Genomic DNA, 72,089 nt, shown 5'->3' with positions numbered 1-72,089 from the left:
AATACAGTATTTCAATTCTAATACCTTTAACAATCCCCATAGTACATCTTTCCTTTTTCCATCCTACATAAAACAAGACTAGTTTCATACCTAAATTCTCATAGATACCAAATTTCATTTTAGACAAGGGAGATGTAGCACATGATTAATCATTTGCATTCCACTATCAAAAGATTTGATTTTGACTTTACAATAAAAAATAATATTTAAAAAGATAATTCTCATCTAAGTACACCTTGCCTCCATCAAATTCTTCATATTTAGAAAATGATTCCATATTAGAGGACATATGAAAATATCCACCTAAGACATTTAATCATATATCATCATATGCATAAGTGGTCACAGATTCAATGAATGCATTACAATCTTCCTATTCAATGTCCAAATCAAAATCCAATTTTATTTTATTTCTCTATTCAAATTCACAATCCTCTTGACAATGTATAAAATACCACAATTCCAAAAATAATATTAAACTTTCTAAGAGATTTGGATCACCCCCTAGGTTTGGATATCTTATCCTTCTTATTCTTCTTTCATTTTTCCTTTTATCTTCTAGATATAACAAGGGTCTTATTGACTCTAAAAGATATCTTCATCCTCATCCTTTTATAAAGTAAATAAAATGCCACTTTTTCTTACTTCAAAATAAGATATTTGTGTTATAAATGACCATAACAAGGGAATCAAATGAATTAGGTAAAAAAAAGTAAGATCTTATATTTCTCCTCCTCATCTATATTAACACTTATTAATACCAACAATGTCACCAACATTACCAAGCTTTGTCTTAGGTTCTTAGAAAATCCTTTTGACTTATCTTTATTTTTATCAATTTTGGGCCCTTTCTCCTTACACCTTTCTGGAACATGCAAGGGATCTTGAGATCCAGTGTTCATGGTATTTTTCCTCATATTTTCTAAAATTTATATAGGAGTAATACAATGCAATACTAGCCATTGTGGGACATGAGCATGATTATCCTAACAAATCATCTTCACTACATTTGAGGAAATAAGATAACATAAATACCCCTATTTTTCTATTATAGGGATCCCTGTGTTCTTTGGACCCAAGCTCATCCCATGTTTAAATTGGCAATTATATTATTGAATTTCTTAGAGAATTAGTTATCTATTGTACAATTTAATCTTGAGAACCAAGTTGAGAATATTTTAGATTTGCAGCCCAAGGAGATATAAGAGATAAAGATCTTCCTTTTGTTGGGCTCATTTTCATTTTGTGACCTCTAATCTATTTAAAATCCTCAATTTTGTCATGATTGAGCCTATAAGGCTCTAAATCTACAAATGTCTTAAAGGATACGGTGAGTTTTTTTACTTTGTTATAAGTTTTGGGTCAATGTTTTGGTTAAGTGTATGCATTTAAATACTCCTAGACAAGGGAAAGAAATAATACTTATCTAATTATTAAATACTAGTGTAATTCAGTTTGATTTCCATGAATAAAGGTCAAGATAGATGGAACATGTGGGGACTTCAAAGATATATTATCATTGAACTGACAATTTTGTGCCTTGTGGTGGGATTGGAAAATAATGGTTTTTGGAAATTTTGCATCAAAGATATTTATTCTATGTTTGAAGTTAATATGAAGAGTAGGTAATATAATGTATTTCTATATTATTTACACTAGTGGTGATAACTCTATGAAACTGGTGCAGGCGCCTTAGATCCTAAATAAGGTGGTCAAACACCAAGGTGGATAGAGTAGGAGGTCAATAAGTGTCCAAGATGACAAAAGACATTTAGGCAATCTCAATCATCCCTAGAATGCATTTAGACAAGTTTCTTACATATTGTAATAAGGCATATTAGCAAGTCAAAGGTTGGTCAACACTATGAGTTGACCAAAAATCTATATTTTTCATGCTTTTAGTATTATTGCATGATTTGGTAAGGTTTGGTAGGCATTTGGAGTCTTTTGTTTTGAAGTATTGGAAAAAGCTGTAAAAATTGCAAAAATGCTATAAAAAAAAGTTGTCATGCAACTTTTTGAAAATTTTCTTGCAAACTGGAAGATCAACAATCAATTTACTATTTGGATCGAACATGAGGGAATGAATTTGTAAGGTCAAGAGGTTTGTCCTATAAAGTGAATATTTTCAACCCAAGTGTGGGTTGGAATGTGTTGTATGGAATTTAAAGGAAATAACAAGTGTTTTTTGGTGGGAAATCATGTATAAGCAATGAGTATATATTTAAAATCTATACCCAGAGTGGAAGTAAGTACATGTTATGACTATAGAAATTTGTATTATAGGTTTCTTGTGAATGTACTAATTTGATTTGGTAATGTTATATAAGTTGGAATCTCTTTTGGTTTTATTTGTGCCTATTGTTTACCCTATTCTATAGTTAGGGTTTGAATTGAAATGGCTCCTCCCTCCTAATTCCCATAGTGGAAAACCCTAATGATTGGTGTGTAGAAGGGTATTGGGATGGAGATGAATAATTTGGCCTTTTTCTTACCATCACCCACCTTCTTGGGATATTCTGACAACATTTAAGGCCAAGCAACTGGTATGCTCAACGTGTTAACAGTATGCAATAACGTTGCAAAAGACAAAGAAAAGATCATGGGTGCTTGAGAGTGTGTGAATAGTAAGGTTGGAGGATTTCCTTGGTGATGGGAGAAGCAACATTGATGTGGGTTTCAAGTTTGACGGTTTAGAAACCAAAACAATGATTTTAAACCTAATAAGCCTTAAGCTAGGTCTTGAGAGTTAAGGAATCCTGAGAGTCGATCCAAAACCCATCTTGTGGGATTATTTAGGTCTTATTATGTTATGAGGGATTCTATAATTATTTTTTAGGGTTATTTGGAAGTTCTTGGAGTTTGGTGTTTATTTTGGTTGAATAGGGCTACTAGGAAAGAACCCCTATTAGGTCTCTTAGAGCAACTTGACCTTTTAGCTTAGAAAGAAGCTCAAAACTTATAGGGGGTTATGAAACTTTGTGAATGGTGGAAAAGAGTGTGAAGAGGTGTCTTGGAGTCTGAGATCTTGGAGGGTGCAAGGGAGTGAGGTGTGGGGAAGTTTATTTTCCTTTTTGAAGGCTTAAGGCTACTTGGAAGATAGGGATAGTATTGTGAGCTGAAGTTGGTGTGTAGAGGAAACCAATCACCACTACCCTAGTCTTGAGTAGATCAAAAGGAGGGATATTACGATATCCTATTGGAAACCAATATTAATTACTCCAATAATAGAGAATGAGGTTGACATTTTGGATGGAAGTAACAGAGCATTACGTAAATAACCAGTTCAAAGTAAAGATTTTAGATTATTAGAGCAAGTTGTAGATGTTTATACAATCTACTATGCTTCAATGTAACTATAAATATATTGCAAAAATATTGTGTCAAATCTTTTTTTCTCACTTCTTGGATAAAATTCAAAGTTAAAATATAATTTGAACCACCAAATTTAGATTGTATAAAGGTAGTATATGGAATCAATTAAACATAATTTTTACTTTGAGAAAGGATTGGAGATGTTCTTCACTAGTTATTTCCTCTAGGATCTCTTGAAAAATGTTTATTATAAATAAATATTCTAGTGTCTTGCCACTTTTTTCACAAAAAATACTATCCATCTTTGACTCTCTATAAAATTAGAGGACTCTCAAAATTAGATGACTACCATAAGAGGAACTAAACTACCAAGGATAATTGACATATACTCCAATAAAAAACTTCAGAAAATAGGGTTGCAAGATGAGTGTTGACACATAGATATTTCCATATTGTGTATGTGTCCTTAATCAAAATAGTTCACATGGATAGGGACTTAGATAATTTGGTGACTAGGCAAGAAAATGAAGTTGAGGCTTCTAGATGGTGGGGTGATGTGGTAGATCCTTTCACCCTAAGTTGGATGAGGAGATATATTAAAGGAACTATAGTTTGGAAGTATAGTTGTTTGGAGATACATGTCTATCAGGGCATTGGGAATAGTGGCATCAGACAAAAATCCTCTTTCAATTATGTCTTGATAGATGTTCATACTCAGTTTGAATGCTCCTAATTTAGAACAGGCTAAGAGTATGCTAGAAAAGGTTGTGGAGTCTGGCTTTACACCTACCAGCTACATTTTCTTAAAAGTTTCCAAGGCTTTTCAAATAGATCCATTTTGTGCAGAGTCTGTAATCATCATAGTCCATGAAACTACATTTCTTTGAGGCATTTCATCGCATAGTTCAAATGCCTTGTGCATGCTTCTACATTTTGCATACATGTTAACTACTACACTTCCTACTATAATATCTAAACATGCTCCACTTTTAATTATGTTTTGATGGACAAGTCTACCTAGTTCCAAAGCTCCACTTGGGCACAGGTTGGGAGAGTGCTGGCAAAGGTCAAGGAATTTAGTTTTACACTAGCCACTTGCATCAACTTAAAAGTGTGCAAGGCTTTTTCAACAAACCCATTTTGCGCATACCCTGCAATCATTGCAGTCCATGAAACCACAATTCTTTGAGGCATTTGGTCAAATAGTTCACTTGCCTTATCCATTCTTCCACATTTTGCATACATTTCTACCAATGCACTCGAGGTGAAAACATTTTACAAAATTCTCCTATCCCTTATGCTTTGATGGATGTCCATAGCCTCTTCGTAAGCTCTCATTTTGGCATAGGTTGGGAGTACACTGGCAAATGTGGACTAGTTGGGTTGAAGACCTGCTTGTTGCATTTGGTAAAATAGTGTGAGTGCCTCCTAAGGAAACCCTTGTCTTCTATACATTGCAATTATCACATTCCATGAGACGTTGTCTCATTCTTCCATGTGATAAAACTCTTTATGAGCATCTCCCAAATTCCCACACTTGGCATACATATTGAGAAGCTTATTTCAAAAACTTGTTCGTGCAGCAAATGCACATCCCCTCTAGACAATGAAAGTATGGATTATTTTTCCTTGTAAAGGGGTATCCTTGACAATGCAAGTCTGCAATAGTTGAAGATAAGTCAAAAAGTCTTCAGGGGGGGTTGAGTGTAGTAAGAAGAATGTACAACACCTCTTTCAACTGACCCTTTCTGTATAGTGTTGTGAGATTGAGATGAACTGCTTATGGTGATGGCGGTGACATTTTATGATTGTAATTGAACCCCACAAAGTGAACATTTCCATTCAATCTACATCTAACTAAACGACATACCAACAATAAGCATTTCACTTTCCAATGCTAAATTCAAATCCATATCCTCATCTTCTAAACTATTTTGTTCAAAGAAGCAAAGAAACCCTGGACTATAGAAGATGCAGAGTGTGGAAATGATTTTGTGGGATTTAAATTTATGAGGAGCATGTTTCAATCAATTCGATACCACCATTTTACTATTTTTATTTTTTATTTATTTTTAAATGATAGGATAATTTGAGCGTCAATAAGAGATGCATATAAATATTTTAGCATTCAGTTATAGAAGTAAGGAAAATCAAGTTACAACATATTTGAACTTGGGTTTTCCTCCTTTGAATTCAATATTTTAACAAATTAAACTCATCTATTCTAAGTCATATATAACAATCTCCAAAGCCCAATTTTGGTTTTCACTATATAATTTTAATAGTTGTTATTTCAAGTTCTGAATGATGTATGTATCGCTTCATTGTCTAGCAAGCATTACTGGTCCATCTTTATGTAGTCTTACATATTTATGGTGTGGGAATGGGATTTAAATGATTTGAAGTCTCATGTTTAGGTGATGATCGGGTTGACTATATTGAGTCTAAAATATTAGAAGTAAGATCTTGTGCAAAAAATTACAATAAAGAACTCCTTTCTAGTTCAGTTCAAAAGATTTGGAATATGGTTGAGGAATTTTAGAAATCACTTAGAGATTTGGAATATGGGAAAAATGAATTAGTGATTAGTATTTTCAGGGCTCTAGAATTCCTCTCAAAGGCATCTACTCAATGTGTGAAGCAAGAATGGGACTTCTTTGTAGCAAATGCTGCAAAATGTAGACATTTTATTTGGTTTTCTTCATTGGAACAAACTTTTCTTATTTTTTCCTACATATTTCTTATTGTACTTAGGTAATCTATTGATGTGATCTTATGATGCTCTGTCCCACTATCCCTTTCATATGAGTTCTCTTTGAATGAAATTCAGATTGGTTGGTAACCCTTTTGGTAAGTGAAGCTAGATTGTTTGTTGTAGTTGTGACCCTATTCCATAAGAGGAAAAGAAGGAACTTTGTAGGAGCTGCCAGATGGTATTACTTGCTACAACTTCAGCCTTGAAGTTGGCTCTGATGTATCAAAAAAATTCTCAAGTTAGGATCTTGACTTTACTCAAATTCATGCCAAACACAAGGCTTTATAATGCTTAAAAGTTTTAAGAGTGTGTGTGGTTGATGATGCTTAGTGACTAATAAAATGGTTTCTTTTGCAGAAATTTTTTAAGATCATTGAGACTCTTACTTCTGGAGATTTCATTATGGTCAATGAGTTGAAGTGGCTGACTAATTGTACATACAGTATTGGTGTACGGATGTTCAACAATAAGCAATTTGATTTGGTAAAGTAGATGGGTCTTGTCAAAAGTTGTTCAACTATATAAACCTTATATCTGGACTACTTCAGATAATGGAGATAAATTTATATAAACAATTATATCTATTATGTCAATTTCAATAATATCAATAATGCTCTTAGAATAATAGAATCAAATTTAAGAGGCAAGAAGTTTGATATGTTTTTGATTCATCTCTTTATGCATAAATGTCCATTTTTTCCATGTTGTATCAAGTAATTGTTTCTTATCCTAATTTGCAACCTTTTAAATATTTGCAAAGATAAAGTTGGAGCAGGAGAATTTTTCTTCTCAAAGGTATCCTCTGATTGTAAAGCATCCATTCCATTATCTATTTGCAGAGATTTAAAAGGTTGCAAATTAAATGGCTTCGATAAGAAACAATTGCTTGATACAACATTAAAAAAATAATTGACCAAATATTGGTGGAAATTTTGACCAATTCTTGATAGTTTTCTACCAAGAATTGGTCAAAATTTCCACCAATTATTTAAAAAAAATTGTGCAAACATTGGTGGAAATTTCAACCAATTCTTGGTAGTTTTCTACCAAGAATTGGTCAAAAATTTCACCAATTCTTAAAAAAATCAACCAACCATTGGTGAAAATTTCGACCAACAATGACAAATTAAAGCTAGCAAAAATTAAAAAAATTTCGATGAATGTATTGGTTGAAATTTCGACGAGTAAAATTCTCATGAACTACTTGGTCAAAATTTTGACCAAAATTCATCGAAAATTGAGTTCAAATTTACTAGTGAAGGCAATTCCGATTTCACAATTTCAAGAATAGGGTTTTAAGGCATCGTCAATTTCACAATTTTGCATTCAAGATGGTTCTATCTATTCATTGTCTCTAGTTCACAAGACTAGATTTCTTGGCATTCTACTTTCACAATCTCGTATGCTATGTCTATTCATTAGGTTGACTTAGCAAAGATTTTCCTTCTGAAGATATCTTTTCAAATTCTAACAAAGGGAAATGAGCATTTAAGGCTAAGTGCATTCTTAGATGTGATAATCTCTTTGCATTTGTGTGTGTGATCTACTAAAGGGATTTTAATGCAATTACTAGTCGCTATTGAGTGAGGAAATTATAAGGAAAAATTCTATCAGAATGTCCTTGTATTACAAATTTGTTGTTCTATTTTTTTGAAGGTTTTAAAGACTCTTCACTATGGGACTGCTCATTCAAGCATACAATGATTAGAATGGCCCAAAACTAGTCATGAAGCTAGATTTATCACTAGCGGAGGAAGACCAACTTCATGTTCTCAACATGTACACACCAGCCTAAGATTTGTAGAAGAATTACACTAGCTATGTAAGTGATGTGCAAGAGATGGAGCTTGAAGAAGATAGAGCCAAGGTCAGAGCCATCTAATCTTATTCAAAAGACCTTCATGGAAAATAGAATTTTGAAGAAATCCTTGATATGATTTGAGAATTGTGATATTTTATTCAAAAGCTTCTTTAAAAAGTTATCATTGTAAAAAAAATTGTGAATAGTTGCAATTAGAAATTAGTTAGTTTTTTTGTAAAGGTTTGAAGCTATTTTGTACCCTTTCATTTTATATAAGAAAGGGTACCAAGACCTAATAGATAGGAATATAGAGATACAAAGATACAAATATATGAATGTGTAGCATACATATAGACATTGCAACCAATCACCACCCAATTGTACTTATTTTTATAATTAATAAAAATAATCTATTTCTCTTCTAAAGTTTGGGAATAGATCATAATTGTTGGTATTTGAAAATCGTCTTCTTGGATTTACATTATTGTTGATGGATTGAAATTGAAGAAATAAAATCCTTGATAAGCATAATCTATGCATGGGTTTTGTGTAACTAGTCTTCACTACTATTGGAGTTAAATTCAATTAACTAGAGTTTTATAATATCAAGTTCTTTGTCCAATAATTGATAGATGTGTGCTTGTCTCCAACTGATTGGATGATTGCAACAAACATTATTATTGACTCTATTCTCCCATCAAGAAAGGATTGGTATTTTATTTTTTCTAAGGAAAAGTGCAATTTAATGGAAGGTGAAATTCTTTGCCTCATTCTCTTGCTTGCATATATCGCTTCACATTTTAATTTTCAAGAATACTATCACATGGTTTCTCCTTCAGAAAGTACTTTCCTACTCAAGATTATTACTCTTATCTCTCCTCTATAAGAGTTGAGATAAGAAGATACAACCACCTAGGTTTTGCAGAGCTTGAAGGGTGAGGGTTGAGCAAATATATTTCCAACCTTCTTCGTTCACCAAAATTGTGTTGATTTTCTAGCATCAAGCAGACAAGGCTTGTAGGTTTTCAACCAACATTTTTTATAACCAACAAATTGGCATTTCTATTAGGGAAAGTTTCTCACAATTTTAATTGTGAGGTTACCCAAAAAATTCTTTTTAGTTTTGTAGATCAAAGAATGAATAATACTTTGTTCAAAGTGTACTCTAATGGAGAAAGGGACTTAAACAATTTATCATTATTTCTCTTAAATTTATGTGGGGAAGGAGATCTATCCATTCTAGAACTAAATACCTTCAATACACTCGCAAGAAAAGGAGCAGAAAGGACAACAAAATTGTTGACATTTCATTCACAAGATACAAGAAGTTTGCTGATAGAGAAAGGGAATTGTATGCTAATGATCAAGAGGATCTAATGACCAAGGAGAGGAAAAAAAATTTCACAATGTGGGTTCATTTCTTAATCAAGAACAACAGGAAACTCATCATGTAGATGATGAGATAGACGAAGAAGAGGGTGAGGAAAATGAAGATTCACAAAAACTCATTGAGGCTCTTCAAATCTTATTATGTCCTAACAAAGAACCTAAAGACCTGAACAAGATTCCCAGTGAATTATTGGAAAGAGCAGGGATCAAGAAGGATGACATCATTGGTCCAAAGCCTATGAGAGAAAAAGGTGAGTCATCTAAGTTACTCTGCCTCATAGAAATGAAAGTTCTTCATTTAACATTATAAGGCCTCATATATAGAAGGAATATCAATAAAATGCATAGAAAGTGATGGATCATTAGAAATAATAACCATGTCATCATTTAAAGGTGCCTCGTGAGGAAGGGAGTAATCCATATCCTTATCTAAGGGTTTAGTGCAAATAGTAAGATCATCTAAAGAAGGAAGAAAGCATACATTAGAGGAGGAATAATCATGACTCAAGAATTTTCATGAGGGACAGAATAATAAATATTCCTATCCAAGGGCTCATCCCAAATAGTAGAATTATCAAGGTTAGAACATCGTAAATCTCTAAAGGTTGATCAACATCATCTTTGAAAGGATTTCCCTTTAGAGGGGGAGAAGGATCAATGCAAGGGAAAATAAATTTCTCATCGTATGTGTGAAACTAAATGTCTTGAAGATCATGAATGAAACTTGAAAATAGAGATAGCAACCCCATTGAAAGGAAATGCAATGACTATGAAAGAAACTAGATGCATTTTGTTTTTCAAAATGCAAGTATATGAAATGAAATCTATATGAAACAATGAAAAAGGAGATCTAAATACCACTAATGAAAATAATAACATACAAATTAGATCTAGAAATACCAAAATGAAATCTAACTCCAAAAATCAAAAAAAGGAAATCTCATAGGTCAGCTTTACCAAATATGTGTTGGGGGAATGAAATTAATCCACCCCAACAAAGTTAATAAAGGGGGAATACCAAGATCCACCTCTTAAGATAGGTTTGATCACTATAAAAGGAATTATTTGTTCATAATCTAACGCAATAGGATAAATTACTTGGATTTACTTCCCTCTCACCTCCACCTTAAGAGGGTTTAAGCTTGAGTAGATATGCAATATAAGACTAAAATATAAAAAGACAAAGATGATAAAGTGAAGATGATATATACCTCACAAGAAAAACCTTAAAATGGGCTACTAAATGACCTTCAAAAGGGTTGAATCCTACTATTTGGACTGAAAATGGAAGGATATACAAAATCCAAAAAAAAATTCAATGATTTGGTAGGGGCCACTTTCCCCTAATCAAGGGTGACTTCCACATGAGGGTGATAGTTTCCATAAGGGAGTAGTATATCTCTAATAACTTGTGTCTGAACTTGATTTAATTTTTGCAATTCTAACAAACAACAAAAAGTGTATCTAAATCTGCAACCTTTTTATCTTTTCCAGATCCAAAACCTACAAAATAAAGGGTTTTTGGTTTTTTGGTTGGAGGGATTTTCCTTGATCAAACCCTAGTTTAGGAATTAACCTTGAATTGAGATAGAAAATAGAACATTCTAACAAGTAGAAGAAGTAGATCTAACATGAAGTAATATAAATCTAAGAGTATTCTCTTGAATTTGGTATGTAAATGCAATAGCTTTGACACAACTTAAAAACCCTAGGAAATGAAATCAAAATGAAACCAAAACCTTTGTGAATGAATATGCTCGAAATTTGTCTTAGGAATGAATGTAGATATTTGAGAGATTAATGTAGAAGATACACCAAAGGATCTTGAATGTATGAAGAGAGATCTTGAAAGTTGGAAATACTATATCTTTCATAAAATCTTTTAATGGCTTGAATGCATGAATCCTTGATCTTTAATTGAGAGATTCCTTGAATGCTTGAAGAATGCTTAAGTGTTTGATATTTTGAGAAATTTAGAGCTTTGGCATGGATGATAGAATTCTTGTGGATGCAAAATGGAGTAAATGAATGTGTTTATAAAGGGATTAGAATTAACTTTCTCTTGCATGCTAACTCACCTAGAAGTTAACACCCTGGATCAATCCATACACAAAACTCAGGACTCAAACCCAAATAGGGCCCAAGAAGGGATGCACTATGTTCTTGATTTTCCCATTAGGAATGTACTACATCCTTTATTGGGAAAAGATGCACTACTTCCCTATTAACCAAGACCCAAAACCCCTGAGACTCCCTTAGGTTCCCAAAAAAAGTCTCAAATCCTAGAAAGTGGGTGTAGAACTTGAGATAGAGTTATTATGGTGTAGAAAATAGATTTTGAGTTATTTGATGAAGGAAAAGGAGGAACTAGGTAGCTAGATCCTTCATCGAGCTTTTTATTGTAAACATAGGAGTTTTAAAGAGGATATATTAGGTCTTATCCTAATTCTACCTAGGAGAAAGGAGAAGAAAGGGGAGGAATACAATTTAAATGATAATACCATATTAAATGGGTGTTAAAATATCATTAAATTAAGGTGCTTCTAATTTAAGATGGTATACTTATTATTAAGAATGTAGTATTATGTTATTTCCACCTCTACTGGGTCAAAGAATACATTTTGATTCCTTGATGTTCATTGAATAAGGATTCTATTTGTCCAAAGTTTACCTTATCCAACTCAATTACTCTAAATTCCTCTCAATATCTTGGAGATCAGTTTGGGGAATCCTTTTTTGGGCCCTCAAGTTCAATGTTATCACTTGCAAGAAGTTCAAGGAGCGTTTACACTTCAATTTGTATAAAATAGTGTCTTTTCATCTCGTTACTTTGAGGGCTTTTATTTTCCTTGTGAACCTCCCCTATATCTTCCAAGTTATCTTTTATATCTATATCTTTCTTGTTCTCATATTCCAAGTTATGTCACTTTATTAATTTGTCTCTAGCCTCACTATGAACCATTTGAAATTTCTTCATCATATCACTTATGATGACCATATTTTATTCAATATTTTGAACTATCCTTTTTTCTCTAGGTGGTTGACATGCTCTTTCATTTGAACTTCCTATTGCTCAACCCCAACTTCCTTGATAAATTCCCCTACTACTTTTTCAAGGATTGCATCTCTTAACTTTCTTATGTCTTCTTTAATGTTTTCCTTGGTTATGGAGTTTCTTCCTTCACAATTTGTTCCTTGTTTAAATTTGTCACTATTCCTCTAATTCAGTCACTTTAAATTCTTCTACAATTTATCCTTATTATATATACTAATATTCATTTGCAAATTGTGGCTTCTTTGGAGAAAAATCAATGGTATTTCCTCTAGCATTGGGGTCCATTTCTATGTTTATCAAAACTTTGATAGGTTCGTTCACATTCTTGTGATAATCTTCCAGATCTTGACATTTATATCCTCAAAATTTGAGTCCTACATATGTAGTATTAGGTTCCTATGCGACATTGAGTGGACTTACCATCCCTATCATTTTTTGTTCTGAAAGTATATACGTTGTTAACAAAACCAATGTAATTATCTAGTTTAAAGTGATGAATAGAGTTATTTGTAACAATTTTCAATGGTTTTAAATATAAGGATTCCATTTGGGATTCAATAAGGAGTTTAACTGAAGAGCTCTTCATAAAGTTAGTTTCTACTTCTATAGCTCCTCCTACCAAATTACCTAATTGTAGCTCATAATCTTACTTTGCAACAATTCAATGGGGAAACTGTGTATGATAACCTATTTGAGAATTACCTCTTTTGAGAATGTGAGGATTGAAGTTTGGTTTTCATTGAAAGAACTTTAAACAAAATCCTTCATAGAAAATCAATGATTCATTTAACATTGAGTTTTTAAGAGAGATATCTTTACAATCTAGATGTAGGAAGTTATTATTTTGGCTATTGATACTTATGTAGTTTTTAAGGTCTACATACAACCACTTCATAATATTATTCATTGATGGTCTAATAAACTACTCTAGAAGGCAAAGATATTGTGCTTTTCACAATGGTGTAAAAAGACTTTTGTATATGTATTGCTTAGAACCACCATTGTTTCTAAAGGACCAACCTTCCTTTCATCATCACTAATTAATGTGGTTGAATGCTTTTTCATTTGAAAGAGAGTACGGGTTTGCAATAATTATGTGTTTTTATGCCCCCAAACTTTAAGTCTTGCATTGAGAGAGATTTTCTCCTCTAAATTCTTTTTTTTTTTAATTTAGTTTTCTCAATGATTTCATTATTGTGTTTGGTTGATCAGCCAATTTGGGGGTGATTGGGGAGTTAATGTTGTGAACTATCGAATTGTATTTACACTTGGGTTATAAATAGTGTTCATTCCTAGTTCCTTTGTTTTGGCATTTGCCTACACCTACCCACTCTTCTTCACCTTGGAGGTTATCCCTCAGTCTAGACCTCTCTATATGTAGATTTGAAGTTTTTTTTTTCCCTAAGAGGGAAAAGACTTCCTGTAGATGGCTTCTCTCCCATTTCCACCATGTGGAAATCACAACAATTTTCCATTTGTAGATGGACTGATTTGGGCTAGGTGTTGGGTCTATATGCAAATCCAAAAGGTCTTTCATTTCTTTTTCCCTTTTATTATTGTTTCCCTCCAACTTGTAACGACTTTTCAATTCTTTTGAGTCTCTCTCTATATTTTTTTTATTGGAGGCTTATTCTAGATATCATATATTTGAAGAGTTGGATCTACAGCAGTGAAATATTAGACTTTGACATTAATAAGAGATCTTCCCTGCAATGTGGACATAGCCAAAATTTATGGTGAACCATGATAAATTTGTGTTTGTGTTTTTCTTCTTTCTTGTTGTTATGTTCTTTCACTTTTCACTTTCAGCAAACTTCACAATTGGTATCAAAGCTTGGCATAGTTGCAAGGATCAATTTTGATGTTTGAAAATCTAGAGTCGTGGAAGATTTTGCAAACTTGCAAGAATTCTTAAGAAAAATTTATTTTTTTGGAAAGTTCAAATGCATTCATTGCTAGTCAAGCAAGACTTGTCGATTGCAATTGGAGGAAAAACTAAGAAACTTGCCACAATGAAGGATGAAGACTTGGAAAAGATTGATGAGAAGGCGATGGTGAAAATATTTCTTTTATAAACTTCAAAGAATGTACAAAATGACATTGGTTGTAAACAAAAATTATTATTATGAAGAAGTTCTACAAGCTAAAAATGAAGGAAGGAACTACGATGTCAAATCATATAAATGATTTGAACACTTTGTTATGTCAAGCAACCTCAGTTGGCATGAATCAAGATGATGAATATAAATCTATCATCTTGTTTAGTTCCTTACCCGACAGTTGGGATCCCATAGTTACAATAGTTGGTACTTCAAACTCCTCAAAGAGAAAGTTGGTCTATGATGAAGTAGTGGTCACCCTACTTAGTAAGGATATGAGAAGAAGAAACAAGGAATCCTTATCCAGTGAAACCTTCATAGAGGTCAACACCAAAACTAGAGGAAAAAGCCACAATAGGGGGAGAACCAATCATCATAGAAGATCAAAATCACCTAGGCACTTGAACTCAAAGGAAAGGAAAGGAGGAGACTACTAGTTTTGTGGAAAAAATGGCCACATGAAGAAATATTGTAGAGGTTATAAAATAGCACAAGAACGAGTTCTGAAAAGTGAAGCCAATATAGTCTATGACAAAGATGATGGTGTATTAATTTTATCTACAACCAAGACTACTTCAGCCTCTTGGGTTTTGGATTTTGGCACATCATTTCATGCATCTCCATGTATGGAATACTCCTCAAATTATCAAGAAGATAAGTTTGGTGAAGTTTATTTAGGTGATAATAAGACATGTGAAATAGTATGCAAAGAAGATATTTTATTGTCTTTGAAAGGAGGCGTTAAATGATTATTAAAAGATGTGTCTCATGTTCCACAATTAAAGAGAAATTTAATTTTCATAAGTTAGCTATATGCACAACCTATTTTTTCACGTCTCTAACCAATTCATGGAATGTCACAAAAGGATCCATGTTAGTTGCAAAAGGAGACAAGATTGGAAGTTTATATATTGTAGAAAATGTCAATAAAGTTGGGGCTTTCATGACAATTGTAGATAGTAATTCAAAATTATGGCATCAAAGGCTTGGTCACATGAGTAAAAAGGGCTTTGTTGTTATGCATAAAAGGGATATATCAGGGCTGAAATCTATTGACTTACAATTTTGTCAATGTTTCCTTTATGGAAAACATAAGCGAGTTAGCTTCTTGAAGACCGTGCATGGAAAGAAAGGCACTACCTTGGCCTTAGTTTATTTCGATGTGTTCGGACCTACTGAGGTAAGCTCCATTGGAGAAGAAAACTACTTTATCACTTTCCTTGATGATTGCACAAGAAAGTTATGGATTTACATGTTGCATAATAAATCTGATGGTTTCAACAAGTTTAAATTTTTGAAGGCTTTAGTTGAGAATCAGATTGGTCACAAAATAAAGTTGTTGCAAATGAATAATGGCAAAGAGTTTAGTTCATTGGCATTTGATTCCTTTTGTGTAGATAATGGCATCCATAGAATCAAGATTGATCCATTAACTCTACAAGAAAATGGAGCAGTAGAGAGGATGAATAGAACAATCCTTGAGAGAGCTCATTGTATGCTCTCTAATGTTGGTTTAGGAAAGGAGTTTTGGGCAAAGGCATGTAATGCGACAGTCTATCTAATCAACCAACGTCCACCTTCTTAGTTGGACTTTGGCATACTAGAGGAAGAGTGGTTGGGAAAGAGAATCTCATATTGTCACATCCCAGTGTTTGGTTATGAAGCTTATGTGCATGTTTGAAAGGAGAAAAGAATGAAGCTTGATCCAAAATTAGAAAGAGGAATCTTTGTGGGTTATGGAAAAGATCAATTCGGTTTTAGAATTTGGGATCCAATTGGGAAGAAAATTATCAGAAGTAGAGATGTATTCCTCAATGAAAAAAATGTTCCATCCTTCAATATAGAGGAAAAAGCGTTATGTGAATTTGCAGCAAAAAAATGCAGTTAACTCAACTAGGGCTATAAAGTTGTTTTTGTAGGGGACGACTATTTTGTGATTTACATGTGTGCATGAAGCCCATCCATATTTTTCTTTTGAGGATGCCTATTTTTAAAATATCAATGTGTTCTTAGGATAGTGGTTTACATATTTCATGTAGCAATTTGCATGTGTTTCATAGTAGTTCATATAGTTTGCATTGTAGATCACCATCATTCACAAGTAGGGATTTGTAAAAAAAATGTATTTTTCAAATGATTCTTAATAAAAAGTATCAAATACTATTAAATATATTGTATTAACTAATTATTTTTAATGAAATATGTATCATAAGCAGACATTGACTTTGCTAAATATTAATGTTTATTATAAAATATAGAAAATCAAAATATTATTAATTTATTTTTGTGCAAAGAGGTCAAGGGACATATTTCTACTAGAATTAGGCAAGATAATTTTTTGAAATCATTAATATATATTTAAACATCATTGATTGTCACTAACTTTAATTATTTTTAGATTTTTATAAAATTTAACAAATGAAATAATTTTTCTTTATTGATGAGAAGAATTTATATATATTTTGATTTGCATCTTTTTTATAATTATTTATATTTTTCTATGATTTATCACCATAGAAATGATTTCACCAAAAGTATTAATTGAGTCTAGCTTCCTTGGTTTTTATTAAAATATAAATATAAAAAAAAATATTAAATATTATTAAATATCTTATACTAGAGGTCTAATTTGATAACCCCAATCTATATCATCTATAGAATATTATTAGTTCCTGCCATGCATATGGCGGTAACTATTGCCAAGGCTTCTTGCATAACTGGTGATTAAATTTTGTTGGCAACATCCAATCAAAAATAAGATTTCTATCAATTCTTGTTAAAGCCTATGTTAATGCTATGTTTGAATTAAGGAAAGTGCAAGTTTTTTGAACCTAACATATATTAAGATGTTTTTTTAATTATTCGATTAGGCTAGAAATGGTGTAACAAAACCATCAAACCAAAATTACACATTTCAAAGCAAGAGAAGGCATGTTTCCCAAGAACTTTGTCAGTATTTTGCAAGAGATTAGGTTTCAAAGGTGTTATGCTGTAGAAGGAGAGGTTTTCAAGATATCAAATGTAATTCACTAACAATAATAAATGTCTATTTGCAAGGAAGAAATCACATTTTCTTTTTGAGATTTCATAGCAAGTGTAAGGTCTTTGTAGGATAATCTACAACAAGATAGTGCTGATAAATTGTGGTGGGAATGTGGCATCTCCAAAGAAGTTATTTGTTATAACATTTTAAGATTTCATTTATTGTCAATAGATTCAAGTGACATCTATGCAGAGGATCATTTCATTTGGTCTGAACTCTACGTATTTTTCATCATCTAAGACAATGTGTGGAGATTTTTTGGTAATCCCTTTCCATTTTATTTGTATTGTTGTTTCACTTCACTTCTAGAAAGATATGGGTCTTAAAAATTTCCTCCTCTTCAATCTTCCATGAAATTTTTGTATTTCTTTGACTTAAATTGTAAAGCTTCTCACATTTCTCTTAAATATTTTCTATAGATATGACTTTGTTGTCTTTCAAATTCCAAAAATTCTAACATATTAAATGGAGATTATTTTATAGCATTGAAAGATTTCAAATAATTTATAGACATTTCAACTTATGTGGGCTGACTGCGAGCGTCATTCTCCTCTAAGGATTTATCACAAATAGAAACAGAAATTATAGCATTGAATTGATGGTAAAATTGTACATTCCCTTCCCTTAAGATTTTTAGTCCTTTTGAATATTTTTTAGGCAGTGATTAAATTTCCTCTATCCTATAATCACATTGTTTTCATAATTTGTATACCCCTATTCTTAATGTTTATAGTCCAAATATTGCAAATGTTTTACAGATGATTTTATGAGCAACCACTTTGGCAGGCTCTTATTTGCTCTACAGATGGTCACATAGGCCCTCAAAATTATCAATGCTAGAGAATAGGCCAATGGTCATTCTTGTGTATAGGCCTTTGTTCAGTTTATAATAGCTTCTAATCTTTTATTTGATTCAAGTTACAACTATATTATTATGTACAAGGATTTATTTGGTCAATTTCTATGTTTAGTTTACATTGTTGTCCATATCTATTTCAAATTTGTTATGTACATATCTACAAAAATTTCAAATAAAAATTGTGTTCTTTTAAGAAGCAAGCAACTATACAATTAGTCTATTTTCTTGCAACTTAACACCTTGAGGCTTGCTTCCACACACTCCCATTTGCAATGGACATTTACACTAAACAACAAAAGGGAAGGAAAAGTAATATTCTGTTACACCCCCAAACTTTAAAGCTTCCATTGAGAGAGCTTTTCTCCTCTAATTTCTTATTGTTTTCATTTACTTTTCTTGTCCTAGTGGTGATTCATTGTACTCTCGAAAGGGAGGTCATAAATTTAAATCCCACTAGGGGGTAGGGTATGTACACCTCGTTCATAGTGCAGTTAGGTACCTCTTGTAAGGAGTATGAGGTAGTCACATACATTGTCATCATATGTTAACACATACACCTATGGTTGGTGTCATGGACTATAAAATTGACTTTGCTTTCCTTTTCGACGATGAACATGATTTTGTTTGGTTGATTAGCCAATTTGGAGGCGGTCGGGGAGTTAATGTTGTTAGCAATTGAATTGTATTTACACTTGGGTTGTAAATAGTGATCAGTCATGGTTCCCTTGTTTTGGCGTTTGCCTAAACTAACCCACCCTTCCTCACCTTGGAGGTTATCCCTTCGTCTAAAGCTCTCCGTATGTAGATTTTTCATTTTTTTTCCTAGGGGCAAAAACTTCATATAGATTGGCTTCTCCCTCATTTCCATCACGTGGGAATCACAATAATTTTCCATTTGTAGATGGACTGATTTGGCTAGGGTTGTAAAGCTATTTTTGTAGGGACAACTACTTTGTGATTTACATGTTTGCATGAAGCCTGTCCATATTTTTTTTCGAGGATGCCTATTTTTCAAATATTGTTGTGTTTTTAGGATAGCTGTTTACATATTTCATGTAGCAATTTACATGTTTGTCATAGTAGTCTGTATAATTTGCACTATAGTTCGCATTTATAGATCTTCATCATTCACAACAAGGGATTTGTCAAAAATTGTGTATTTTTCAAATGGTTCTTAATAAAAAGTACCAAATACTATTAAATATATTGCATCAACTACTTTTTTTAATGAAATATGTATCACAAGTGGACATTAACTTTGTTGAATATTAATGTTTCTTATAAAATATAAAAAATTAAAATATTATTTTAATTTTGTACAGAGAAGTCAAGGGGCATATCTCTTCTAGAATTATGTGGGATAGTTTTTTTGGTACTCATTAATATATATTTAAAAATCATTAATTGTCACTAATTTTAATTATTTTTAAATTTTTATAAAATTTAACAAATGAAATAATTTATCTTTTTTGATGAGAAGTGTATTGTATTTTAATTTGCATCTTTTTGATAATTATTTATATTATTCTATGATTTATCATCATAGAAATTATTTTACTAAATGCATTAATTGAGTCTAGCTTCCTTGATTTTTATTAAAATATAGAGGTCTAATTTGATAACCCCAATCTTTATCATCTATAGAATATTATAAGTTATAATTAAGCCGATAGGCTTAGTGTGGGAGCTTTGCTCCGAGAATTTAGTTTTTTGACGAAAAAGTTGTAAGACCACCTTGGTTTTATGATTTTTCGATCATGTGAAAAAAAACAATTATTAGAATTTGAACTTTTCTTTTTTATGATGTGAAAAATCTATTATAGATTTAACTTTCCTTTTACTATTTCTTAAGCTTATTGGAAAGTTTCCCATTTTCCTTTCTATTGGATAAGTTTCAAAAAATTTCACCATTTCTATAAAATATTTAAAATAACTTATGTTGAAATCATATCAAATCTAAAAACCTTGTAGCTTTCAGAACAACAAGAATTGTCTATACATCTTTTTGTTTGCAGGATCACTAAAAGACCTCTTAATTTGCAGAATGATATTCTCTTATTCAAATTATTAGAATCCAAGAATGTTGTAATTAAATTTTCTTTATTAATTTCAATAATATAGGTTTAGTTTTGAGCATGAATGAGTTTTCTTTACAGTTAGAGCATAGAGGATGGAGGTTGAAGATTTGAAGGGACATGTATTAATTACATGCAAAATACCGTGGGCCAAATGTTTGATAATTTTGTTTTGAATTTAAATGATTGTTACATAAGATTATATAATTTTAGTGTGAGTTTCATTGTGAAGATTAAAGGCATGTTTGTTTGTCTTTGTAAAGCTATCAGAAAGTTTATATAATTGTAGTTTGATTTTTCATTTTAAAAACTCAATGCATATTTTATATAATTTTAATTTAATTTTTTTTTCAAAGTAAAATATATGTTAATCACAATATTTTTGTTCAAATTTTGTCAAATTTATATATATTTATAATTTTAATGTGATTCATCATTTGTGAAATTCCACTTATAATATGTATAATTGATTTTTATTTACAAGTTAAATACATGTTATTAATTTTTTTTATTAGATGAAAATTTAAGGAACATGTAGCAATTGCATGCAAAATAGTGGGTAATGATTTGATAAATTTTTTTTGAAGTTAAATAAATGCTACATGTCATTTGAATTTTTTATATATTAAAAGTATTTTAAATGCATTTTGTGAAATTCAATTTATGTAATAAACAATTTTTATTTGATTTTTTAATTTAGAAGTTAAATGCATTAATGATAATTTCTTTCTTACTAGATTAAAACTAGAATGGACATGTATGTATTAATTGCATGCAATATAGTATGGGCTAAAAGATTGATAATTTAGTTTTGAAGTTAAATGCATGTTACATATAGTTTTAGATTTTTTATATATTAAATGTGTTAAATACATGTTATATTTAAGTTTATTTTGATTTTTTCTTTGTAAAGTTAAAATGTATATAATTCTCCCGTGAGTGTTGAAATGTATGTTTATTTAGTTTTGGTTTCATTTTTCTTTGTAAAGTTATTGTAAGTTTATAAATTTGAGTTTTATTTTCCATTTTATCAAATTTAAATAAAATGTGTATATATAATTTTAGTATGATTTATCTTTTGTGAGTTTAATTTATGTTATATTATAATTTTAATTAGATTTTTTATTTAGAAGTTAAATAAATTTTAATCATATTTTTTTCTTTCTTATGTGTACATGTTGATTTGTAGTGAAAATATGATTATATAATTTTAATATGATTTATCTTCTATAAAATTCAATGTATGGTTTATATATTTTTTTATTAATTTTTAAAAGTTAAAAGCATGTGAATCATAACTTTTTTCTTCATGTGTATATGTTAATTTTTATTGAATTTAAACAAACCTAACTTAAAATTATTCTAATTTTCTTTTGTAGATTACAGTATACCACTTTCAACACTACTAACTAAAACATTTATGCAGATTTACACTATTTACTATTATGTTTTAGGTCATATGTTAACAATATGATTTCTAATTGTACTTCTCAAATAAGATATTTGCAATTTGAATAATATGTTTTTTTATTCAAATATATGTCTAATATAAGATCAAACGCCATAAATTTGAAGCACAACAAATAAAAATTATTGAAACAAGTATTGATTAAAAAATATTATATTTCTTTACTATTCCTTTTAACTTATTTAGTTGGCAAGTTACGTATGTTCTGTGTTAAACATTATACTAAATTGTCACATTGCACACAATGGTTTATGTTCACACTTAATGAATGAGTATTTTTGTTTACTTGTAATATTTCTTATGTTTTCTTACTTTAAATCTTTCTAAATATGTCAACTCAACACAATATATTAAATTTGAATTACTATACTCAAAATCTAATAATAAATTGATATATCTTCTCCGTAGCAACATAAAACATATTCTTTTCTTTCCATTCAATTAGAAAAATTTCTCCTATCGACTAATCGTTGCATGTACATAGACGCAACTGCTAGTTAATTACTTTGATGAAATGTTCACATTGACTTTGTAAGCCCCAATGTTGAGTGGACATTACAAAATATCAAATATGTATAACACTATTCTATTGTAAAATACGAATGATTCAAACTATGTTAAATAGGATTATGTCGAATTATGTTAAATAGGACGAGCTGGCATTGGCTCTAGGCAAGGCTTCCATGGCGAACAAGACGGTGATAATAACCACAGTGAACGCAGCTTGGATGAAGCCTGGCGGCATTTTTGAGTTGTTTATGAAGAGCTTTGAAATTGGGGAAGGAACAAAACCACTGTTAAACAATCTGCTGGTGGTTGCACATGACGAAAAGGCATTCAACGCCTGCACACAAATTCATCCGCACTGCTATCGATTGAAGACTGCAGGAGTTGATTTCTCAGGCGAGACATTCTACATGACGGAGGATTACTTGAAGATGACGCGCTCTAAAATCCTCTTTCTCACCAATGTGCTATGCAGAGGCTACCATTTTCTTTTCTCGGTGGGTTCTTTTCCTTTCCTTTTCTGAAATCAATTGATACACTGATTTATTTGGGCTTTATCAATTTTAATTTTGTAGTTAACTCGGTAAAGTTCCATTCTTGCGCAGGATTCAGATATATTATGGTTTAGAAACCCATTTCAGAGATTTTCAATAGATGCAGATTTTGAAATGTCAACTGATAGATATTTTGGTGATCCGTATGAAATGAGAAATTGGGAGAACACTGGATTCATGTTGCTCCGTTCGAACAACAGGACTGTTGAAATGGTGGAGATGTGGAACAATTGGACGGAGAGTAGGCCTTCCTTGAATGACCAAGATGTGTGGAATGATATAAAGTTGTCTGACAATATTTCTGGACTAGACCTGCGACCACGCTTCCTTGATACACAGTATTTTAGTGGGTTTTGCGAATCTGGCACGGATTTGAGTGTGGTGTGTACAATGCATGCAAATTGTTGCAAGGGATTGAAGGCCAAGGTTCATCATCTCACAGAAGCTCTTGAAGACTGGACATCTTTTCAGTCCGGTGGATTGAATGGCACAAATGTGCATTGGAGAGTTAGGGAGGAATGCATACGTTCTTGAAATCCACAAAAGTCTCTTTTGTTTTTTTGGGTTTTTTTTTTCGCTATTTGGTGTGAGGGATTCAAATAGAAATCAAGGTAACTCGTGTATAATATATACATGAAAATATTTATGTAAATATTCTAAATTTCTTGAATAACATTTGGAAACCACAATTTTCCCTTTGATTTAGAACTTTATAGCATCATGCAAATTGCTATCTGATGTTCAGTTTTGGTAGGTTTCGAGCATCTTGTTTGGAAGAGGCGTGTAAGATGGATTGTTCTAAAGGGACTGCATTAAAGTAGAGAACTGAAGTAATATTGAATAAATTGAATGAGTCTGGGAATTGAGTACATACTCCCAGAATAAATATAAGAAATCAAAGTTGACTTTAGATTAGAGACAGAGATTTAAATATAGGCCCTGTTTGGTTACAGCAAGAACTAGCGCAGAATAGGGTTTTGAGGGCCAAAACCTAGTTATGGAGGAAAAACATGGCGTTTGGTTCATCAAATGCAGAACTAGGTTTCAGTTTTTGTCTACCAATTTTGCTCAAAAATTGGAAGAAACATCTTCCAGGAAATAGGTGGAGTTGAAATGAAAACCCGAAGTTGGGTTTTTATGAATGCGTTTGAATAAATCGTCGAGTCTGCAGAATTCGCCTTAGGTTTTTGGAAGAACAAATTGGGTTTGTTGTGTTGTTTTTGGAAGACGAGGGTTTGTGTTATTTTCATGCTCTGTTGTGCGAAGGCGAGGATTTTTGGTTTGCTGGGTTTGTTGGGCTATGGCCATATCGTTTGTTGGGTTGTGGCCGTGGCGTTTGTTGGGTTGTGGCCGTGGCATTTTCTGCAATTTTTTTGTGGCCATGGCTAGGGTTTCTCCGCTTTGAATGGCGGCGATGCCTTTGAACGGTTCTCTTCTCCCACCCACCTTTGCATACTAGATTTTTTTTGGGCTTTTTTGGTTTATTCAAACGTAACAGTCTGTTGCAGGTTTGCTTAGAAAAATAGTTAAAATATATGCTCAAGAATGAGTTTCAGTATGTGCTCACGCCATTTAACTCTGATTACTTGTATATATCATAATTACATTTTTATTTTTTTGTACTCATAGCAATGAAATTTACAAGTATATCAATAGCCTTTATCTACACATAGCTAACTTATACATAGTTTATCATGGTTCTATTTCTATCTGCTATCTACTTAGCAATTTAGTCAATATATGTGGTAATTATTTGTTTCAAATCTATTTTTAAAATAGTCAATATGTGCTCACTAATAAATTGTAGTATAGTGTTGTGAGAGATCAATACCAGTGAAATGAAAAATTAAACTTTTTAACAGTTTCTAGCTGTTTGTTTCAAATCTGTTTAGCAAAATAGTCAATATGTGCTCACTAATAAATTCCAATATAGTGCTATGAGAGATCAATACCAATGAAATGAACAACCAAACTTTGTAACAGTTTCTTTTCAGTAATGAGTTTTAGTATACTGCTATAAGAGATGAATGCAATACCATTAAATAGAGCCAAGTCATAAACTTGTGCTCACTAAAAAACTTCTAGTATAGTGCTGTGAGAGACCAATACCAGTGAAATGAACAACTAAACTTTGTAACAGTTTCTTGCTAGTAATGAGTTCTAGTATACTACTATGAGAGATGAATGCAATACCATTAAATAGAGCCAAGTCATAAACTTGTGCTCACTAATAAATTCCAGTATAGTGTTGTGAGAGATCAATACCAATGAAATGAACAACTAAACTTTGTAATAGTTTCTTGCCAGTAATGAGTTCTAGTATACTGCTCTGAGAGATGAATGCAAATGAGTTCTAGTATACTGTTGTGTGAGATGAATGCAATACCATTGAATAGAGCCAAATCATAAACTTGTGCTCACTAATAAATTCCAGTATAGTGCTATGAGAAATCAATACCAGTGAAATGAACAACTAAACTTTCTAACCGTTTCTTGCCAGTAATGAGTTCTAGTATACTGCTGTGAAAGATGAATGCAATACCATTAAATAGAGCCAATTCATAAACTATGTATGGATCAACTATGTATAGATCAATGACAATCATGGCTTTTATCTATACATAATCAATATGTGCTTAATAATGAATTTCAATATGTGCTCATGTGATTACCTATATATATATATATATATATATATCATAGTGCCAATCAAGAAAACGTGGCAATCATGACTTTTATCTATACATAGTTGACCTATGCATAGTTTATCATGGTTCAAATCTTGTTTAGCAAAACAATCCAATATATGTTGTAACAGTTTGTTTAGAATCTATTTAACAAAATAGTCAATATATGCTCACTAATGAGTTCCAGTATAGTGTTGTGAGAGGTCAATACCATTGAAATGAACAACTAAAATTTGTAACAGTTTCTTGCCAGTAATGAGTTCTAGTATACTGCTGTGAGAGATGAATGCAATACCATTAAATGGAGCCAAGTCATAAACTATGTATGGATCAACTATGTATAGATCAATGGCAATCATGGCTTTTATCTATACATAATCAATATGTGCTCAATAATGAATTCCAATATGTGATCATGTGATTACCTATATATATTATAGTGCCAATCATAATAGCAAAACATGGCAATCATGCTTTTATCTATATATAGTTGACCTATACATAGTTTATTATGGTTCAAATCTGTTTAGCAAAACATTCCAATGAGTTCAGTTTATTATGGTTCAAATCTATTTAGCAAAACATTCCAATGAGTTCCAGTATAGTGTTGTAAGAGATCAATGCAGTACCATTAATCAAAGTGAATCATGCCAATGAAATGAACAACTAAACTATGGATATATCAAGTATGTATTGATCCATGCAAAATCATTCAACATACTTATGAGGTCATAAACTATGTATAGATAAAATCCATGATTTCAAACTATGTATAGATCAATGCAGAAAGAAACTCTATTCCCACTACCAACAATGCTACTTTTCATCTTCTAAAAGATGAGCCTCAGTTTCAGTGGACTTGATGGTTTATTAAAACACATTCATAAAAACCCAATGTAGTGCCTACCCTCGTTCACATCTTTTCTAGACATTGTTGTTATTATCAGACTATGATAGACTAGTTTTATGTTGATGGATTATTGGTATTGTTTTGACACTATTAGACATTATGTTATGGATTCAGTGGTTATATGATGAGATCATTTAGATTTTACATTTCATGCATACATGATGATCATTATACTATTTTCAGTTATTATTGATGATTAGATGGATGGTTTATTATCTTATGTGTTTTATTATGGATACTTACCCCATACTTGCATGTGTATGGTGTGTGTGTTTTCTTATTGTATGGCATTTCTGATGTGGTTAAGGAAGGGAGTTGTAGTCACCTGCTTAGTCAGGATCTACACAATGCACCACTTCCTATCATTGTCTGTTTAGCTTAGCATTATATATATATTGTATGTACATGCATGATTTTTCTGCAGGTTGCAGGTACCGGGTATCGACTTCCCTAAATTGCCAGGATGAGCGTACCCTATTATACTATCTCAATGATAAGAGAAGGGAGATAAATTCTCAAGTCCAAATCCCAAACCTTTAACCAATTGTCCTAGTGAGGTAGGACAAGTATCTGGATATTTTACCCAACGAATGTGTTGGATGACATGATTCATGATTTTTAACCCTTTAGATTGATTTTGAGTGATTTGCTCTATGATGGGTTTTCATATTTTATCTTGGAGGTCTATGGTGCATTTTCTATTAATTAAGTCTTAATAAATGGATTTAACTAATAAATTAATTATTTGAAAAAATTAATATAAAATATCATGTTATTTGATATTTTGATTATAATTAATTGAATGGAATTAATTGAGAAAAAAATGAATTTAAATAAAAGAAAATTAGAAATTAAAATTAATAATAATAATAAAATAATAATAAAGTAATAAATAAATAATAATAATAAAAGTTATAAAATTAAAATGAAAGTTATAAATATTTAAATAGAAATTATATAAAAAGTGAATTGGAGTTATAAGCTTGCATGAGAATTAATGCACTTCTCTATTTCTCATGTGTCAACAACACGGGGGTTTGTGCATCAATTAAGCACATGGTGTCTACAACCCTATGGCTCATCTTGAAGGTTGGAAAAGATCCATGCTTAGTTGGTGACACCTTCCAGCTGTTTTTAGAAGCATTCTAGATGTTTCCTGAAAGCTCTTTATATTGAGGCATTCATAAAAGCTTAGACATAGCGTTGGAAGAGCAATTGGAGCATTGGAGGACTCGGGAATTTTGAAGAAGGGAGGAGCTTGCTCTGCGGATTTTTTAAGGAAGAGCGATTTAGCATCAGAATCTGGGTAGATTCTTGTGATTTTACTTATGCTATTTTTGCATCACGCATTCCTTGTCTTCTTCGTGTCTTCAATATGTCTTCTAAGAAGTTTCATATTTATATGCATTCTCAATGTGGGTAGATTAATTTAATTGGAGAAATTTATATGCATTCTATAATGCAAATATCTTATTCTTAATTGTAGATATAATCTGTGGAAAAACAGAAAAAATAAATAAATACATGGTTATATGTTCAGATATGCATACATATACATATATATAAATATATATTTATATATATGCATATGTATATTATGGATCTATTATAAAATCTGAATATATATATATATATATATATATACATACATACATACATACATACATACATATATATACCTATGTATATTTATATATAATGCACCGAATTGAGGGATTAATAAAATCGCAGTGGGAGAATTTATTAATTCGCATTGCAATTTATATCGCATGGAACAAAGTATAGTATATATTATATGCCCTGGGCATGTTTCGTTCCCCGTGCTGGCGGAAGGCAGAGACCTGCCGTTGCAAGTCTACGGCGATAAGAGTTGGGGGGGGGGGGTGTTTAATTGATGTTTATGTTATGCAAAAAAAAAAAATAACATTTATGTTAAAAACGTTTATATGCAATCGAATTCTCATTACTATGTAATATGAAGTCAATCGAAAATTGTTAATTTGATTTTATGAAAACGTATATATATATATATATATATATATATATATATATATATATATATATATATATAATATGTAAATATGTTATTTAAGTTATTATTTGATAATGACTTATATTGATGGTCTAATGATGCTATTGATGGTTGGGAGGAACTGTGCACTTAGTTTATTATGTTGTTCTTTATGATGGATGTATATGTTCTCTATGATGTTGTATCATGTGATTATCTCTACTTTGATGTATCATGGATTAGAATAGGATGATGTACCTTATTCTATGTATGTATATTCTTTTGAGCTTGTCATACCCTGTGACATGTACAGTGGATGAATGAGCATTTGAAATGTAATGTATAAACATTGGACTTATCATTATTATTTCATGTGGAAGATGTACTAGATGGATTCATGTATGTAATTCAACGTTAAGGGATCTTGAAGAATGTAATCTATTATGTATGTTATGTTTACTTTCATATGGACAATGCTATTGCTTTCGTTACTGTGCATAAGTTATATGTGATGTTTACTATCAGGAAAAAAAAAACAAAATTGTTTCTAAACTTAGTGAAAATTTTAGGTTAATTCTTTGGATCCCTTGGTGGGGCATTACACCCAAATTCATGTTATAGTTTGTACATGTGTATGTGTACATACATACATATGTGTCTATACATTTATACATGTGTGTACATGCATACATACATACATACATTCATGTGTGTGTACGTACATACACACATACATACATGTGTGTGTACGTACATACATGCATACATGTGTGTGTATGTACATGCATACATACATGTATGTGCACATATATATACACATACATGTGTGTATACATATAGACAAATGGATTCAGTATTATGCTTTGATTGGTATAGATAGATTACATGGAGTAGAATGACACATTATTGTAATTTGTTCATTATGGGCTTATGATCCTTAGTAGTTTGTACTCCTTGTTGTATTTGAATAAATAATTGACTTCTTAATGTGATGAGGCTAGCAAATAATCATGTTGTATCTCGATAGGTGATAGTTGATATCTCATAACTGATAGTGTTTAAATTGTCTACGTTTCAAGTCACTGATGAATCCTATGGAGAGTATAGAGGTTTAAGGAAGCATAGTTAGGAAGACCACATACACCCGCATTCTCACAATTCTTTTTTCTTTTGTTGTCATAGCCAAAGTATTGGTAGCTCGAGAAGGCAGTCAAATGGGTAAACGAATAAGAAAAGGAAATTCCTTTTGTAGAGACATTATGCATTCGAATGAGGTAGATTGTCATGATAAGATTCGAATGAGTAGGGCAGCCTTCTTTTCTCTAGCTCATATTTTGAGGCTGAAAGGAAGCTTGAGAGATATGATCCACTTGAAGTTAGAGGAAAAACTAGTGATGTTCCTCCACACCATTGGGCACAATCTAAGGAACCACAAAATTGCCCATAACTTTGGGCACTCAAGAGAGACAATCAGTTGGTACTTCCACAAGGTTTTGATGGCTGTCTTAGCCCTTCACAGAGATTACTTCATAACACCTAGTCCAGGCACTCCACCTGAAATTAGTGGGAAGGATCATTTTGAACCGTTCTTCAAGGTAAATCACACATTGTTACAAGTTTATTGTCTAGAATGTTGTCTTTATCTTATTATTACTTGAGTATACATTTGATCATTGTATCATATCCCATAGGATTGCATTGGAGCCATTGAAGGAACCCATATTCCAGTGTGAGTCAATGTCGACATACAAGGTAAATATCATGATAGAAAAGGGAACCTATCACAAAATGTTATGGGTGTCTGCTCCTTTGATTGTAAGTTTCAGTATTGCCTTGCTGGTTGGGAAGGCTTTGCTGCAGATAGCTGTGTTCTAGCCTCAACTGTATCCAGATTAGATCCACTTGTAGTTCCCCCTAGTAAGCCAAATCACATTTTAGTATACTCAAGATTATGTTAAATGGTTCAAGTATTGACAATATACTTTCTTTATGTACGAAAATATTATCTCGTAGATGCTGGATATCCAAATGCACCTAGATTTCTCACTCCTTATCGGTGTACACACTACCACTTGAAAGAGTGGTCAAGAGAGAACCCAATAAACTCTGCACATGAGTTGTCCAACCATCGACACTCCTCTCTTAGAAATGCAATAGAATGTACGTTTGGTATTCTGAAGTAGCATTTTCCAATCTTAAGACAAGCAATGTCTTATGATATCATGACACAATCGTATATTGTTTTAGCATGTTGCATACTTCACAATTTCATTACGATAGAGGATGGCCTTCCATTGGAAGAAGTTATTGAAGAGGAAGATGATTGTGATGGGATAGAGGTACCACTTCTTGAGACATATGGGTTGTCTCAAGATGATAGAAATGAGTGGGCCCAATTTCGAGAAGATATAGCAAGTAGGATGGGGAAGATTATAGATCTTGAGCATAAATGATTTATTAGAAGGCAATGTGCTTTATATGATTAAATTGATGTATGCATATACAATGATGGTGTGTGATTTTGTTATTCTAATATCAGTCCTTGCTACATTCTAATTAAATAAAAAGAACATTAACTTTCAATTTCACACCTACATTATGTACAAAAACTATTGATCATATCTATAATACACAATCCAACTTGAAATATAGATTTCATTGTTTTAAATGCAAGAAAGCACAATTATTATACATCTTTGCATTGAGAAAGTACAATAACATGGTTCATAGTGGGGCTCACGACTATTTACTTGCCATTGATATCACCATTTTGTCTTGTTGGTAGTTTTTTTGATGTTGATGTGTTATCATCAATTATTGTTTAAAATGTGTATCATCTGATAGGAGTAGCTCAAATGTCTCCCAACTATTCCTCATATCTGCTACCTCAAAACCACTCAAACTGTCACATGTTGTAGTTGAATAATGTTTATCATCTTTAGTTAAATGCTTTCAAGTTTATTAAATGCTAGCCTCATTACATTAGGATGTATTAAAAAATGATATTTAAAGTTTATCGACTTCAATTTTAAATGAAATACAACAAGGAGTACCAAATGATGAAGATCATAAGTCCACTAGTACGAAGAGAACAATGAATTCGCTGAAAATCCTATTTTTCTGATGTTACTCCTTGTTGCATTCCATTTAAATTTAAAGAGCAGTAACTATCAATTTCAGTCATATGATTACTTTAAATCGTAATACGTTTACCTATTCAATATGTTAGCCTCATTCCATTATGATGTATTACAAATTGATAGTTAAAGTTTTTCACCTTCAAATTTAAATGAAATACAGGAAGGAGTACAGAATGGCATATACCGAGCTCATGATGAGCATGGACAGATCTGATCATGTGAACCAGATGTGTTCTCCCATTACTTTGAGTGATATAGATGGATCCCTCACTATGAGAAAAAAATCTTCTTCTTCAAAGAAGAAAATGTGGACAAAACCGATGGAACACAAGTTTCTAGACTTGCTCCTCGAACAAGTCCATCTCAAATGGAAAGGTGAAGGTGGGTTTTAAAAAGAGGCATGGACTGCGATAGAGAGGACATTCAATGCAGTGATGGACTTGAATCTGTCACGAGATCATTTTAAGAATAAGCTGAAAACATGGAAAGTAGGATATAAAGTAATGAAGGACTTGAAAAATACAAGTGGGTTAGCTTAGAATGAAAAAACTCAAACTGTGGATGCTGAGGATTCGGTGTGGGATGACCTTTTGAAGGTAGAATGATCTTTGTACTCTTTCATTGAAGAAATTTTCCTTTCTTATTTTAATAATGAAAAACTTACAACCTAATCCATCTATTAATGCTTACATGTAGAGGAGAGAATTCAAAAATGCAAAAATGTATAAGAGATCACCTTTCCAATATTTCAATGAGTTGGTTGTAATAGTTAGCAATGACATTACTGAAGGGTTCATATCTACAACGCCCCTTGATGCTGAAGAAGGGCACCCTATGAATAATGCATTTAACATGTTTGATGAGGATGATACCAATTGTGGTACACCTCTTGATAGCCAACCAGATATTGATGAAGAGTTATATCATTCTAATCAGTCCAGTGCAAGTGCTAGAGGAACAGCTCCACCATCATCATCAAGGAGGGGAAAGAGGAAGAAGACATCTTTGTCTACATCATTGGATGTGATATGCGAAACTATGAAGGAACTGAAAGATGGCCTCGATAAGCCTTAGATTGTAAAAGTGGATAAATCTAAAGATGATAATATTTTGAGTGCTGCATATACTGCTCTCAAAGCTATCCCTGAACTGAGTCAAGCAGTTTTCGTGAAAGCACATGATACCTTCGTGCTTCAACATGAAAGAGCCAAAGGGTTCTTGATGATGGATGAGGCGGAGAGAGTGGGGTGGATTGCAATGACATTTGGTTCAATTTAGCTATTTCAGCTACTGACTGGATTGCAATGACATATGCTACATGATTACTCTATTCAATGGTTTTACATTAATCTCTAATAGCACTAAACTGAAACTATATTGATCTCACTTCACTATATTGGAACTCATTATTGAGCACATTTTGACTATTTAATTGACTATTTACTTGATATATCCATAGTTTAGTTGTTCATTTCATTGGCATGATTCACTTTGATTAATGGTATCACATTGATCTCTCATTAGTGAGCATATATTTACTATTTTGTTAAACAGATTCTAAACAAACTGTTACAACATGTATTGGACTATTTTGCTAAATAGATTTGAACCATGATAAACTATGTATAGGTCAACTATGTATAGATAAAAGCCATGATTTTCATTGATCTCTCACAACACTATACTAGAACTCATTAGTGAGCATATATTTACTATTTTGTTAAACAGATTCTAAACAAATTGTTATAGCATGTATTGGACTTTTTTGCTAAACAGATTTGAACCATGATAAACTATGTATAGGTCAACTATGTATAGATAAAAGCCATGATTGTCATTGATCTTCCATGTATACTCATAAATATAGGACGAACATCCATACATAGTTTATGAGTTGGCTGCGTTTAATAGTATTGCATTGATCTCTACATAGTTTATGACCTCATAAGTATGTTGAATGATTTTGCATGAATCTATACATACTTGATATATCCATAGTTTAGTTGTTCATTTCATTGGCATGATTCACTTTGATTAATGGTATCACATTGATCTCTCACAGCACTATACTGGAACTCATTAGTGAGCATATATTTACTATTTTGTTAAACAGATTCTAAACTAACTATTACAACATGTATTGGACTATTTTGCTAAACAAATTTGAACCATGATAAACTATGTATAGATCAACTATGTATCGATAAAAGCCATGATTGTCATTGATCTTCCATGTATACTCATAAATATAGGACGGACATCCATACATAGTTTATGAGTTGGCTACATTTAATGGTATTGTATTCATCTCTATATAGTTTATGACCTCATATGTAAGTTGAATGATTTTTCATGGATCTATACATACTTGATATATCCATAGTTTAGTTGTTCATTTCATTGGCATGATTCACTTTGATTAATAGTATTGCATTGATCTCTCACAGCACTATACTGGAACTCATTAGTGAGCATATATTTACTATTTTGTTAAACAGATTCTAAACAATCTGTTACAATATATATTGGATTGTTTTGCTAAACAAATTTGAACCATGATAAACTATGTATAGGTCAACTATGTATAGATAAAAGCATGTTTGTCACATTTTGCTATTATGATTGGCACTATGATATCTATAGGTAATCACATGAGCACATACTGGAATTCATTATTGAGCACATATTGACTATTTTGCTAAACAGATTTGAAACAAATAGCCAGACACTGTTACAAAGTTTAGTTGTTCATTTCACTAGTATTGATCTCTCAGAACACTATACTGGAATTTATTAGTGAGCACACATTGACTATTTTGCTAAACAGATTTGAAACAAACAATTACCACATATATTGACTAAATTGCTAAGCAAATAGCAGATAGAAATAGAACCATGATAAACTATGTATAGGTCAGCTATTTATAGGTAAACGCTATTGATATACTTGTAAATTTCATTATTGAACACATATTGATTATGTCTAGGTAAAAGCCATGATTGCCATTGATCTATACATAGTTTATCCATACATTGTTTATGACTTGGCTCTATTTATATGGTATTGCATTCATCTCTCACGGTAGTATACTAGAACTCATTACTGGCAAGAAATTGTTACAAAGTTTAGTTGTCCATTTCACTAGTATTGATCTATCACAGCACTATACTGGAATTCATTAGTGAGCAAATATTGACTATTTTGCTAAACAAATTTGAAAAAAATAGTATGTATGTACGTACATACATATGTATGTATGTATGTATGTATGTATGTGCGTATGTATACACACACATGTATGTACGTATGTATACATACTTGATCTATGGATTGCATTGATCTCTCATAACACTATACTAGAACTCATTACTGAGCACATTTTTACTATTTTGCTAAGCATGTATGTATGTATGTGCATATGTATGTATACACATGTATGTACATATGTATACATACTTGATCTATGCATAGTTTAGTCATCCATTTCATTGGCATGATTGGCATTGGTCAATACATCGTTTTGTTGTTCATTTCATTGGCATTCACACAATTGGTATGTGAATTAATTCCAGATGGTTAGTTGGCTTTGTTTAATGGTATTTCATTAATCTCTCACAACAATATATTGGAACTCATTACTGAGCATATTTTTACTATTTTGCTAAGCATGTATGTATGTATGTGTGTATGTATGTATGTACGTGCATATGTATGTACACATGTATGTACGTATGTATGTATGTGCATATGTATGTTGTATGTACGTATGTATACATACTTGATCTATGCATAGTTTAGTCATCCATTTCATTGACATGATTGGCATTGGTCAATACATTGTTTAGTTGTTCATTTCGTTGGCATTCACACGATTGGCATGTGAAGTAATTCCAGATGGTTAGTTGGCTTTGTTTAATGGTATTGCATTGATCTTTCACAATGCATAGTTTATGATCTCATAAACGTTTGGTATAGTTGTTCATTGCATTGTTAATTAGAGTTATATTTGACCCATACATACATGGAATACACGAGGAGTGGCAAATGATGAATGCTCAATTGTAGAACTTGAGAGCATATAGAAATGTGATTTGCTAGATGATTGTATAGTTCATGATTTTGTCCTATGTTATATCTATAGTCCTAATTTGCTTGTATATGTTTTTATTTCTTATCTTTTTGTCCCTATTTGATTTCCTATGCATGTTCTCTCTGACAAGATTATCAAAAGTATTGAGGATTTCTGGTAGATGATTGTATAGTTTGTGATTATGTCCCATGTTATATGTATATTCCTAATTTGCTTGGATATTTTTTAAATTTCTCATTTTTTTTTTCCACAATTTGGTTTCTTATGTACGTGCTTCTTGACAAGATTGCCAATGGTATTGATAAAGTGTCTTTCTTTTGTATTTTTTTATTGCTCCTGATTTGTTGATATTGCAAGACCACACATGCTGATAAAAAATGAGCTATCTGATGATTGTTTACTATGTTTGTAAACGGTCAATATTTCTGATGCCACTCCTTGGTGTATTCCATTAAAAAATAATCAAGTTTTAATTTTTCAAGCATATTTAGTTCATATATGCAGGATTGATCATCTAACAATACAGACAGTAATGGGAAGATTGAGCAGCATGAGAGGGTTGCCGTCAAATGTGAGGCATAAGGGCATACATTGTGGATTTCCCAATGCTTTCATATTTAACAGTGTTTTTTCACACCACCATTTAGATCATGGATATTGTTCTTTCTCATCAGTTCATGGATATTGTTTTTCTATCTTCTATCAAGTTAGCAAGTTTTCATATTGTAGTAATTATGTGAAATTCATTATCAGAATTTCATGATGTTAAAATATGATTTATATGATTAATGATTTTCACATGATCTTTTTTTTAAAATTGCATGTAAAATCTATGTAGCCAAAATTCTACATTTTTTAAGAACAATTATTGACAAAGCATCATTTTTCTTGTTAAAGTTATCATCAGATGTTTAATGTGTGTGAATGTAAAATGGTATATTTTTTCCTATATAATATTTCATGGAAAATTTTAGTTGCATATTTTTTTGAATAATTAACTAACTTAATAAATTTATTGAAAGGGAGAGATATATAGAGGGGCACAGAGTCTAGATTAGGAAGGGGGGAGAGAGAGGGAGAGAGAGAGAGAGAGAGAGAGAGAGAGAGAGAGAGAGAGAGAGGAGCTTGTGTGTTCCTGCATCTGTAGAAAGATGTCCTTGAGAGATATATACATAGAGGGGGGAGAGCAGAGTGGGCTAGGTTGAGAGAGGGATAGAGGGAGGACACAAACACACACATATTTAGCGGCTAAGTCACAAGGTTCGAGTTCGAGTTCAAGTTCGAATGAACTCGACAATAAATTCAATTTGACAATAAATTTGTCTTATATAATTTTTCAAAAATATATAATATATATGATCACAATTTCCAACTATGGGACAAAAAATAACTTTGTACAAATGATTGCAAGTATGATTATTTTTTACTTTTCTTTGCTAATAAATAGAATTAAAATAAATAATAATAATCATTTTATTTATTCTTGACTAGCAAAATAAAACTGTGAATATTCAAGAATTAAAAATAATAATAATGTAGTCTAATTATAAATAAATTAAATCATAAATATTAATACTTTACTCATTATAATCCTTGTGTTTCACTAATAAAATAAGATTAAAAAAATTTACATCAAATTCCAATTCCAATTCGAAAATGAACAACCAAACACAAGAAAAAGATATTCCCAATCATATTCCATTCCAATTCCAATTTCTAAATTGGCAACCAAACGCAGAATCTGGATTTGTATATTCATCTTCCATGTCAACCAAATGGTCCAACTATCTTCCTAAAATGCATAACTGATTTTTCGAAAACCTAGTTATCAGATAACCTGGTTATGAGAGAAATTCATCTTCCCCAACCAAACGGAGCCATAGGGAAAATGAGAAGGAATTCAAGAGGTTACAAATTATAATTAGTAGAAAAGAATATTAAAACAAACTATTTGGATGTATTTGGAAGTGGATCAAAAGAAATAGCGAAACAAAATGTTTGAATGCATTTGAAACGTAATTTATATTTAGCAATATCATCACAGACTAAACAAGGGTGTTTCATTCATAGTTTTAGTTTTTTTTATGGAATGAAAATTGATTTTTGATAGAATATATTGTATAAAATGTAAAACTATAGATAATAAAATAATTATTGAATTTATGGACTTTTCAAGGATAAATCTATTAAGATATAAGGATCTATTGAATGGAGAAAATCTAATGGGAAAAGGATAAGTGAAATGGAAAATATGGTAGGAAGAGGGAATAAAGAAATAGAGTTACAAAAGGGGAAATCTCATAAGGACTCTAGAAAAAGAGCTTTAAATATCAAAAAATAAAAATAAAAATATAGTAATATTTCAATAGCTCCAAAACTTTAATATTGTATGATAATGTAAGATAATAGTATGTGAAGACTAAGATTGATTGTAATGGATGAAAAAACAAAAGAGAAAAATGACTTATTTATAGGTTTCTAGGATGTTTATAGTAAAAGCTACAACTATAGGATGCTAACTTTAAAGGGATTATTTTTTCTATTTTAGAGGTAACTATGTGATGGTTAATATTGGTAGAAATGTGGTATGTTTGATCTTCCACTCAATCTTTGCAAGAGCCCCTAGTTCTTAAGGAACCTTGATTTCTACCAATATAGACACGTGTGTTTCTATCTATGAAGGAACTAAACTATTTTGAAGGAATATTTTCATATTTGCTTTCATCCCTGCCTAGATATCTAAATGTTTCTTGCAAGGAGATGTCTTTTGTACCCAAGTCAAATTAAGGCTTCTAAGAGGACTCCTTGAGTTTGGAGATGGCTTTAAAATATGATATGTCAAAATCATCCAACCCAAAGGGATCATAAATTTCCTTCTCTTACGTATTTGTTGAGTCTAATTTTAGAATGACCACATGTGAGGCAACCTAACTTGAACCTCCTTATGGGAGTTCAAAAATATGCTCTCAAGAGGAATCTACTAAATTAAGCCTTTGGATTTTTGCAATGGTAGACCTCATTAGGAAAATAAGTAGAACCTCTTCTTTCTCAAGTTCCTCTCCTTCCTCTAATTTTTTCCAAGTTAAATCCATGATATAATATTTCTTCTTCAATCTCTTGTATGCTTCCTTTTGTAGCTATGATCATTTTGGCTTTGTTGTCCTAATCTTAAAGGATTCAACCTTTTTCTTCTCAAAGGAGGAGGGAACATTCATTGTAGTATCTGCAATTAGAAAATCATTTATTGGATCTTATCCTAAAGAAGAAGGAGATATAGTTAACTACATCGGTGGTTTCTAAGTTTTAGGAGATGTAGTTGTAGCAACAACTTTTTTCGTGTCATCTTCACCCTTCTGTTCTTTCAAAACTTTAGGAGGGTGTTGTATAGCCACCTCCCTAGCATGAATTGTGACTTCTTTAGGTGTTTTTGAATATTCCTTCTTGAAAATAGGATCATTCACCTTCTTCCCCCTTTTCCTTTTGTATCTTAGTTAGGGGGTATACCGAGGACTTCATCAAAATTGGTTCTAGTTAGAATGTCTTGTGAACCTAATGAACATCATAAGTCAAACTGTATGTTTGGCCCTATGATATATATCATCAAATTTTGAGGTATTTATAATTGCCTGTATAATTTTATTTCTATATACCTTATTTGTATCATAGATATCTATAAAAAATCCTTTAAATATATTTTTGTGACCATTTCTAGAATATGGAGGTTGATAATAACTTGTGCCAAGTTTAGACTCATTCTATAGTAGTCCAAAATGTAGAACTCATAATCATCTATGTACATCATTTAATGATCCTCGACATGGGGCTCATGCCTAAATAAGAACACATTACCTTGTTGAAAGTTACAATCAAATCAAACTTCCATCTCTTTATTGGTATTGCATCCACCACTCATTAGATGTGCTATAGGAAAATTGAGTTTGCATCCATAATATTTTGAGCAGAATGAGATCCAATTGAAATTGGTAACTAAAAAAATATCTTATTTTTTGTCATGATGATGTTTCAAGTGTTTGACAACTACCAACATAACTCCATCAGAATCAACCTATCAATGGTACCTAAGATGTTTATTTAATTGCAAGACCCACAACCAACCACCACGAGTTATGTGAAATTTTATAAATTTATAAATATTTTAGCCTTATTGTTCTATGTTGTGACTTCTTCTATTATTTACTTGGCCAAATATTCCTCAAAGGAGTAGATGAGTGCAAATGCAAAAGCATGATTGACAATTTTGAACTCTTGGCAATCAATTGGAAACTTATCCTTGTAAACTATCTAAGGTCAGACCATGTATACATAGGCCTTAGAATCATGAGGAGATCATTTCTTGAATAATCCTAAATAGTTTTCATGGGTTTTCAGAAGGTACACTATGTATAAAGTCATTTAAAACCTATGATCAGTCTTGAATCATTGTAACTATTCCAAAATTCCACTTATGATTTGACCCCAATCAATCCTTATCTACCTTCTCTTATGGTCTTAATTAATAATACAATCCATGTCTCAAGTTTCTTGGCTTGAGTTACCCCAAATATTGTGCCTACAATAGTAATTTTAGAAGTTGATGAAAGCCAACTTCACAACTTCCAAGATCACTTTATGCAAATAACATGTTGAAGGGAAACCAAAGAGGGGAGGGTGGAGCTTGGAGAAACTAAATGGACTGAGAGAAAATAATGCAACAATGAAAAATTTATTGCTATATAATATTGCTATGCAAAAGATATGAAATTACAATAGGAGAGCTTGAATATAAAGGCCTCTAGGAAGCTTGTAGAACAAGCTAGAAAATGCTAGGAGGTAAGGTTGACAACTAGGCATATATCCACAAAGGTGGGATATCCTTAATCAAGGTGAGAAGATAAGTATGACTTAGATAGGAACGAACTCCGATGTTGTTAGAAACTCCTAAACTACAACTAATAACTAAATGCATTAACCTAAGTAAACTTAAGTAAAAGCATAAATAATAATTATTTACTCTAACACCTCTACTTAAGTGCAACTTAGGGGAATGCACTTAAGCTCACAACAGCTAAGATGAAATGCAAAATGGGTCTCAGGAACGAGGCCATGTTAGGTACCCATGTACAAATGCAAAGAAATGTAACCTCTAAAAATGGGGAAAGAAAGAATACCACATGGGAAAAATCCTCCCCCAAAAAGAGGTAACTGAAAACCTAGTGAAGGACTAAAGAAACCTCCAACTAGAGGAATGTCCTAGAAAATAGGAACAAGAGAAGATCATGAAGAGCATCACTGAAGCATGAAGAAGCCAAAAACCCTGTCAAAAAAAAACTGTTGATTTGAAGAATCTCCATGGAAAATAGAACACACAAACTAAGAGTGTCTATATGGTAGATGATCCATCTCATTGAAATACATAGGTAGCTAGCCACTACAATCGCCTAGTATATAGGATCAAATACTAAATACATAGCTCACATTATCAAACCATCAAACCAAGGAAGCATTAGAAACAATAGAATAACTCCCCTTAATGTAGATAGGGTGAGGTGATAGGCAACTAAAAAAGTGGGCCAAAATCCTTTGCACAAAGAACCAAGAACAATGAGAGAGAGAGAGGCGCACAAACACCTATAAAGGCACCTATCACCAACACATCATGGAGCTAATGTTTTGGAAGGGACACTCACTTGAAAAAAGAAGAGGGCACAAAAATGGCAACAACTAACCCCCCATGGTGCTTTATAAAATAGTGTGAGTACAATGTCGCAAAACAATGTTCATGAACCCAAAATGCAAGAGTGGCACTTTATCTGAGCGTGTTTGCATAAAGATGCTTACAAATGATATCAATAATGATCAGAAAGAAAAAAAAAGCTAATGCAAAAGATAGTACAACCCAAAACAAAAGATCACACGCCATGAAAATGATCCTTAGACCTAGAACACCCATGATATCCACCATAAAGCAAAAATTTCAAAAACATGATAGAAAGAGCATGGGCTAGAATCTAAGGGAAATGACAAATTTTTTGAAAACATGATAGAACCAGCTTTCCAAAAATTTAACGTTTTCAAAAAATGGAGATGGGACGTAAAAGATATGCTTGCCGGAGTGATAAACAGAACATATGACTTTAACTACAAAAATAGATAATAAAACTAAATCAAAACCACAAAATACCTACACCGATGTCTCCATCTTGGAACCAACTTTTTGGCACTTCTTTTAGATAAAAAAAATACCTTCGTATGCTCAAGTTATGGCCAAAAAACCATGAGTAGGTCAAAAAATGACTTGGAGACCTTATAGGAGTGTTGATGCAATGTTGACATCAGCGGTCATCATGGAAAAACAAGATTGCCACATGGTAGTGCTACATGGCATCCATGTGGTAGTATGGTAGATCTGGTGACATAGCATGGGCCACGTGGCACCTACAAAGTTTCACACATAGAACGTGCCAACTATGCACTAGACTATAGAGCTGGCAGGGACCACTTAGTGGCAGCATGTGGGTGGTCACAGGGGCAGCGGTCTGGGCATCTCCACTAGTGGGGGTGGCTAGTTGGCTAGGCTACTGTAGTGGTAGCTTTGCTAGCGGTAGTGGACCCTAGGCTGAGCACAGGTGTCGTGGTGGCAGTGTCATGGTGGCTGTTGGGTGGCTATTGGGTGCTACTACCGAAATTAAATTTTTTTCTTCAAAATATCATTTGTACAATACATATGACTTGACAGGTGAAAAAAAATTTGCCTCTTGCAGCAACTGTCGCCAAAATGGACAAATTTTATATAGACCCTGACTGTAACGAACCTTCTAAACTCAATGGCAACATCTGTTTAAGCCCAAAGTGCTATGAAAAAATGCTCTTCCCTTAGATTGAAGGAAAAAACCACAAACAAACTAGGGTTTGTGTCTCTGAATTGCAGCTTCAAAAATCCTTCAGCCTAAAAGCAGCAAGGAGGCTTTAATACCATGTAGAAGTTGATGAAAGCCAACTTCAAAGCTCACCACTATCACCTACATGCAAATAGCCTATTGAAGGGAAACCAAAGAAGGAAGGGTGGAGCTTGGAGAAACTAAACAGACTAAGAGAAAATATTTTAACAATGGAAAATGTATTGCTATGCAAAAGATATGAAATTACAATAGGAGAGCCCGAATATAAAGTCCTCTAGGAAGCTTGTAGAACAAGCTAGAAAGTGTTAGGAGATAAGGTTAACAACTAAGCATACGTCCACATAAGGTGGGATATCCTCGATCAAGGTGAGAAGATAAGTATGACTTAGATAAGAACAAACTCACATGTTGTCAACAACTCCTAAACTACAACTAATAACTAAATGCATTAACCTAAGTAAACTTAAGTAAAAGCATAAATAATAATTATTTACTCTAACAGTGATGTGCTTCTTCATGTCTTCCATTTAATAAGTCATGTGTGGGTTCAGTTTTTCTAAATTTTCCTTCTTCAAAACCTTGCCATCTATAATTCTAATTGAGTTTTTTCTCAACATTGGAGTGACATTGATAGAAACCCTTATCCCTTTAAAAGAATATAGTTACTCATTGATTTGTTGGGGGACTATGGCACTATGGAATACATCTTCTATAACATCTTACTTGATATCTAGCACATCATCCCCTTTCTTGTTCTTAACTCTCCTCTTTATTGGAGTGTAATGTTATGCAACTCCCATGATGAGATATGGGGATTGGATAGACACCAAGAGACCTACTACACATTCTATCCTAGGATGGACCACAGAAGAAGGATCAAATATTATAGTACTGGGGTGAGTAATATTTTAGTGAATTCATTGAAACCCATATAATTGATGTGAGTGTTATAATATTGTTGTAGAGATTACCTAACATTCAAGGTGGGTCATAATCAAGGAATTTGTACTTCATTCTAAGGACTATAAGTATTTTTGATCAGCTTATAATCAAAAAAACAACAACATGCTTTATTGAAATCCAAAACTAACTAAGAAAAAAACTTTGCATTTAATTTGTAGAAACTAAACTAAACACCTAAGACTTGAGAGTAGAGGTTTAAAAAAAACATATCAAAAAAACATAGAAATTATCAAAAGACTCAATAAAATGATAAAAAAGTATGCAAACCATATTTCATGGTTTTGAGGTGTGGGGTACAAGGATTCTTGACATAGTGAAACCCTAATCTATACATAAGACAATATTAGTGATTATCAAGGTTGGAGGCTTGAGGGACCCTCACTCTCCTTTTGAGGATTAGGGTTCTTGGAAGCCCAACACCCTGATTGATTAGTTAATACCACTAAAAACACAAGGCATGTCAAGATTTTGGGGACCTTGAACCCCCTGACTCCCATTTTCAGCATCACAGTTGCCCAATGATTTTTAGTTAATGCACATTTCATAGAGATATATGATGAGAACCCAAATCTACCTTTTGGGGATCAATGAACACAAAATCTTGATGCCTTGATGTCATGTCATGAAACTCTAAGCTACTTTGCATGTTTCTAAAAAAAGGGTTACTAGCTGATTGTGGGGATCAAAGATTTAGAAACCCCAAGACCTCATAGAATTAGCAATTGGTTACTATAGCTTATTTGACACATTAGAGCATAAAATAGTGAAACTTATTCTACTCAAGAAAATAGGGGGAAAAAGGAAAAAAAACAAAAAGAAAATTTAAAGAAAATACAAACCCCAAGTAAACCCTAAATCTTAAGATACACAAATAAAATAAATGAAAAGAAAAACTCTAACAAAGGTGAGGGAGCAAAATAAACCAAAAATCACATAGCAATAAACAACCTCGAAGCATAAGGTTATGTAGAATAGGTGGTAATCTTTGTTGGTAAAGGTTATGGTGATCACTCAATCAAGTAGGGCTTAAGAAAAATATAAAGAATCTCACATGTTTTGTGAGAAAATGAATGACCAATGGCCTTTCATAGCCTCACCAATCCTTTGGCCTAACATTACCCCAATTCCAAAGGAGAGGTTGGAACATCAAGGTGTCAGAGCATAGGGGTTCTAAGGACCTCTGACTAACCCCAAACCCATGCCTTGCCCCTGAATAAGGATTAGTGTGAATTCTGACTTTTGGGCTTGAAAGTTTTAGAGTTGTGAGGAAGGAATATCTACCTTGCATCCCAAAAGTTTGAAGCTACCCTTATACACTCAGAAAAAACAAAAAACAAGGAAAAGAAAGGAAAAAGAGAAGAAAAGAAGGGAGACAAGAAAAATGTTAAAACTCTAATCACTCAAGTGTCAAACTATTGGAAGCATAAAAGCCCACAATTAGACTCACTCAACACTAGAATGACTAGAACCAAGCAAACAAAAGAAAAGTGAAAGCGAAAAAGTGTGTCCCAATAAGACCAAGTGGCCAAAATAGGGTGTGAGTTGTGGATGCACAACCTCTCCTTTGTGGTTGCAAGTATTTTGACAACACTCATGTGTAGATATGTTTTCAAGTTATTTTGTATGTTTAGATTTATTTATACTATTAATTTAAACCATATACATTTACTTATTGAATTTGTTTAGGTTGTATGTATTTTTTGTTATAATTAATTTGTTGGCATGTTTAATTTATCTAGAGTTTTGTAGGTTTGTTGAGCGCTAGGATTGAATCTTCACATTTTATGTTATTTTGTATGTTGTTCATACATATGACAATTGAATGTGAAAATACTTAAGCAATGCACTAATGTCCTAGATGATTCCTTCCTCCTTCCAACTCTAAGTTCCCTATGGTTGTATTTTTTCTATTTTTGTGAAAAATACGTTACTCCCATTTCTCCTTTTTAAGATAATTTTGTCAATTTATTTTCCTTAAGCATATTAGTTATTTCTATGTGTTCTATCAAAATTAAAGAAACATAATAGTTTTAAATAAGTTCAAAGATCTTGATTTCTAGTAGTGTATTTAATGACAATATATTCAAAAGAAATTAGCTTCTTCTCTTAAAATTATTCAAGATGTGGCATTTACAGCTCCTTTCAAGTGGCATACCCAATAACATATAGCATAATTGTAAGGGATTTCACAACAAATACCCAATGACATATAGCATAATTGTAAGAGATTTGACAACAATAAAGCCCATAATTGATCTTTGTTTCCTAATATTAAAATTATATAAATCAATAAAAAAGATACGCTAATTTATTAACATAAGACAATAACAATCTTTTTCCCCTCCTCAATATTTTGAGAACAATAATATATATATATATATATAATCATGTATTAAAATATTAGAGCTGTTGTGAAGAACAAGGACCAGAAAGAATAGGTTAGAATAGATTTGAATACAAGTTCATATTTTATAAGTAGCGTGTTGTTGCTAGCCAAGGACGTCTGCATTCCTCCCTTACTCTCCAATGCACATTTGTGCTATTCAATCCACTAGATCGAAAGGAGTTCCAGTCTTGAAGAGCTTCTATTCAAACATAATTTATTTTTGGTAATTTCTCCGCTCCTGTAAATAATTGAAGTCGATGCCGCACAGTCTACGTAAGAGAATTAATTGGAAATTTCATCGACTTTGATTGTTATCGATTCTATTTTCAATAACTTGCTTGTTAAGCAACCAAAAGTTATATAATATTAGTAAATTTTGTATATTCTGAAACATTTTACTTAAAACAGTACTTTATTCAATTCACTGTTTTAGATCTCAACCTTATTACAATGTCAAATATTTAACTGTGAAATTAAATGATGTTTCAGAATAACTGTATGAAACGGAAATATCGGTGAATTTCGACCAAATCTAATAATGTAAGGTGAAGAAGTCTTAATATTATTAGTTATAATTAATTACTTTGATGAAATGGTGACATTGACTTTGTACTGAGGGCAAAGAGAGACAAATACATAGAAATAACACTGATTTTATTGCCTTACTGTTTTGCACAAATGTATTACATAAGACCTCTATTTATAGAGGGTATGAGAACTTTCTACACACAACACATTTTACACATTTTACACTATATTAAATATAATATTACATATATTAAAAACGTGGGTGGTTGGAACGGCAGAGTGTCTGCTATGTAATTTATTAAGGATGGTGCTGGACGGCAGAGTTGTGGGTTGGACGTCTACTTTTAATGACAAAAGTTAACTACCGACTACCGCCAACACTCCCCCTTAATTTTTGTCATTAACAAATTTTGCATCAGTAATACCCAATTTCTCTCGCAGATATTCAAAGTTATTCTTTGGTAATGGCTTAGTGAATATATCTGCCAATTGATCTTCAGATTTGCAGAACTCAAGGTAGATTTCTCCATTGTTGACCAATTCTCTGATGAAGGGGTACCTTGTATCAATATGTTTGCTCCTCTTATGAAATACATGATTTTTAGATAAAGCTATTGTTGATTTGTTATCACAAAGAATTGGTGTTGGTTCCTCCTGATGATGGTGAAGATCAAGCAAAATTCGGTGCATCCATACTGCTTGACATGCTGTGGAAGTGGCAGCTACATATTCTGCTTCAACTGATGAGATTGCCACTATAGGTTGCTTCTTTGATGCCCATGATACAACTCCTGATCCAAGGTGAAAGATATATCTAGAAGTGCTCTTCCTGTCATCAATGCTACTTGCAAAATCACTGTCAGTATAACCAATCAAACCAAAATTGTTAGCTTTGGAATATAGAATTCCATATCCCATTGTTCCTACAATATATCTCAATATCTTTTTTCCAACTTGCCAATGAGAATTTTGTGGTGATTCCATGAACCTTGAGATTAAACTGACACTATACATGATGTCTAGTCTTGTAGCTGTCATATACATTAAACTTCCAACAAGTCTTTTAAACATAGTTGGATCAACATTTGAGCCATTTTCTTCCTTACTAAGTTTTGTTCCTGTTGCAACTGGAGTTGACACTGGATTGGAATTCATCATTTTAAATCTCTTTAAAACATCCTTTATATACTTGGATTGACAAATGAAGATACCTTTGTCACATTGAATAACTTCAATACCTAAGAAATATCTCATCAACCCCAAATCTGTCATTTCAAATTCTTTCATCATTTTTGACTTGAACATGTCTACTGATAGATTTCCAGTGAACATTAAGTCATCAACATACAAGCATACAATCAAAATCTGACCTTCCTTATTAGTCTTAACATATAACGTGGGCTCATTGTTACTTCTATTGAATTGATTACTTATCATGTATGAATCAATCCTCTTATACCAAGCCCTAGGAGCTTGTTTCAAACCATAAAGTGCCTTGTTTAGTTTATATACTTTTTTTTCATGCCCACTAACCTCATAACCAGGTGGTTGTTTAATATATACCTCTTCATCAAGAAAACCATTCAAAAAAGCTGATTTTACATCCATTTGATACACTTTCCAATCATTTTGTGCTGCTATTGCTAAAATAGTTCGAACTGTGTCAAGTCTAGCAACTGGAGCAAATGTTTCATTATAATCAACTCCATATTGTTGTGAAAAACCTTTAGCAACTAGTCTTGCCTTGTGCTTAACAATTTCACCTTTTTCATCAAATTTAGTTTTGTAAACCCATTTGACTCCTATACATTCTTTTCCTTTAGGTAAATCCATTAATTCCCATGTGTTATTTCTTTCAATAGAGTCAATTTCTTCATCCATTGCCTTGATCCATTTATCTTTTTTAATTGCTTCATCAAAATACAATGGATCACAAGAAAATAAAGCAAAATTTGAGTAAATATCTACATTCTCTTCTTCTTGATCATATATTTCTTTTAAGCTTCTTGTCTTCTTACCTTTGTAACCTGTTGTTGAGAATGTTGAATCAGATTTATCACTTACATTTGAACTTGGAGGTGAGGCACCTTGCGCAAAGTTCCTTGGTGGAGTATTGGGTGTTGATTGAGTCCCTTGTTCCTTTAATTCATCATCACCTTGTAATATTGGTGCTCCTCTTATGACTTGTTTGTTATCATTTTCATGCCATGAATCTTCTTCTTCAAATTTAACATCCCTGCTAATGATCAATTTCTTTGAAACGGGATTATACAATCTATAAGCCTTTGATTCTTCACTATAGCCAATAAAGATGCATTTTTCACTTTTATCATCCAATTTCTTTCTCAATTCAGATGGAACTAATGAATAAGCAACACAGCCAAAAACTCTAAAATGGGATACTGTATGTTTCTTACCATTCCATGCTTCTTGTGGAATTGTGTTCTTAACACTCTTTGTAGGACTCCTGTTCAAAATGTATACAACACATGCTACTGCTTCTGCCCAAAACTCATTGGATAGATTTTTGGCCTTCAACATACTCCTTGCCATTTCCATTATGGTTCTATTCTTCCTTTCTGCTACACCATTTTGTTGTGGTGTGTACCTTGTGGTAAACTGCTTCTTAATTCCATGAAATCTGCAAAATTCTAGAAAATCATTAGAACTGAATTCACCACCTCTATCAGATCACAATACCTTGATGTAGTGACCACTTTGTTTTTCAACCAAATTTTTGAAATCCTTGAACTTTTCAAAAGCTTCACTTTTTTGTTTGAGAAAGTATATCCAAATCTTCCTACTAAAATCATCAATAAATGTTAGGAAATATATACTTCCTCCTAAAGATGGAGTTTGCATAGGTCCACATATATCAGTGTGAACTAATTCCAATGGTGCTCTTGCTCTATATGAACCTCCTACTGGGAAGCTTTCTCTATGTTGTTTTGCCAAAATACAACTTTCACATGAACTTGGTGGTTTCAATATTTGAGGCAATCCTTTCACCATATTCTTTTTTTGTAATAAGCTTAAAGCATCAAAATGAAGATGACCATACCTCAAATGCCATAGCCACGACTAATCTGAGTATACTGTCTTGAAACTAACTTCTTTTCCTCCTTGAATGCAATGAATCTGGAGGGGGAACATTCGATTTTGTGTCATGTTGACCCTTGCAATTAACCTGCCACTAGGATTTCTATCCAAGATTGTGCAAACATCATTATCAAAAGAAACTTTGTAACCCTTTTGTACTAGTTAACCAACACTCATGAGATTGTGTTTTAATCCAGGCACAAAATACACATCAGGAATATATCTTTTTCCTCCATTTTTTGTCAAGACATTTATAACACCTTTTCCCATTACAGAGACTTTACTATCATTTCCTAGCTTTACTTCAGATTTTATAGAATCATCCAAGCTAGCAAACAAATCTTTATTTCCAGTCATATGGTTACTACATCCACTATCTAGGAACCATATATCACTAGAGCTTTCTTGAGCAACATTACAAGTTATAAATAAACTTCCTGAATTGTTATCAGATACATCTGAGTAATTAGCACCATTCTTTTCAATATCCTCTTGTTTCTTTCTACATTCACTTGCAATATGACCAAATCTCTTACAATAATGACACTGAATTCGAGATTTATCAAACCTTAATGATGGGTGTTGGAATGAACTTCTGCCACGTCCTCTATTAGAACTCTAAATGGATTGATTTGTTCTCTCTTCTTGATTTGGACTTCTACGTCCATCTATGCTTCTACCTCTTCCTCTTCCTTTGTAGTTTGATCTTCCTCTTCCTCTGCCAAAAGATACCTGCGATCTAAATGCATTCTCCAAAGAAGAATTTTTATTTTTGTTCATTCTTGATTCATGAGATAAAAGTGAGCCCATCAATTCATCAATAGATAGTATTGTCAAATCTTTAGATTCTTCAATGGCAACAACAATGGCATCAAATTTTCTAGGCAAACAACGAAGTATCTTTTCAACAACTTTTTGATCTGTCAAATCATCACCATATGATCTAATTTGATTAACCACATTCATTACTTGATTTAGAAATTGATCAACTGAGTCTGAATCTTTCATACACAAATTTTCAAAATCACGCCTTAAAGTTTGCAATTTAGCAATCTTAACTTTTGATGTCCCTTGATATGCTGTTTCTAAAATATCCCATGCAATTTTAGACTTTTTAGCAGCACAAACCTTAGGAAAAATTGATTCATCTAAAGATTGTTGAATTAGAAACAACGCTTTAGCATCCTTTTTCCTGTTATCTTGTAATTTATCCTTTTCATCTTGTGTTAATGTAGACTCATCTTGTGGTTCAATAAAACCCTTTTCAATAAGATCTCATATGCCTTGAAAACAAAATAGTGTCTTCATTTTTATAGCCCAAAATTCATAATTTTTACCAGAAAATATTGGAATTTGTGGTTGAGCTATACTACTTCCTGAAGCCATATTAATACACAGTTACAACTGCACCTTACAATTTTAAACTTTGCTTTACAAAGCAAATCCACCAAACAAGTCTAAGCCAATGACATATAGCTTAAACAAACAACATTATAATGCTTATTTTCCCCTTTTAACAATTTTTTTTTTTTTTTAACATTAGACTTCACTCCAAGAAATCAGCTCATACCTTCTTCAAACATTAAACTGGGATCTTCTCTTCTCTCGATCTTGGCAGCCACTAGTCTCCAACTTTAGAAGCTGATAATGATCTGCAATTAAGAAAATATTAGAAGCTCCATTCACTGCTCCTAGGCCCAACTCTTCATGCTCTGATATCAATTTGAAGGCAAAGAGAGACAAATATACAGAAATAACACTGATTTTATTGTCTTACTATCTTGCACAAATGCATTACATAAGACCTCTATTTATAGAAGGTATGAGAACTTTCTACACACAACACATTTTACACTATATTAAATATAATATTACATATATTAAAAACGTGAGTGGCTGGAACGGCAGAGTGTCTGCTATGTAATTTATTAAGGACGTTGCTGGACGTCTGCTTTTAATGACAAAAGTTAACTACCGACTACCGCCAACATGTACGCCCCAATGTTGAGTGGGCATTACAAAATATCAAATATGTATAACACTATTCTATTGTAAAATACGAATGATTCAAACTACAACCGCATGTACATCTGTGCCTTCGAGATGTTTCTTTCTGATTTCTCTTAAACCCACCTAAGCCGGGAAAAGTGGATCAGCAAAGAAATCTGAGAAGAGTAAAAGAGATTTCATGGCTGATATGGATGTCAGCAACAGAGAAAAGATTTTGGGAATCCTCTGCTGTGTTTTGTTTTTCCTCGTTCTGCTCTCCAATAAACCACAACCGCTCACCTCCAATGTCTTCACATTTCGAGGAAAGCTGAAAAATCACAATACCGTAAGTCACAATCTGAGAACAAATTTCATTCTTTGAAACAGGGGCAATGTTTTGAATAACGAATTACAGTGACTTTCTTAACAATTTTGTTGAATTATGTTAAACAGGACGAGCTGGCATTGGCTCTGGGCAGGGCTTCCATGGCGAACAAGACGGTGATAATAACCACAGTAAACATAGCGTGGATGAAGCCTGGTGGAATTTTTGAGTTGTTTATGAAGAGCTTTGAAATTGGGAAAGGAACAAAACCACTGTTAGACAATCTGCTGGTGGTTGCACATGATGAAAAGGCATTCAACGCCTGCACACAAATTCATCCGCACTGCTATCGATTGAAGACTGCAGGAGTTGATTTCTCAGGCGAGACATTCTACATGACGGAGGATTACTTGAAGATGATGCGCTCTAAAATCCTCTTTCTCACCAATGTGCTACGCAGAGGCTACCATTTTCTTTTCTCCGTGAGTTACTTTTCTTTCCTTTTCTGAAATCAATTGATACACTGATTTATTTGGGCTTTTTAAATTTTAATTTTGCAGTTAACTTGGTAAAGTTCCGTTCTTGCACAGGATTCAGATATACTGTGGTTTAGAAACCCATTTCAGAGATTTTCAACAGATGCAGATTTTGAAATGTCAACCGACAGATATTTTGGTGATCCGTATGAAATGGGAAATTGGGAGAACACTGGATTCATGTTGCTCCGTTCGAACAACAGGACTGTTGAAATGGTGGAGATGTGGAACAATTGGACGGAGAGTAGGCCTTCCTTGAATGACCAAGATGTGTGGAATGATATAAAGTTGTCTGCCAATATTTCTAGACTAGATCTGCGACCACGCTTCCTTGATACACAGTATTTTAGTGGGTTTTGCGAATCTGGCACGGATTTGAGTGTGGTGTGCACAATGCATGCAAATTGTTGCAAGGGATTGAAGGCCAAGGTTCATGATCTCACAGAAGCTCTTGAAGATTGGACTTCTTTTCAGTCCGGTGGATTGAATGGCACAAATGTGCATTGGAGAGTTAGGGAGGAATGCATCCGTTCTTGAAATCCACAAAAGTCTCTGATTTTTTAATGTAGATATTTCGTTTGAGTGATTCATTTAATAATCAAGGTCAATTCGTGTATAACGACAGTCCACAAACATGGAAATTTATATGTAAAGATTCTAAATTTCCACTCATTGAGTAACATTTGGTGACCACAATTTTCCTTGTTGATTTAGAACTTCATAGCTTGATGCAAACTCGTATCTGATGTCAATTGCGTGTTACTTGTCAGCTCTGATAGGTTTCGACCATGCTGTTTGTAAGAGGCGTGTAAGATGGATTGTTCTAAATGAACTGCATTAAAATAAAGAGAGTGTGTTGAAATAATAATAAAGTAGATGAACTGAAATAATATTAAATTGAATGAGTCCTGTCATTGAGTACCTACTGTCGGAATAAATATAAGAAATCGGAGTTGACTTAATATTATAGGCAGAGATTTAAATATAGTGAAAATGAGAAGGAATTCAAGAGGTTACAAATTATAATTAGGATAAAAGAATACTAAAACAAACTGTTTGGATGCATTTGGAAGTGGACCCAAAAAATAGTAAAACAAAATGTTTGGATGCATTTGAAACGTAATTTATATTTAGCAATCTCATCGCAGACTAAAGAAGGGTGTTTCGTTCATAGCTCTAGTTATTTTTAATGGAATGAAATTTGATTTTCGATATAATATATTTTATAAAATGTGAAACTATAGATAATAAAATAATTATTGAATTTATAGACTTTTCAAGGATAAATCTATTAAGAAATAAGGATCTATTGAATGGAGAAAACCTAATGGGAAAAGGATAAGTGAAATGGAAAATATGGTAGGAAGAGGGAATAAAGAAATAGATCTATTAAGAAATAAGGACCTATTGAATGGAGAAAACCTAATGAGAAAAGAAAAAGTGAAATGGAAAATATGATAGAAAAAGGGAATAAACAAATAGAGTTACAAAGGGGAAATCTCATAAGGACTCTAGAAAAGGAGCTTTAAATATCAAAAAAATAAAAAAATAAAAAAATTCAGTAATATTTCATTAGCTCCAAAACTTCAATATTGTATGATGATATAAGATAATAGTATGTGAAGGCTAAGATTGATTGTCATGGATGAAAAACAAAAGAGAAAAATGACTTATTTATAAGTTTCTAGGATGTTTATAGTAAAGGCTACAACTATAGGATGCTAACATTAATGGGATTATTATTTTTATTTTAGAGGTAACTTTGTGATGGTTAATCTTGGTAGAAATGTGATGTGTTTGATCGTCCATTCAATCTTTGGAAGAACCCCTAGTTCTTAAGGAAAGTTGATTTCTACCAATATAGACACGTGTGTTTCTATCTATGAAGGAACTGAACTATTTTGAAGGAATATCTTCATATTCACTCTCATCCCTGCCTAGATATCTATTTTGAAGGAATATTTGCAAGGAGATGTCTTTTGTACCCAAGTCAAATTGAGGCTCCTAAGAGGACTCCTTGAATTTGGATATGGCTTCAAAATATGATATCTCAAAATCATCCGACCCAAAGGGATCATAAATTTCCTTCTCTTACGTGGTTGTTGAGTCTAATTTTAGAATTTCCACATGTGAGGCAACCTGACTTGAACCTCCTTATGGGAGTTCAAAAATATCCTCTCAAGAGGGATCTACTAAATTGAGCCTTTGGATTCTCATAATGGTAGACCTCATTAAGAAAATAAGTGGAACCTCTTCTTTCTCAAGTTCCTCTCCTTCCTCTAATGTTTTCAAAGTTGAATCCATGACATAATATTTCTTCTTCAATCTCTTGTGTACTTTCTTTTGCAGCTATGGGCCTTTTGGCTTTGTTGTCTTAATCTTAAAGGGTTCAACATTTTTCTTCTCAAAGGAGGAGGGAACATTCATTGTAGTATCTGCAATTAGAAAAGCATTTATTGGATCTTATCCTAAAGAAGAAGGAGAAATAGTTAACTACATTAGTGGTTTCTAAGTTGTAGGAGATGTAGTTGTAGCAACAACTTTATTCCTATCATCTTCACCCTTTTGTTCCTTCAAAACTTTAGGAGAGTGTTGTATAGTCACCTCCCTAGCATGACTTGTGACTTCTTTAGGTGTTGGAGAATATGCCTTCTTGAAAATAGGAGCATTCACCTTCTTCCCCCTTTCCTTCTATATCTTAGTTAGGGGGTATACTGAGGACTTCATCAAATTGGTTCTAGTTAGAATATCTTGTAAACCTAATGAACATCATAAGTCAAATAGTATGTTTGGCCCTATGATATATATCATCAAATTTTGAGGTATTTATTACTGCCTTTATAATTATATTTCTATATACCTTATTTGTATCATAGATATCTAAAAAAAAATCCTTCAAATCTATTTTGTGACCTTTTCTAGAATATGGAGGTTGATAATGACATGTGCCAAATTTAGGCTCATTCTATAGTAGTCCAAAATGTGGACCTCATAACCATCTATGTACGTGGTTTAATGATCCTCAACATGGGGCTCATGCCTAAATAAGAATACATTACCTTGTTGAAAGTTACAATCAAATCAAACTTCCCTCTCTTTATTTGCATCTCATCCAACACTTATTAGATGTGCTCTAGGAAAATTGATTTTGCATCCATAATATTTTGAGAAGAATGAGATCCAATTGAAATTGGTAACTAAAAATATATCTTATTTTTCGTCATGATGATGTTTCAAGTGTTTGATAACTACCAACATAACTCCATCAGAATCAACTTATTGATGGTACTTAGAATGTTTATTTAATTGCAAGACCTACAACTAGCCACCCTGAGTTATGTGAGCTTTCAAAAATTTATAAATATTTTGGCCTTCTTGATCTATGTTGTGACTTCTTCTATTATTGACTTAGAGAGTACTTTTGATATTTGGTTTGATATCATGTTTGGGACTTGAGACTATCTCCTTAGTGCAGTGGGAGTGAGCCATTTAGGTTCCATGTAGTTGGGTGGTAGTGCTTTTTACTCTTACCATTGAGATCCGTTCGTAGTCACTGTGGATGGAGCATTATTTGTCTATGTTTCCTTTCATTCTATCTATGTATCATTATGATGGATGGTTATATTTTATGATGGATGTTTGTACTTTTTATGATGGATGGATATATCATGTATGGTGGATGACTTCATTTATTTTTCTTGTACTTTGTATCATGGATCCGAGGAGGATGATGTATTTCTATTTCTACATATGTATATTCTTTTAGCCTTTCATACCTTGTGACATGTACAGTGGCTGATTAAGCATTCCAAATTTCATTTGCCAAGAGGCATTCAAAACAAATGTATATTATTTAAATGGACATTGGAATTTATAATTATTTTTTCATATGGATGTGGTATTTGATGGACTTAGTATTAATTAAATCTAAATGTGATTCAACATCATGGGATCCTTAAGGAATGTAACCTGTTATGTATGCTTTTAGTTGATTGTATGTTATTGCTTCCACTACTATGTGTCTGATGTGTATGTTATTCTTATTGTTCAAAAAATATATATGTTGGCAAACTTAGTAAAACTTTAGGTTTTTTTTTTGGATCCCTTGGCGAGATGTTACATATTTTGTATTTTTAGATTTATTAATGCTCTTCATTTAAACCATATAGATTTATTTATTGAATTTGTTTAGGTTGTATGTATTTTTTATTATAATTTATTTTTTGGCATGTTTAATTTATCTAGAGTTTTGTAGGTTTGTTGAATGCTAGGATTGAATCTTCACATTTTATGTTTTTTGTATGTTGTTCATACATATGATAATTGAATGTGAAAACACTTAAGCAATGCACTAATGTCCTAGATGATTCCTTCCTCCTTCCAACTCTAAGTTCCCTATGGTTGTGTTTTTTATATTTTTGTGAAAAATATGCTACTCCCATTTCTCCTTTTTAAGATAATTTTGTCAATTTATTTTCCTTAAGAATATTAATTATTTGTATGTGTTCTATCAAAATATCAAAATTAAAGAAAAATAATAATTTTAAATAAGTTCAAAGATCTTGATTTCTAGTAGTGTATTTAATGACAATATATTCAAAAGAAATTAGCTTCTTCTCTTAAAATTATTCAATATGCGACATTTACAACCCCTTTCAAGTGGCATACCCAATGACATATAGCATAATTGCAAGGAATTTGACAACAATAAAACCCATAATTAATCTTTGTTTCCTAATATTAAAATTATATAAATCAATAAAAAAATACGATAAATTATAAACATAAGACAATAACAATCTTTTATATATATATATATATATATATATATGTATGTATGTATGTATGTATGTATTAGAACTGTTGTCAAGAACAAGGACCCAGAAAGAATAGTTTAGAATAGATTTGAATACAAGTTCATATTTTTTAAGTAGCGTGTTGTTGCTAGCCAAGAACTTCTGCATTCCTCCCTTGCTCTCCAATGCCCTTTTGTCCTATTGAATCCACTGGATTGATAAGAGGTCCAATCTTGAAGAGCTTCTCTCAGATCATGAAGCTTGGCCTTCAATCCTCTGCAACAATTTGCATGCATGGTGCACACCACACTCAAATCCCTGCTTGATTCACAAAATCCACTGAAATACTTTGTATCAAGGAAGCGTGCACGCAGACCAATTTCAGTAATATTTTTAGACAACTTGATGGCATTCCAAACATCCTGGTCATGCATTTCAGGTCTCATTACTGTAGAATTGTGCCAAACCTCCATCATCCGAATAGTCCTGTTGTTCGAACGGACTAACATGAATCCTGTATTTTCTTGGTTTCTCATGTCACGTGGATTCCCAGAATACTTATCGCACGACATTTCAAAATCTGTGTTCCTTAAAAATATTTTAAATGGGTTTCTCAGCCATATTATATCCGAATCCTGTGGAAATAACAAAACTTTATAAATTACACCATAAAATCTAAATTTCTAATGGCCGAGCAAATTATTTTATCTCAATAGAGTTGATAAAGAAAAAATCTTACAGAAAACAGAAAACTGTAGCCTTTCTGTAACACACTGCCGAGGAAGAGGATTTTAGAGCGCGTCATCTTCAAGTAATCCTCCGACATGAACACACTTTCGCCCGAGAAATCAACTCCTGCAGTCTTCAATCGATAGCAGTGCGGATGAATTTGTGTGCAGGCGTTGAATGCCTTTTCATCATGTGCAACCACCAGCATACTGTCTAACAGCGGTTTTGTTCCTTCCCCAATTTCAAAGCTCTTCATAAACAGCTCAAAAAGACTACCAGATTCCATCCAAGCTGCGTTCACTGTTGTTATTATCACCGTCTTGTTCGCCATGGAAGCCCTGTTCAGAGCTAATGTAAGTTCCTCCTGTTCATCAACAATTAACTACAATTCATTCTCCAAGAGATTATTTTTTGTTTCAAATATTCAAATTTGAGTTCACTTACTGAATCTTGATCCTTCAGCTCTCGGCCTTGAGATGTGGTTTGGATGACATTGGAGATGGTCTGCTGGAAAACAGGCCTTTTGGAGAGCAGAGTAAGAAACAACGAAACACAGCAGACCACACCCAAAAAGCTCTCTCGCGTGCTTGCATGCATATCTCTCGAAATTGTTTCAAATATCAAACTTCAGTACAAAACAAATTAAATCACATATAAAAATCCAGAGATACCCATAAACTGTAACGTACACGGTCGTTGCCGTACAGGCTATGAAAGAGATTTGACTTACTACTTCTCATTTTCCCTTGATATGATAATTTCTATTTTGACTAACGAGCTTTTTAAAGATTAATCAATTGAAAATTTCTCTCTATTACCCCTATTCAACCGATTACATCTCGGAAAATGTCAGTTTATAAGCATAATAGGAACATAATTTATTTTTGGTAATTTCTCCGCTCCTGTAAATAATTCAAGTCGATGCCGCACCGTCTACGTAAGAGATACTTTGATGAAATGTTCACATTGACTTTTTAAACCCCAATGTTGAGTGGACATTACAAAATATCAAATATGTATAACACTATTCTATTGTAAAATGCGAATGATTCAAACAACTGCATGTACATCTGAGCCTTCGGGATGTTTTATTCTGAATCCTCCTAAACCCACCTAGCCGGGTAAAGTGGATCAGCAAAGAAATGTGAGAAGAGTAAAAGAGATTTCATGGCTGATATGGATGTCAGCAACAGAGAAAAGATTTTGGGAATCCTCTGCTGTGTTTTGTTTTTCCTCGTTCTCCTCTCCAATTAACCACTTCTCCAACCGCTCACCTCCAATGTCTTCACATTTCAAGGAAAGCTGAAAAATCACAATACAGTAAGTCACAATCTGAGATCAAATTTCATTCTTTGAAACAGGGGAAATGTTGTGAACAACGAATTACAGTGATTTTTTTTAATTCTGTTAAACAGGATGAGCTGGCATTGGCTCTGGGCAGGGCTTCCATGGCGAACAAGACGGTGATAATAACAACAGTGAACGCAGCTTGGATGGAATTTGGTGTGAAAAATCAACTATTGCAGTCACTGATTATTAATCTCCTATCATAAACGATTATTAAACTGCTGAAAATAAATTTCCAGCTAATATCGAAAAATAACACAATTGCAACTTCACTTATAAAATACGAAAAGAAATGCGCAACACAATGAACACAATATTTTCAGACAAATTGTCCCTGGAAAAACCCCTAAGGGAAAACCAGTTCTACAGATGAGGAATTATATTAAACTTCAGCAAATCAAGAGATACAAAATTCCTTGCCTCTCACTGGCAGAACTCCGACAACCTCCTAATTTCTCTCGCTGATATTCCTCACTGCTATCCCCACGCTAACACTGCGCCCTTGTTAACACTGCAAGACTGTTTGCTAACACAGCAAATGTTTCTCCAAAATTTCATCCTCCAAATGACCCAATGACCCCTTTTTATACTACTCCTGTTGGTAACTCAACCCCGAGATTGATTTACAATCGACGGTTGAGATTAAGACAACTCGACAGCCAACAATAAAATTGGTTGCAAGGTGTCCAAAAGGGAATCACTAAAATTAGTAAATAATTATCCTTACAATAACCATTTACTAATTCTTGGCAAGTGGACAAACAGCTGCCCAAACTACCTATAAATAGTGCTACTATACATAGATAAGAACGAACAGCTATCCAAGCTACTCATAAATACAACTGCTATTTCCGAGTCAGAAATAACAGCTGTCCAACTAACAATAATTAACACTCCCTCTTAGCGAGGAAGTTGTTCTGCATGACACCCATCTTATCTCTGAAGAAGATAAATTTGGCCTTTCCCAAAGCCTTCATCAGAATGTTTGCTACCTGCTCATCTGTAGGTATGTATTGTAGTCGAACAACTCCCCTTTGTACACAATCTTTGATGAAGTGATATCTGATATCTATATGTTTAGACCTATCATGAAACACTGGATTCTCAGACAACTTGATGCAACTCTGATTGTCACAATGTATCACAGTAGTCTCAACCTTCTGACCAAACAAGGGTATTAACAACTTTCGAAGCCATATAGCTTCACATGTCGCCATGCTAGCTGCTATGTATTCTGCTTCTGCTGAACTTAGAGCCACAGACTTCTGCTTCCTGCTGAACCAAGATACAACTCCTGATCCCAAGCTGAAACAACACCTTGAAGTGCTCCTTTTGTCTGTTGTACTTCCTGCCCAATCTGCGTCAGTATAGCCTATCAACCTGATACCTTCACCTCGAACATATCTGATCCCATACTCAACTGTACCACACAAGTAACATAGTACATGCTTAGCCGCTATCCAATGCATTCTCTTTGGTTCAACCATGAACTGACTAAGTGAGTTTACTGCAAATGCTATATCTGGCCTAGTGTTAACCAAATACATAAGCGAACCAATCAACTGTATATATAAAGTGGGATCTACATCTTTCTCCTTAGATGTATCTACCTTCCTCCAATTCGTGATCATGGGTGTAGACATGGCTTTGCAATCCTCCATCCCAAATTTCTTCAAGATTTCAATGCAATATTTCCCTTGACCAAGGAAAATCTCCCCATCTGTCTGCCACACTTCCATGCCTAGAAAGTAGTGCATAAGTCCTAAATCCTTCATCTCAAACTCTTCTACAAGGTTCCTCTTGCAATCCACTATGAGCCCTAGTGAACTTGTAAGAAATAGATCGTCCACATAAAGAACAAGAATGAGAATCTCACCCTCAACCATCACGTAGTAGAAGTTAGCATCTGCTTCACTCTTCACAAAGCCCATTTTCTGCAAGTATGTATCAATGCACTCATACCATGCTCTAGGAGCCTGCTTGAGTCCGTACAATGCTTTCTTCAATCTGCACACGTGGGTCTCTTTGATGTGTGCTACAAAGTGTTCTGGTTGTTCTATGTATACCTCCTCCTTCAACTCACCATTGAGGAATGCTGTCTTGACATCCATTTGATGGATTTGCCATCCCATCTGTGCTGCAAGTGAGATTACAGCTCGTATAGAAGTATACCTGGCAATTGGAGCAAATGTCTCCTCATAGTCTCTTCCCTCCTTCTGAGAGAACTCCTTTGCCACAAACCTAGCCTTGTATTTCTCGATGCTACCATCTGCACCGTGCTTTATCTTATAGATCCAGCATGATCCAACTACAGCCCTATCTGTTGGTCTAGGTACTACCTCCCACACATCATTCTGCATTATTGAAGAATATTCCTCAACCATAGCATCTCGCCATACCTGATGTTCTGCAGCTTCCTGATAGCTAGAAGGCTCGCTATCTACCAACTGACTAACTAATGCCACATAGTCATTGAACTTGGCTGATTGTCTTCGCTGTCTAGTACTCTTCCTAGGAGCTCCCACAAAATCCTGAGTATCCCTTTGTGTATCTGGAACCACATGGTTCCTGCTGCCAACTGTAGAGGATGAAATGTCAACCTCTAAGTCTTCTAGATGCATTTCCTGTTGCACCCGTTGCTCCATACTCTGTGAATCTTCACTAACTGAGTCTACACTCGTACCGGTAAGTGTACTTGAGCTTTGCTGCCCTTGACTTGGTCTTGGAGCTTCTATTGGCTGCTCACTCTGATCATCTGCTAGCAAATCTCTGGATCTTCTGAATGCCTTGTCCTCCATGAACTTGACATCCCGTCTGACAATAACTCTTTTAGTCCCCGGAATGAAAATCCTATATGCCTTTGAGGTCTCACTGTACCCAACAAAGTACCCCCTCTCTACAGTCTGATCTAACTTTGCATGTGTATTTCCAGGAATATGACAATATGCCAAACTCCCGAATATCCTGAAGTGACTAACATCTGGCTTCTTCCCTGTGAAAGCCTCCTCTGGTGTCATCTTCCTTAGCACCTTGTGTGGAACTCTATTCTGAATGTAGACTGTTGTATTACATGCCTCTGCCCATAAGTAATGGGGCATGTCCTGGTCATGTAGCATAGCTCTTGCTGCCTCCGATATAGAACGGTTCTTCCTCTCAGTAACTCCATTCTGCTGTGGATTGTAAGGACCAATCCATTCTCTCTTGATTCCTTCTCTGGTGTAGAACTCCTGGAAGACATTTCCTTTGTACTCGCCTCCATTGTTTGACCAAAGAACCTTTATCTTCTTTCCTATCGAGTTCTCCACAAGAGCCTTGAACTCTTGGAATCAACTAAAAACCTCATCCTTAGTCTTCAAGAAGTATATCCAGGTCTTTCTAGATAAATCATCAATAAAAGTAACATAATACTCATATTCTCTGAGAGATTTCGTCGACATTGGTCCACAAACATCTGAATGTACTAGATCAAGAACACCCTTAGATCTGGTGTCACTCTTTGGAAAGATGCTTTCACAAACTTCCCCAACACACATCCCTTACATACATCATCATGCTCTGTGCTCACCTCTGGAACACCTGTCACTATCTCACGAAGCAATCTAAGTGCTCCATGATGAATATGGCCCATCCTCCTATGCCATAGCTCTCCAAGATCTCTAGGATTACTATTGCTCATAAGTGCCTTAAGAGTATCAAACTGCAGTCTATAAAGGCGACCACTCCTAACTCCAATAGTTATGGGTGATTTTCAATCCTTGTGCTTAATCAACACGTGTCCCTCTAAAGAGTACATTATACCCCCTATCCTGAAGAACAGATACAGAAATCAAATTCATACCTAAGCTTGGCACATATAACACATCATGAAGTGAAATTATCTTTCCATTCTCAATCTGAAACTGAACAGTCCCTTTCCCAATTGGGTTGAGTTTGGACAAGTTTCCCATAGAAATCTGGATGTTGGTGTCCTCCTCCTTGTAACTAGAGAAGTACTCTCTAACTCCTGTCATATGAAATGACACCCCACTATCTATATACCAAACACACTGTGAGGTTGAGCTAACTATACAAGCTATGAGTGCAAACTCATCTTCCATTCTGCTGGAGAGTTCTTTTGCACTTGCTGAAGCTGCCACCTGCTTCTTACCCTTTTTCCTCTCTGGAAAATCACTAACGTAGTGGCCAAACTCGTGATATCCAAAGCACTTGACCATAGAAAGGTCCTTCTTCTTCTTTTCACTTTGTAAATTTGATCCTTTGCTAGATCCCTTCTTTGCTTTCCCTTTACTAGCTAGGGCAACGTTCTCTTGTTCCACCTCATTTTTCTGACTCTTTTTTGGCCCCATTGACAAGACTTAGTCTAAACTCCTCCTGAGTGAAATCAGTCCATAGTCGATCCCAACTCGGTAAAGTATCTTGTCCACTGACAACTTGAACAAAGACACTCCATTGTTTAGTAAACCCATTTAGGGCTATTCTCACTAGCTCATCATCACTAGGGCTATCTCCAACAGCTACTAACTCATCTTTGACAAGACTGAGCCTGGTGAGGTAACTTGTGACATCTTCTCCCTGATTCATCTGGGTATTCTTTAGCTTCTCTTTGAGAATCAACTTCTTGTTGGTGGTAGCATTCTGGTACAGATTTAGAATGGCGTCCCACATCTTCTTTGCTGTATCTAGCTCCGAGATATGTGGAACAATATGATCCTTGACACCATCAAAGATAATCCTCCTCGCTTTGGCATCGTCCTTCCTATATGCTGCAAGCTGTGTTGCATCCGTTAGTACAGGTACAGCACTGGTAGCATAATCCTTGATACCATTCTCTTCCAACAATAAAGAAATTTTGGCCTTCCAGACACCAAAATTTGAGGCACCATCCAATCTATCCTGATCTCTCAAACCAGCTGAAGCCATCTCAAGGGTTTAAAGCAATAATAAATCTAAAGAGATCAAAATTTCTTTCCTAGGGAAAAACTCTTCTACCCTTAACAATGCTCTGATACCATGTGAAAAATCAACTATTGCAGTCACTGATTATTAATCTCCTATCATAAATGATTATTAAACTGCTGAAAATAAATTCTCAGCTAATATTGAAAAATAACACAACTGCAACTTCACTTATAAAATATGGAAAGAAATGCGCAACACAATGAACACAATATTTTCAGACAAATTGTCCCTGGAAAAACCCCTAAGGGAAAACTAGTTCTACAGATGAGGAATTATATTAAACTTCAGCAAATCAAGAGATACAAAATTTCTTGCCTCTTACTGGAAAAACTCCGACAACCTCCTAATTTCTCCCGCTGATATTCCTCACTGCTATCCCCATGCTAACACTGCGCCCTTGCTAACACTGCAAGACTGTTTGCTAACACTGCAAACATTTCTCCAAAATTTCATCCTCCAAATGACCCAATGACCCCTTTTTATACTACTCCTGTTGGTAACCCAACGCCTGAGATTGATTTACAATCGACGGTTGAGATTAAGACAACTCGACAGCCAACAATAGAATTGGTTGCAAGGTGTCCAAAAGGGAATCACTAAAATTAGTAAATAATTATCTTTGCAACAACCATTTACTAATTCTTGGCAAGTGGACAAACAGCTGTCCAAACTACCTATAAATAGTGCTGCTATACATAGATAAGAACGAACAGCTGTCCAAGCTACCCATCAATACAACTGCTATTTTCGGGTCAAAAATAACAGCTGTCCAACTAATAATTATTTGGTAGTCTTTTTGAGTTTTTTATGAAGAGCTTTGAAATTGGGGTCAACGCCTGCACACAAATTCATTCGGACTGCTAACGATTGAAGACTGGAGGAGTTGATTTCTCAGGGGAGACATTCTACATGACGGAGGATTACTTGAAGATGACGCGCTCTAAAATCCTCTTTCTCACCAATGTGCTACGCAGAGGCTACCATTTTCTTTTCTCCGTGAGTTACTTTTCTTTCCTTTTCTGAAATCAATTGATACACTGATTTATTTGGGCTTTTTAAATTTTAATTTTGCAGTTAACTTGGTAAAGTTCCGTTCTTGCACAGGATTCAGATATACTGTGGTTTAGAAACCCATTTCAGAGATTTTCAACAGATGCAGATTTTGAAATGTCAACCGACAGATATTTTGGTGATCCGTATGAAATGGGAAATTGGGAGAACACTGGATTCATGTTGCTCCGTTCGAACAACAGGACTGTTGAAATGGTGGAGATGTGGAACAATTGGACGGAGAGTAGGCCTTCCTTGAATGACCAAGATGTGTGGAATGATATAAAGTTGTCTGCCAATATTTCTAGACTAGATCTGCGACCACGCTTCCTTGATGCACAGTATTTTAGTGTGTTTTGCGAATCTGGCATGGATTTGAGTGTGGTGTGTACAATGCATGCAAATTGTTGCAAGGGATTGAAGGCCAAGGTTCATCATCTCACAGAAGCTTTTGAAGATTGGACATCTTTTCAGTCCGGTGGATTGAATGGCACAAATGTGCATTGGAGAGTTAGGGAGGAATGCATACATTCTTGAAATCCACAAAAGTCTCTTTTGTTTTTTTGGTTTTTTTTTTCACTATTTGGTGTGAGGGATTCAAATAGAAATCAAGGTCAACTCGTGTATAATATATACATGAAAATTTTATGTAAAGATTCTAAATTTCTTGAATGACATTTGGAAACCACAATTTTCCCTGTTGATTTAGAATTTTATAGCTTGATGCAAATTCCTAACTGATGTTCAGTTTTGGTAGGTTTCGAGCATCTTGTAAGATGGATTCTTCTAAATGAACTGCATTAAAGTACAGAGATTGTGTTGAAATAATATTAAAGTGGAGAACTAAAGTAATATTAAATAAATTGAATGAGTCCGGTCATTTGAGTATATACTCCCGGAATAAATATAAGAAATCGGAGTTGACTTTAGATTAGAGGCAGAGATTTAAGTATACGGAAAATGAGAAGCAATTCAAGATTTTACAAATTATAATTAGGATAAAAGAATAGTAAAACAAACTCTTTGGATGTATTTGGAAATCGATTAAGAAAAAAAAAAAAAGCAAAACAAAATGTTTGCATTTGAAATATAATTATATTTATCAATGTCATCATCAATTAAAGAAAGAATGTTATTTTTTATGGAATGAAGATTGGCTTTTTGAAATAATAGATTATACAAAATGTGAAATTATAAATAATAAAATAATTGTTGAAATCATAGACCTTTTTTTTATGAATATTCTTTTTTATTAATAAATAATATACTATAAGTTACAATTCACAAAAAAGGGTTGGAGGATACAAAATCACTCTACGAGAGTTCACATGGCCGAAGCCAGAATCAACAACTATTCATCAAAAAAAAAATTATTAAACAACCCTCAAGCTGCCAAAGCAGTGTCGGCTGAGGGGGGTGGTTCATTGCAATCATGGAGACCCTAGTCATCCTTAGGATTGGCAAGCAAGGTGGGAACAGTTCAACCATCAGCAACAACATCAGGGGCCCGATCTTCATCTTTTCAAGGATAAATCTAAAATAATTGTTGAATTCATAGACTTTTCAAAGATAAATCTATTAAGAAATGAGTACCTATTGAATGGAGAAAATCTCAATGGAAAGGGATAAGTGAAATGGAAAATATAGTAGCAAGAGGGAATAAGAAATAGAGCCACAAAAAGGGTGGGGGAAATTCTCACAAGGACTCTATAAAAAAGAGTTTGAAATATTTTTAAAAAATCAAACTTTAATATTGTATGATAATATAAGATAATAACATGTGAAGACTAAGATTGGTTGTCATGGATGAAAAATAAGAGAGAATTGGGGCTTATTTATAGGTTTCTAGGGTATTTGTAAAAAAGGGTACAACTATAGGGTGTTGACAATAATGAGGTTGTTTTCTTTATTTGAAGGTAACTAATTAATGGTCAATTTTCCTAGAAATGTAGTGTATTTTATCTTTCATTCAATCTTTGCAAGAACCACAATTTCTACCTATAGAGGCACTTGAGTTTCTATCTCTAGAGGAACTTCTATTTTTGAAGGAATATCTTCATGTTCACTTTCATCCCCGCCGAGATTTCTAAATGTTTCTTGCAAGGAGATGTCTTTTGTAACCATGTCACATTGAGACTCCAGAGTTGATTCCTTGAATCTAGAGATGGCTTCAAAATATGACATGTCAAAATCATTTGTCCCTAAGGGATCATTAATTTCCTTCTCTTACTTTTTTTTTTGAGTCGAATTTTAGAATGACTGCATGTACGGCAACCTCACTTGTACCTCCTTATGAGAGCTCAGAAGTATCCTCCCAAGAGGGATCTCCTAAGTTGAATCTATGGGTTTTTGTGGTGGTAGACCTCATTCTGCAAATAACTAGGGCCTCATCTTTCTCAAGTTCTTCTCCCTCCTCTAATGTTTTCAAAGTTTAAGCCATGACAAAATGTCTATTCTTCAATCTCTTGTGTACTTTTGTTGATAGCTATGGGCCTTTTGGCTTTGTTATCTTAATCTTAGAGGTTTCAACCTTTTGTTGCGCAGAGGAGGAGGAAACATTAGAAAAGAATTTCTTAGATCTTATTTTGAAGAAGAAGGAGAAATATTTAACTACATTAGTGGTGTTTGAGCAATGGGGCATGTAGCTACAACAACAGCTTTCTTCTTGTCATCTTGAGCCTTCTATTATTTCAAAACTTTGTGAGGGTTTTGTATAACCACCTCCTAGCATGACTTGTGACTTCTTTAGGTGTACAAGAATATAACTTCTTAAAACTAGGAGCATTCACCTTCTGTTATGCCCTACTCGAGAAACCAAGAGAAATAAACCTATTACATGTTACAATGTTTATTGAACTTTTTAAAAAAAAAGTTTAAGCAACATCAAGATAGCATTAATGTGGAAGCAATATGAACATACACATCAAATACACATAAGAAATTACAAATAAAGTTTTAATTCCTCAAGGTTCCTTCATGTTGAGTTACATTAAGAAGTTATATTAATATGTTTAAGTCTCAAGTGCAATGTCTCATGATCATAAAGAAGTAACAGATACATAATCACATAAGAAAATGCATAAGTATAACTAATACAATGAAAGTACATCCAATCAATAACATCCACTCCACATGTCGTAGGGTATGTGAGAATAGGTACAATACATCAGAATACATAATAACATAAATACATCAACTGAAGACAAGTCTCCAAGGTAGGAATAAGAATGATTTAAAGGTACATCTCTCACAATGAACATCCAACAGTTGGCAATGTGAGGGGTATCCAAATGGTAAGAAGACACTACCTCCTGACCATGTAGTCAACTAGTCAAACTTCCACTCCCACCATGCAGAGAGGATAATGAATTATCCACATACGGCTAATCAATCAAAAAGCATTCCTAGGCAAGGAATTTCTACTAGCCAAAACTACCTCAAAGGTAACACATACTACTCAAGAAGGAAAGATAACCCTATAGAAAGAACATGCAATCCAATACCACCACCACATAAAAAAACATCATACATATACCAAGAGTAGATTGAATGAAAGATATCCACCTCAAGTCAAGAACCCCATGTCAAAAGTACATCATCAATGAATCACCATCAATGAAGGTAAACACTAACATTAAATACATCAATAATAATAACTAAATTCATTAATAAGTAAATCCAATAATAAATACACCTCCAAAGGTACAAATAAAATCTACAGAGGAGAATTAGGCTACATACTAGGGAGTGTCATCACATGGTCAAATTACTTGAGTTACCCTGGACTAGTCTCTCATTACCCCGGACCCTCAAGCATTGAGTTACCCTGGACTGGTCACTCTGGACCTGAGACCCTCAACATGACACATGATAAACTAGAATACCCTCTCATAAAGATGAGGAAAACCAATCATACCTCTCACTAGTTATCATCTCATTCCCATCCTTAGCCTATAAAAGCACTCAAGGCATGGGCGGGGTAATATCTCTAACTTATCTATTTAGTGTGTTTACCAAAATATGTATTACTAGATTATCACTTATTAAATAACTTACAATAGATTACCCTAGCACTGACCCCTACTACAAGCCACTCCTAATAACATGCACCTAGACAACCTCCCCTAAACATACAAGTCACAGGTGTGTCCCATACCACAACACCTATAATGATTGAACTCGGTTCCTTAATATGTAGCCCGAAAACAAGTTGGTTCTCCCAACCCTAGTAACATAAATGCATCACAAAGAATATCTCATAAATTTAACTTCCAATTTAATACATAAGCTTTTTACAACATCTAGAATAAATAAACATCATAAAAGAATTACAAAAGCCTCTAGTGTATGTCCTGGTTGGTCAACTATACAATTCTCATAAAACCAATATGAAATAAACATCACAAGACTCAAAACAAATGCCCAAAACTTCAATAAATCAAATCGTTTTTCTATTATTTAGTTTGGGTCATAAAGATGTGTTCATTCATAATATTAGAATAATTATTTTCAAATAATAAGTAAAACAATAGTTTCACATGGGAAAATTATGAATCATAAATTCATATATATATATATATATATATATATATATAGCATTGACAATAAAACTCAAGTCTCTAGTGTATCACTTCTAAAGTCGACATAATTACTATTGGACAGGACCAAATAGAACAAAAGAATACTCCTAACTAGATAAAACACAAATTCAATCTTAGATAAATAAATCAAGTGTTACTACGATCCAATTTAACTATACAATATGTGAATGCATAAGCTCTCTTTTGACCATATAAAAATGTTAGCATTAATTACAACTATAATTCATTTTAATCATAGTAAATTATTATTTAAATTATTCATACTTCTAACAAAGAAAATTTTAATTCATAAAACAAATCGATTTATAACGAAGAGTCAATTCAGATAGAATTTAGTTTAATGAATTCACAAATATTATTTAATATTATTTATCTTTAAATTAAAAAAATTTAATTATAATATTAAACAATTTAAAATAATTAAATTAACTTGCAAACAAACAATTTTATAATGTTTACAAACAAAACTAATCTATGACTAGATCTAATTTTAAATAGACTCCAAAAAAATTAAACAATAATGAATATAAAATTAAAATAAAGACTATGACTTATGAGTTCACTTGCCCCTCCTATTTTAAAAGTTTATCTTTTAAAACATGCCTTTTTCTGAAAAAAGAAACCAATGTTTTATATAGGGAGGAGGTGGAATGAATTTCCAATCCCCTTCCCTTTGGGCCAATTTGGTTGCCAGAATTAGAAGGAATTGGTATTTAAAAATCTTAAAATTTTCTAATTCATTGTTTGTGTCTACAAAAGTGGAATTGTATTTGGAAAAAAATAGAATTTGGTATACCCATTTATTCCCAAAACTTGGATTTGGTATTCCATCTAAATAGGTGGAATTGCTATAATTCTTATTTTAATTCTGATTTTCCCAAAATGAGCATTACACAAAAATTAATATAAATTTCTTTTAAGTCTACCTCTGCATAGGTATGTGTTTATATATGTTTATGAGTAGGTATTGCAATTATTTGAACATATGAATTTATCATGGTCGCTCTCAAATTGTTTAACTAAATGTTCCAACCTTGATTGAGAGCTCTAAAGATGTAAGATGTTCAAAACAGTTGCCTCGAATACTTACATTTGAATAATTTTTACAAGAAAAAAATGATTATTCCCCTACCCCCTAACCCCTACTATTATAAGGCCCACCTAGACACCTATATAAACAATGGTGATAGATCCATTATAGGGCCGCCTAGACAAAAATGGGTAGATTATTTAAGGTAAGTTAAGGCCCTATTATTAGATTGATCCCCCCCCATCAAATTCTAGGCCATACCCATAAAATTTTACCTATGATTTTATGTATCAGATTGAAGTAATTTTTGCACCATCATCTACAGATTGGGTTACATTGAATTTGGGAATGATAGATTTTTTTGAACGAGCAATTCATAGGAATGATCACTCAACTTGGGTCTAACAAGGCTTATTACTTTAAATATTTTATTGGGTATGATGTTAGTCAATACATTGAATGCTTTAACAAGGTAATTTTGGTTTATGAAGAAAAGGATCTGATTTGATATAGCATTGATGATATCTATATCAAGTAGTGGCCAAAATACTATTCTATACCTCAAACTAACTAAGAAGTAGAACACAGATGGTATAGATGATTATGCACATAAATAGTTCGACAAAAAATGTTTGAAAGGAATATCATGTCATAAACTACCATACTTGCAAGACAATTTTGAAAAGAATTTGTTAGAAAGGTTTTTCTATTATCCCATGAATTTGGAACCCACTCTAGAATGTTTGCTAGTACTCTTTTGGCTTGTATTTGAAATACAATAACTTACAAAAGGTATGTGATATATTTGACAAAATGAATTGCAGAAATGTAGCCTCCTAGAATGAAATGATTACTAGATATTCACATCATGAGCTTTTTGGTAAGGCTTTTCATCTATTTACCTAAATGCTTCTTCTTTGTTTTCATCTCAGATTTGGGGTCTCTAAATTTTAAAATATGTTTATTTCAGTGATATTCCAATTCTAGAAATGTGCAACCAAATGGATGAAATGTCTTTTTGAATTATGAATTCTTGATGAACTAAATAGTCCCAAATCAAATCACCAAAACCATATTAATATTAATCTTGATT

At 33.1% G+C, this 72,089-nt stretch overlaps 2 protein-coding genes and 2 pseudogenes across 3 annotated transcripts; 3 read left to right on the top strand and 1 right to left on the bottom strand.

Moving 5' to 3' along the window:
* The first annotated feature begins 5,103 nt into the window (after window positions 1-5,103).
* On the top strand, window positions 5,104-23,454 carry LOC149572563 (uncharacterized protein At4g15970-like). Its single transcript, XM_089815854.1, has 4 exons — window positions 5,104-5,109; window positions 6,428-6,553; window positions 22,510-22,863; window positions 22,972-23,454. The coding sequence occupies exons 1-4, from the start codon at window positions 5,104-5,106 to the stop codon at window positions 23,452-23,454; spliced, it is 969 nt and encodes a 322-aa protein (XP_089671980.1).
* Window positions 23,455-51,821: 28,367 nt separating this feature from the next.
* On the top strand, window positions 51,822-53,021 carry LOC149572562 (uncharacterized protein At4g15970-like). Its single transcript, XM_089811722.1, has 3 exons — window positions 51,822-51,969; window positions 52,077-52,430; window positions 52,539-53,021. The coding sequence occupies exons 1-3, from the start codon at window positions 51,823-51,825 to the stop codon at window positions 53,019-53,021; spliced, it is 984 nt and encodes a 327-aa protein (XP_089667848.1). The 5' UTR covers window position 51,822.
* A 4,357-nt stretch (window positions 53,022-57,378) lies between these two features.
* Window positions 57,379-58,606, bottom strand: LOC149572561 (uncharacterized protein At4g15970 pseudogene; annotated as a pseudogene). Its single transcript, XR_016360264.1, has 3 exons — window positions 58,454-58,606; window positions 58,020-58,373; window positions 57,379-57,915 (listed from the first exon to the last, which is right to left on the bottom strand). The product of XR_016360264.1 is annotated as an uncharacterized protein At4g15970 pseudogene (transcript).
* Window positions 58,607-59,185: 579 nt separating this feature from the next.
* LOC149572560 (uncharacterized protein At4g15970-like) lies at window positions 59,186-65,971 on the top strand (annotated as a pseudogene).
* Window positions 65,972-72,089: the final 6,118 nt, after the last annotated feature.

The sequence above is a fragment of the Cupressus sempervirens genome, chromosome 2 (genome assembly GCF_028749045.1).
Source record: "Cupressus sempervirens isolate cs-2001-9-10 chromosome 2, ASM2874904v1, whole genome shotgun sequence".
In the NCBI taxonomy this organism is placed as follows: Eukaryota; Viridiplantae; Streptophyta; class Pinopsida; order Cupressales; family Cupressaceae; genus Cupressus; species Cupressus sempervirens.
The sequence above is the reverse complement of the archived record's forward strand: the minus strand, read 5'-3'. Positions and strand labels throughout refer to the sequence as shown.

Coding starts and splice junctions, on each gene's coding strand:
- LOC149572563 (XM_089815854.1), top strand. Junction 6,554..22,509: donor ACAATAAGCAATTTGATTTG/GTAAAGTAGATG, acceptor TATGTTAAATAG/GACGAGCTGGCATTGGCTCT. Junction 22,864..22,971: donor GCTACCATTTTCTTTTCTCG/GTGGGTTCTTTT, acceptor ATTCTTGCGCAG/GATTCAGATATATTATGGTT.
- LOC149572562 (XM_089811722.1), top strand. CDS start 51,823: ATGGCTGATATGGATGTCAGCAACAGAGAAAAGATTTTGGGAATCCTC. Junction 51,970..52,076: donor AGCTGAAAAATCACAATACC/GTAAGTCACAAT, acceptor TATGTTAAACAG/GACGAGCTGGCATTGGCTCT. Junction 52,431..52,538: donor GCTACCATTTTCTTTTCTCC/GTGAGTTACTTT, acceptor GTTCTTGCACAG/GATTCAGATATACTGTGGTT.